Here is a 72,089-nt window from a genome sequence, read left to right on the forward strand (position 1 = left end):
GATACAAAATTCGACGATACTAATGGGTCTAAAGTTATATAAAATACCAAGTAAACTTATAACAAAAATGAAGGAAGACTTCGCCAGTTATGTACTAATTTTAGAGTTATGCATCATGATTGATTCTGTAATGTCCAAAGTAATCATTGAAAATTCAAGTGATTTGAAACTTAAACAACCTAATGAATATCATTTCAAGTTAGCATTAAAATATCGTTCGATTAATGTGCTTCAGTATTTGATCACAGATCATCGACAGTATTTGGAAGTGATAGAAGACAATTTTGAACGAGAGTTGTGGGAATTGCTTGCATATTTGCAAAATGATGAACAGGAATTCAAATCTCTTTTCCACGAATATTGCACTAGGCATAACGTCATTTGCCACGAAGACACTCCACATCAATCTAAGGAATGGAAAAGAGGATTTTCATCGCGACACGATCTTATGGAACATTTTCCTACAAAGTTTGAAATAAGAGACAATCCAGGTATTGATAGTGGTACGGAGTTTGTGATTGCACGAGCATTGCACCTTGATAATACATTCGCAGTCGAATATTTATTGCACAAATCAAAAACAAAACTAGACAATCGTTTTATTAGACAAATTTGTCTAAACTGTAAAATTGAATGGCGTTGCCAAAGCTCCTATCATTTTCTTCTCGATAACTGCATAGATCTTGCTGGCACTGATGAAAAAGGTAGAAATTTGTTACAATTTGCGGCAGGTTACGATAATTTAAATTTGGTAAAATGTCTGATGGAACATTACGGTTTCCAACCGAATGAAACAAATACAAGGGAAAACAATTGGAACGCTTTCTTCTATTGCGCATCAAGTTGCGAAAGAGGGGATAACAACAAAAATATCTTCGTTCATATGCTAGAGAAAGATCCTGTGGATTGTTTTAGTCAACTGGATGCGAAAGGAAAGAACGTTTTTTATTATGCAGCTAAGAACAACAGGAAGATTTCTGATTACATCATTGAAAGAAAATTTGAGAAGCAGTCAAAGTATTTGAACTCAGATCAGATTTTGGATTTGATAAAATTACTCAAAGCAAAAGGAATGAATGCTAAGGAAATATTAGAACATCTTCCATACACACATTTAGATGATGAAACAAAATGTAAATTGATTTGTGACAATCTGGAATCAATCGAGGAACTTCAATACCGCGACGAAAACGGTAGGAATCTTTTACATATCGCCATTATGGAAGGATGGTTTATTTTGGGAAAATGTCTTATTGAACATTATGGTTTTGATGCGAAGGAAATCAATGAAAAAGAAAACAACTGGAACGCTTTCTTCTACTGCGTGATCTATGGTGAAAATGCTTCAAACAAACTGGAAATATTCACTTATTTGATGGAGAAAGATTTTTTCGACTGCTTCGGTCAACTGGATTCGGAGGGAAAGAGCGTCTTTTGGTATACGACGGATAACAATAAAGCAATTGGTGTGGATATTTTCAAACGAGAGTGTAAATTGCAGGAACATCTTCCTGTCGAAGAGCGAATCCCTTTGTTGATGGACAAGTTAAAAAAATCTAACCTCAATAGCTACGACAAGATTCTTCAATTTGAGCAAAACCATTTGGTTGATGAGAAGTCGTTAAAGATCATTTGGGATTATTTGAAAACAACTGGAGAACTGGAAAACAGAGACGAAGAAACGGGTCCGAATCTTCTGCATATCGCTTGCATGGAGGGTTTATTCACTTTGGCGAAATGTCTCATTGAACATTATGGTTTTGATGCGAAGGAAATCAATGAAAAACAAAAGAACTGGAACGCTTTCTTCTATTGCGTGTGCAACAGTGAAAATGCTTCAAACAAACTGGAAATATTCACTTATTTGATGGAGAAAGACCCTTTCGACTGCTTCGGTCAACTGGATTCGGAGGGAAAGAGCGTATTTTGGTATGCGAGGGTTAATAATGATGAAATTTGTAAGGATATTTTCAAATTAGAGTGTGTATTGCAGAAACATCTTCCTATCGAAGAGCGAATCCCAGTGTTGATGGACAAGTCAAAAAATGGTAACCTCAATAGCTACGGCAAGATTTTTCTATTTGAGCAAAATCATTTAGTTGATGAAAAGTCGGTAAAGATCATTTGCGATTACTTGAAAACAACTGAAGAACTGGATTGGAAAAGCAATAAAACGGGTAGGAATCTTCTGCATATCGCTTGCACGGAGGGTTGGTTAACTTTGGCAAAATGTCTCATTGAACATTATGGTTTTGATGCGAAGGAAATCAATGAACAAGAATACAACTGGAACGCTTTCTTCTACTGCATGTTCAACAGTCAAAATGCTAGAAACAAACTGGAAATATTCAATTATTTAATAGAAAAAGACCCTTTCGACTGCATCGGTCAACTGGATTCAGAGGGAAAGAGCGTCTTTTGGTATGCGGCGCATATAAATGATGAAATTGGTAAGGATATTTTCAAGCGAGATTGGAAATTACAGGAACACCTTCCTATCGAAGAGCGAATCCCTGTGTTGATGGACATGTTAGAAAATGGTAACTTCTATAGCTACGGCAAGATTTTTAAATTTGCGGAAAATCATTTGGTTGGTGAAAAGTCGGTTAAGAACATTTGCGATTACTTGAAAACAACTGGAGAACTGGATTGGAAAAGCAATGAAACGGGTAGGAATCTTCTGCATTTCGCTTGCATGGAGGGTTGGTTAACTTTGACGAAATGTCTCATTGAACATTATGGTTTTGATGCGAAAGAAATCAATGAAGAAGAAAACAACTGGAACGCTTTCTTCTACTGCGTGTGCTACAGTAACAGTAAAAATACTGCAAACAAACGGAAAATATTCGCCTATTTGATGGAGAAAGATCCTTTCGACTGCTTCGGTCAACTGGATTCGAAGGGAAAGAGCGTCTTTTGGTATGCGAGGGTTAATAATGAAGAAATTGGTAAGGATATTTTCAAACGACAGTGGAAATTGTACGAACATCTTCCGATCGAAGAGCGAATCCCTGTGTTGATGGACAAGTTAAAAAATTCTAACTTCGATAGCTACGGCAAGATTCTTCAATTTGAGAAAAATCATTTAGTTGATGAAAAGTCGGTAAAGATCATTTGCGATTACTTGAAAACAACTGGAGAACTGAACTACAGAGACGAAGAAACGAGCAGGAATCTTCTGCATATCGCTTGCATGGAGGGTTTATTCACTTTGGCGAAATGTCTCATTGAACATTATGGTTTTGATGCGAAAGAAATCAATGAAAAAGAAAACAACTGGAACGCTTTCTTCTTTTGCGTGTGCAACTATGGAACTGCTGAAAACAAACTGGAAATATTCACTTATTTAACGGAAAAAGATCCTTTCGACTGCTTCGGTCAACTGGATTCCGAAAATCATAATGTGTTTTATCATGCGTTTTTGAATAATGTTCGCGTTGCCGACTGTATTATACGAAAGGAGTTGCCTGCAAATAATTCTGTTTCGGTTAAAGAATGGACTTCGATGTTTTCAAAACTCTTGAGTGAATCGAACCTAACGAGGACGGATATTGATAGATTTTTGACAGATTGGTTGCAATATTCCACTTTAGACGCAAAACATGAAATTTATGACGAAATTAAATCAAATTTGGAAAGGATGAATTGACGCAGAATTAACAACAAGATTATGTGAATTATCTGAACGAATTCGGTTAATCAGTCTAGATAAATATGTGCGGCCGCAAACTCAGATGCGTTCAATTTGATCGATTTGTTAGTTTTAAAATCATAAACCATGTAAATTCGTTGAAATGTTAAATAATACAACCATGTTAAACAAAATCTAATCATAGCCATAATTGTACAAAAGCAATGTTAATGTAAGGACAAGAAACTTGTTGGGCAATAAACTCGCATTTATGTACTACCTCAAATAAACAACATGCATGATAATATTTAATCAAAATATCCGAAAGGTGTGTAGATTTGAGGTGAGTTCTTTCGTTCACAGGAATTTGGAAAGCTCTTCAAGATTCAAAATTTATAAATCACAATGTCAATTTTTCTTATCCGCGCTAAGGACGGTAGAGTGTGGCTCTAGTTTATCAACCCTCCTATCGGTTCCTGTGCTCTAGAAGGGCAGAGTAAGTATCATTGTAAAATAGTTGTCCAGTGTCTTATTTACCCTATTTACCTTTTGAACGTTTAGTTTTCTTTCTATTAGGAGTAATTAAATCAAAAGTTGTCAGCTTAATCACGTTAATCATCTATTAATTTGTATTAACTCCATATGGTGCGCCTTCTCGTAGTACCCCTTGGCGCTGTGATGGTGGCCGATCTCACGCCACGCGTTCTTCATCTGCTCGGCCCGATCCGATACATCTGCACCGTGCGGAATCAATCACGAAACAACTTCTGGCGTAACCGAACCGCGCAATCCCGTCGATCCACGGCCATGTATAGCTTTTCCGGCTCATTGAACTCGCCGAAAAATGCGCTGATCTCGGCTCATGTTGGGACCCTTCCAGCTGGATTTTCCTGAGGCGCTTAAAGAGCTGCATGCCCGGATAGTTGCTGCATCGCACGAACGCCGCTTCGGCCGTCTCTAGGACCTGCTTCTTCAGTGATGCCTCCCCCAGCAGTCTCCACAGCCGCGAGTGTGGGTTATCCTCGATGAACTGCTTCGCCTCAGCTATCCCGACGTGCGCCAGCAAGTCCTCCACCCTTGATAATATTGTCCAGCAAGGTCTTCCAAGTGGCAGATGTAGCCGGAGCAGGTGATCGGTTCCTCCGGGTCGGACCCGTGCAGGATGTACATGAGCATCACTGATGGCCAACAGCTGCGTGTTGTCCTTCACCCAGCAGATAACCGACACGTCCTTTCGTTCGATGTGGCCGCTCGATCGCTCCAGTTCGTTGCTTGTTGTGTCATCACGAAGAGTTGATCGCCAGCTTGTAGGTGTGCGTCTGCAGATAGTGTCGGTTGCGCAGCACCAGATGCGGCAGAGTATATTCGTGGGTGACGCCACTCTCCCGGCCGATCGAAAGCAAACTCTCCGCCGATGCCAAGCAACAGATTGGATCCTGAATCATGTCCACTTTGGGAAGGATTTCGTGGGCCGTTTTGTAGTCGAGGTCGTGTATCACTTCCAAAGCGGGTATGTCGTCGTTGAGGTACCTACGATCGCGTCTCATCTTAAGGTTCGCTTGCAACGTTGAGGTCCCCTGGACATGAAGGGAAAGAACTTACAATGATATTTCCTAGTTTTTCGGATTTCTCAATGTAAAAAGGTGTGTTACTTTTACGGTGCTCATTTTACAAATACAGTTTTGCTTTTATTCTGCGTTATAATTAATTTTAAATCGTAATTACGAAGTGTCAAAGTTAATGCAAGAGACAATAGGTATTTACAATATTGAATGATTCATGTCTATTTTTTCTTTTATTTGCTGCACCTCGATTTTTTGCTGATCAGCTAGCTTAAACAAATCATTTTAGGATGAACTGGAAAACTATGCGATAAGAAGAGCCTACAAATGAATAAACACCGGAGGTGATCAAATCACTAATGTGTTTGTTCGTTTTGAAAATTTCTTTCCCTAAGCTAATTCTTGTTCACCATTATAATCGCTCCTATTAGATCCAACCATTGGATGTTTTTGGTATTTCACTGAAGTAATGTTAGTTCTAACGCTCCTCGATTTAACCAATCACACAGAAACGAAACTCGATGTGTCCTACAATGCACCTTAAAACAAGCCTGTTCGTTCCAAACAAATGCCAATAAATTAGTCAACAATCAAGTATCTACAAGTTTCAAATGCTAGAATGTTACTACCAATCTGCATAAACTATTGGATGTCCTCATGATTCCCTTACAACGCAAACAGTATATCATTCTCCTACCAGCGGAACTACAACCATATTAAACCAAATACTTTCTTCGTTCTGGTGGGTTGGTAAAGATGGATCCAAATGATTACTACATGCTACTTTTTACCGTTAAAGTACTTGCATTGCTATTGTATAGTTTGTGGGAAGTAATTCCAATAGGAAACATTGCTGTTTTGTATTTCCTTCGGTGATAGACCGTTGTATTACCCAATCCAATGATCTTTCAAAAGGGATTTCACCAATCTCTGGTAGGACTCGACAGATTTGCGCACGCGCGTTCATGTCTTTGTTATTTAATTGCTATTGTAGTGCATACATAAAAACGGACACCGGTGCTGAATTCCTGATGCGTTGAACTATTCGGAAGGGACAGTAGGGTTCTCAAACTACATTGTGAAAAAAGATTTTTCCTATGCCACTCTACGTGGTATCCTCCTATTCTCCTTCAACCGGTACCCTCCGTCAACCGTGGCTGCTGGCGTAGATTAATTGTAGTATATGTTTAAAATTAATTTGGTCAACATCTACTTTGGGTTTTGCGTAATGAATACTACATTTGGCCTCCGTCTAAGCCATTCCGTCTTTACCGAACAAGAAGCACGCGTTCGGTTTTGCTTTCGGTAGGGATCGCTTTATTGCACTTTTTGATGATAATGCTACCTTTGCCGTGTTGTGGAACTTAAAACTCTAACTATTTTCACCTAGAGAACAAAACAATGCTAAACACTACTTGTAACTTGTTTGCGAATTGGGGGGATTCTTCTTTGCAATCGAGAACTCGTAGGAAAAGATCATACTTATAGCGTTTCGCTCTAACGCGGAGTGTTGGACTTGCATTTGCCGCGGCCTGCGTAAGGAGGTTTTGCAGTTCGACACACGTCCACAATGGGAGATTCACCAACTCACATCACTCTGCTGCGGGGTTAGCTACGGTAATTTGACTAGCACAGATACTTTTTCTTAGGTTTCAGCAATTTAGTCCGTCATTTTGCGGCGGACGCCGTACCGTTCGATGTACTGTTGCTCTGCTGCTGGGGCGTGGTGGACCGGGACGCGATGGACGTGCGGGTGCTCTGGGTGTGCTTCTGGAAGCTGTTCTCGGCGCGGGATGTTCCACAAACCTGCAAGGGGAATCGGAACCAATTTTAGAGCTAGGAATCTCCACGCCTAACCGGTTTATCCCTAACCTGATGGTGTTGGTCCCAGTCCTTGTGCTGACAGAAGGAGCCACAGTATCGTGCCAGGTTGCACCCGGAGCAGGTTTCGTTCGCCTTCCGTCCGCAGTTCCAGCATGCCTGTAGGTTATAGACGATCGTTCGTTAGACAGCCACATCCGTTCCCGTTCTGGTGAACTCTTACATTTTGACTTCCGCTCGTGATCGGTGGCTCCGGTTCGGCATCCGGTACGGTGCGATGAATGTCCGCGTACATTTTCTCCATCTTCAGCCGCTCCTGGGCGATCATATCCAGGGTCCTCGCCTCGGCAGCTGCCACCGCCCGCTGGATCTCCATGACGGCTTGACGTTTGACCTGCGAAGAAGGAATTCGTTCTTAGTTCTTGAGATCGTACAAGGGGGATCTTCCTGCGTACCATACCTGATTCACGGACTCTTCGGCGGTACGCCGGAACTCCGAGATCTTCTCCTCCGTCTGCCGCTTGATGTCCGCCATCGAGGTGTCCTGGTGATCCCGGGCGTGACTGTGCTCGATACCGCGCTGCTGCAGGATGGCGATGGCCCGCTTCGTCTTCTCCACCATCGCCGAAATGCAGGTTAGCATGGTGTGAATGTTTTTCCACTCCTCCTCGCCACTCGCCCCACCGCCACTGATCGATCCACCGGAGACGCTCAGGTTGCTGCTTCCGCCACCGGTTCCACTTCCACTGCCAGCACCTCCACCACCACCACCGCTACCTCCACCAGGTGGAATTCTGGCCGCAGCACGATGAGACTCCGTGGAAGCGGCACGCATATCTCGATCGTCCCGGTGAATGGAATGCTGTTCGTAAGAGACAAAATAAGGTTAGTATTCGAAAACGTAATGAATTCAATGTCTTTTTACCAAGCCATCGGAATGTGGATGAAGCCCGCCGTTCTGGTACTCGAAGAGTGCCGGGTGTGCCGGATACAGCTGGGACGCACCGGAAGCTAGCAGCAGCGATGGATGGGGTCGCTTTGTCGGAGGCATTACGTAGTCGCCCCACTCTGGAGGACCCGATGAGTGTGTATCGTATAAACTGTAAGGTTTCAATGTAAAGAGAATACGAATAAAATATGCAAATGAAGTGTTTTTGGCTCTCAAAATGAAAAAGAAAAGCTCAAAATATGTTTAGGGAAGATGTGTGGATGAGTATTAATTTATTGTTGCTAAAATTTAACAATCAAGACAAATTGAGTGTTTTAGTACAACTTTAGTACAGCAGCTAAAAGCACCAAAAGATGATATTTTGAATTTTTCATGGACAATTTATTGTAAAACGCCTTCGATAATGCAAATAACAAGTCAAAAAAGGAGCTAACTAGGATGAGATGAAAGGTTAATTTTTTTTCATCGATTTACACTTACTTATCCGAAGCTCGACGTTTCAAGCCCAACCCGTTGACGCTCGCACCGGAAGTGGACCCTGCGGAGTTGGCCCCGCTGGCAACGGCTGCCGCTGCTGCCGCGGCCGCCGCCGCTGCCGCCGCCGTGACCGACGACGGAAACACCCCCTCGTGGGGCAGGAAAATGTCCGCCGTCTCGGCCAAGTTCTGCACGTACTCCATGACGCTGCTTTCGTTCGATCGGACATACTGTGCGGATGTCTGGAGGTAAATGGTAAGTGAAGGAAAATTTAGAAATATATTTATCTCAAAACAGAACAAACGATTTGTTGTTGGAGAAACAAAAATGAAAGAGAAAGTATCCTGTTGAAAACAAAACCCCCATCAAACACTGGCCACCAAGCTGGCTCGGCGTCTGGTGCCAGGGATCGTACCGAACCGGGGAAATCTTTGCACTGTCAACTTCAATACAAAATTGGCATCCGGTGCGGCGCGAATGGTTTCAGCTGGCGCACGGATAATGATGAAGTATCTGTCAGAGAGTGCTGTTGCTGCTAAGAGCAAATTTTTCGAACCATCCCGAGCCAAAAAAGAAAGCAGAAAAGCGATGGCCGAACAGCATTCGGTTGCAGCTCGATCACGATTAGTATTGTGTCAAGTAGCTCTTTTCAGTGAGCAGAGCAGAGCCTGCTTGCTCAATTAGATGAGCAGAGTGAGTATCCTTGCTCATTTTGCTCACCTACTGAGCTAGCTCACATACTGAGCTTGCTCAATTATTGAGGTGGCTCAGCAAACTCAGTTGTGCTGGTAGCTCAGTAAAGGACTTTAATACTACAGCAAATAAAGAAACGATGAACAAATGCAAAAAGTAATACTCTATAATTTCAGAAATAATTGTTAAATTTTTCCAAAGCGACAAATGTAAGGGATTTATTTTCGCGAAATAAATTAGGTTGGTGTTTTGTTACTTTCCTTTTATAACACGTTGACTACCATGGTTCTCGTTTTCGATAGCCTGCTCTCATTAGTTCTAAAATTTTAGTCCCATAAATAAATGAAAGTGAATGATAAAATTTATAACAATATTGTAAACCAATTCCCTTGGAAGATAAGTTGCTTAGCCTTCGAATACAGTCGATTTCATAAATGTTGTTTTGTTCGAAACGGCCTCGAAACTATTAGTTTCCTATAATTCCTACGTTGTGTTTTATGTATTTAGCTCAAAATGGGAAACGCGTGCTTGCCGTGACACTATCCAATGGCAAGAGAGCTACGATACCGGGAAAGCGTAACCTAGCCTACTACGTTTGTCAAAAAAATGCACTCTTGAAACGCAAAGTCGAGAAACGCATGTTCGAACCTACGCGTTACGAATTACATAATTCTGAACAAATGTTATAAACAAATTTTATCTTAAAGTATAGTACTAAAACAGCGTGTGTACAACGTGTTAATTGAACATAAGGTAGAAAAGTATGTTAAAACAATCAAAATTAAATAGATAAGAAGCTGTATTTTGAATAAATTTTGTTTCAGTTCAAGGTTTCGCACTGAAAACCAACAAAATTGCGAAAACTAACAGATTCTTTAATGAATCAAAGAAACGAAAAACTTCTAAATAGAACCTTTGGTCGCGAACAAAACTCGAAACAAAAAACCAACACAACCATACTGTTTTCCTTCGTCTGCAAACGACGCCAGGGTGGGACATTTCCCACGCGGAACGGAAAGCACGCGAGAATGCATGGACTCCAAATCCTATTGCTTTCCAATCGCAAGCATTGCACACTCGCTCATCTTCTTGGGTTCTTCGCTGCCTATAAGCTTCCCCCAGTCCCAACATCCGTCACCCCCCTAGCGGGAAAGGAAGGAACAATTTACGAAAACCACACCGAACGAATCGCAATCGTTCACCGGAAAAACCGCTTTCCCGCACATAAAGCGCCCTCCCTCCCCCTTGATGCGGCGACGGTTTTCCTTTACGAGAAGGGCGGGAGGTGGAAAAAAATTGCCAGTGGAAAATCAAGGCAGCCAGAGGGTGGGTTGCAGCTGGGAGTGTAACGGAACAGAACATCAAGATAAAACGAGCGTGTCACAGCTGCACGGAATACACCGAAATTTGTTTTCCAAAAAGATTAAAATCGGAAACACTGTTTTCTAACTGTTCGTGCAAACAGTTTCTCCCAGTTTTTCATTCCTTCCTTTCCGCCCTTGACGAGGGGGCACTTTTCATCCATCAAAGTGTGTGTAGGGAGGGTAGGGGGCACAAATTCTTAGAGCTTCCACCTTTAGTGACGTTCTTTCATTTTCCCGCAGGTCGGTGGAGTTTTAGAATTCTTTTCTGCGAGGCAACACAAGAAACGAAACATCGGGTGAGCGCAATAAAGCCTCCAACAAACTTCACGTGGCGGATTCGATTCGGCACCCGGAAAATCCCGGCAGAACTCTCGACGGAGCTGGAACTCACGCGAGCCACTCCAGCTGGAAAAGCGCTTGTGGCGTTCCCAAACCGACCGGCATCGCGTTGCCGGACTTGTTTTCAATAGCAGTGAACGTTTAGCGCAGGGATATTTTTACCCCGCAGGTTTTTCCTTTTCCTAAGCGCTTCTTCCTTCGTAAATTCTTGTTTTCCCTGGGATGGATCTTGCGAGAGCTAATGCTACTTTGTTCCAACTGCAACGTTTGTTTTCTTTCCCACGTGCTCCCACGTGGCTGTCAATCATTTCTGAGAAATGTACTGCTCCATTCCCGGAAGGAACCACTCCCCCCCCCCCTCCACCTCCTTGAAAGACGAACGAGTACCAAAACATCCCGAAGGAGACGCACCGCTGAGTCTCGATGGTTCGAAGATTTCTATCCCGAAGGAAGAGCACAAGGATAATGGTTCCCACGTTTTTTTCCGTTGCAGAAAGGAAGACTCCTGCTCTGTTGGGGCCAATTTATGACAACAAGAGTGTGTCGGAGACAAGGGCCTGTGTGCATAAAACTGGGAGGAATCATTACCGTTTCAAATCGTGCCATTAACCGTCGAACGATGTTTTTAAAAAAATGATATTTCTATAAAAATCAAGATATTTATTACCCCACCCTTTACGTTTAAGTACGCATGTTTTTGTTTAACACCTCTGGAGTGTCGAGTTGAATGTTAAATGAATCAATAAACACTCGGCCTACCTGCTTGTTGGACCGTGCCAGAATGTTGATCTCGCGCTGCAGCACCGGAACGTGCGACTTCAGGAACGGGACGACGTTGGTGCGAAGCGGGAAATTGGTCGCCTCCTGCACGGCCAGCTGGAACTCGTCGACCGTAATGGCGCCACTCTGCGGCAGGAGGAGGAGTAGGAGAAGAGACAAGGAGGACATCGATCAGGTTGAGAGAAAAATAACGTTCGTGAGGGTTCGATGACGAGTTGACAGGGTTATTGCAAAACATCTGTTCAAGTGAGGAAAATTGCCATGCGGGAAAATGGGTGCCAACTGCGGATGCCAACAGCTCAACTCTTTACGAAGGTATATACCTAGGTACATATCGCAAATATGACTCATATATGACTCAAACAATTGGCATGGGAAAAATACTTGAAGTGAATGTTTGCGCTAGACTTGGTAGTTTCATTTCTTTACTAAAAGTGGTTGAAATGGATTTGAGTTTCTTACATAAAATTGTAAAAAAGGTTTACAATCATCATCTGTTTAGTAAACCTTGTATTAAAAAAAACATAAGTGATATGTAAATGAACGATAATTACAGAAAAAACCAAAGGTTCCCCAAAAAGAAATGAAATTTAGTTGAACATGTGATCTATATGTGATTTGTAAATTATTGCAAAAAGATTCATATGCTTTTGTAAGTTATTCTATTTTCTTATATATTTACTAGTGATTTATATGTTTAATGAAATATTAAAAGATAGAAGCGCTGCTGAATGCTAGTAAAATATTTTTCAATATCTTCTTTCACTTCTTGAAACGAATGCCTGTGATCGTTGAAAAAAAAACTTATTTCCACAATTCAACTGATACTAGAAACACAAAAGTGTTGTTTTCCAACAAAAAACTTACTTCAAGCCTGGGAGAATTGAAAGTTTTTGTAATGTATTATTTTTTTTAGTTATTTCAAAGATTAATCTGTATTTGAACTTTTATTTTCATTGTCTTCAATGTTGCTAAGAGCAGCAGTATACCAATTGATTGAACCCTAAGTGTATTAATTTGTCATTTGGCTTGATTTTATATTTGTACTGGAATCTATGGTAAATGTTTTACAACATCTTGTAGTACATTTACCATTTACTATATTCAACCAAGGATTTTACATTACTTTTTTCATCTTCTTGAAATGCAAATTCTGCTATAATCTTTGAAATAAACGAGATTTGAATTCCACAGTAAAACCGAAGAGAAGAAACACAAAAATGGTTGATGTAGTGAGAACAAACTTATTACAGTATAGGGAAGGACACTTACCGCAAGTGACAGCACCAACGAGCGCACCCGGTCCCCAGTGTCCACGTTCGCGTCCTGTCCAAACTGGACGAGCGCCCCGAGGAAGCGGCGGATCTTGAGCAGCTTGGTGGTGTCCTGCTGGGCGGCGGCTGCGGCGGCGGCGGCGGCCACAGCGGCGGCGGCCGACGCAGGTGTGATGGCCGGGGGTGGCGTCAGGCTTCCGAGACTACCACCACCGCCGCCCCCGCCACTGCCCGGAGTTCCAGCGCCGCCCCCGCCGGTTCCATGTCCGTTGAGCATCCCGGGCGGCGACGAGCTCCCGTTGCGATGGACCTGCGACGAGCGGGGCGGCACGAGCGTGCTGTGGTGGGTCGGGATCTGCGGGGAGATGGGCGAGCGGGGTGCCACGACGCGGGCCCCCTCGGGCGAGTCCGGCGTGCGACATTGTTCTTTTCCTCCTGCGCGAGCGAGGCAAAGCGAGCGAACCGAACCGGAAGGTGTCCGTGGCGGGCGTTGATTCCATCCAGCGGGAGTCCGCACCAGGTGGCCAAGCAGGAGTCAGGGCCCAGAGAGGAAGGGGAAAGAAAACGGCAAAACCGAAACGAAAACCAGACAGAGATGTGAGATGAAGGAAATCGTAAACATCAGCGCAGTGGAAAAGTCAGCGGGAAAGGAAGAAACGCCGGTCGATTGCTAGTGACAGGACGTCACCACGTCCCATTGCATCCCCACCCGGTGCGGGGGTACGGGGTGTTAGCAAACAAGCTGTGCGGTTTTTCCCGAGCGGCACGTTTCGGGATGGTGTGCGTTTGAGCTGGCGCGTGGAAAAGAAAGAAATTAATTGAAATTTCAATCAAAATCGGTTCTGGCCCACGGCGGTCCCAAGTGCCGCTTAATTGTGCGACCGAATGGAGCGGGAGCGGGCAGCGAGGTTTAAAGGAAAATCGCAGCATGAAAATCCGAACCCCTCCTCTCCCAGAACGAATGGAGGCGCATGGTGCTTCACGCCAGTTTCACCGAATTGGTTCCGGGAAATCCTGATATTTCCAGGTGCGCCCGAGAAGATCCCATACCACCCCCTCTTCCTCTACCTTCCAAAGTAAAGGTCCGGTGTCACCTGCACGACCAGCAGCGAAGCAAATGAAGCCTTCATTCATCCGACCCGTCGGTCCCCAAACTATTATTCACCCTTAGTTTTCATCCGCGTCGTTCGTGGCCAACCAGTCGGAGGCCACTATTTTTCCACCAGTTCCACGTTGGTTCCCTGTGGATGGATTTTTTCCCATCCCGCACACCCCCACCACTCTCACACTCTATCCCTTTCGTGTGTGTGTGTGTGTGTGCCTTGTTTTTTATTTTGGTACTGCACCCGGAAAAACCATGCACTGCACCTGGGAATGCTCAAGCCCGAGTCACCCAATCATGGCTTGTAACTAATTACAAAACTGTCATAACCAACAACTTTCCATGAATGGATAATTCCCCTTCCCTCCCCCCCCCCTTTTTCGGCAGAAATGACGAAAAGCGAGCAGGTGGAAAATTGAGAACAGAAAAAAAACACACGAAAGGAGGAGTGGAGAAATGGGGTGCGGGGGGAACCGAAGGACCGTCAGTCAACTCGCAGCTGCATCCAATGCAATGCGGGAGGGCGCAACACTATTTACTTCCCATTATCCAAATTTTCCCGGAATGAACTGAACCGCGGTGTAGTTTGGGTTGCCCGAAAAAAAAAACAAACTGCATTGTGGTGTGTGCGCACACGGTATGTTCGTGGTGCAATTTCATTTGCCTGCAGTTTTGGAGTTCTTTTGTTTTTGCAGCGTTCTTTTGTTTCCTCCAGTTGAAGCGGCGATAATGGAAATCGATTATTAGAACTCGATGCAATCACGATTGCTGTAGAAAAGCTGAGGAAGTTAACTAGAAAAACAAGGAAACCAAGCTTAGAAGTTGTATTATTTTTTTAAATTAACACGTTGCGTACCCAGCGCTTTTAGAACAAGTTTTAGCACAATCTTTTTAATTATTTTTTTTATAATATTTGTTAAACCGATTGTTTTCGAAGGCCAAGCAAAAACTTAGCTTCGCAAACAACGTATTTTTAATATAACTATAAATTTTATGTTGCATTTTCATTTATTTATGGGTCAAAAACTTTTTAGAACAAGTAACTGCTGTCACGCATATTTGGGTGACGCGGTATGAGACGTGTTAAAAGCTCTTAAACGAGTGAACATTAAGATTGAACATTTATTGACGAAAGTTTAGTGAAAATAAGTAATAAAAACAGTTTTAATTTATCCAAAATAACGTAAATATTTCGAAAAAAAATGTTCAAAGCAAAACTCAACTGCCAATAAAATCTAGACGATGGCTCTCGTTAAAACGTTCACTCGACATACTATCGATTTCGATTTCGGCAACAAAAGTGAACGAAGCAAATGGAGTGAAATATCTCTTTTCCATCCGTACTGTTGCCCGTTTGGAGCGATTATCCTCGCCACCATCTCGTGCGATGATACGATTCGTACACTCGTGTGCCTTTTTCACGTTTTCCACAACCCTGTTTTCCCCTCCCTGATTCAGGTAAAAGGCGACCTTCTCCTTGCATCCAACGCGACAAAGAGTACGTGACAACAGGCAAGTGAATGCAAACGAAACTTCCGCGAAACCGATTGTACATTTCGATTGCACCCTGATTCCCTCGGCTTCGCGCGGCCGTTTGCATTTGATGATTCGGTGCCCGCTAAGTGGTGCCCTGGAGACCTCCCGGGCACGGCTTGATAAGGTGCCAAACTAGCAGCGCTCGCCCGTCGGATGGTGGAGTTCGATCGAAAAATGCACCCAGGAGTGGCAAGAAAGGAAGGGACGAGCGAGGAGGTTCGAACAAGTGCATCGTACACGATGCAACACACTCGCTGAACATGACACTTCAACCTATTATACCAAGCACGGGCGAGCAGTGCTGTTGCCCATGGTTTGACGCGCTTTTTGCAACCACGCGATGTTCGACCACGCGGAAGCACGGTGGGACAACGGGCAATGTCAAGGTGGTCAAATATTTATTTGCATTCAGTACGAAATTTTAAAACTTTTGTTTGATCTTTAAACTGTTTGCTGTTAAAATGACATTTAACATTGTTTAACTTAACTGATTTAAACAAAAAAGAAACAATAAAGTACTCGTACTGTGCAGGAACTTATCATTGAACCAAGTAATTATTTATCGTAGTGAAAGAGATTTTGCTCGTAGTTGGATTCAGTGTCAGAGATTTCGAGAAAAGAAACAGATGTACACGTACGTGAGTTTATGCTAAATACTGCACAATTATACTAAGTTGAGATAGTACGTTAAATAAAACGGTTAAGCCGTCGCTACTAAACAAAACTAACAAACAAATTTTCTCTTTGCATCATCATGCAGCTTAAGTTAACTGTCAAATTAAACCTTCGGCCTTTGGAAGTCTTCGGTCCAGTTTTTTTTTATATAAATGAATGAATATGCTTATGCAAATTAACTTGGAGGTTCGAAAATCTATTACAGCGTAAAGGGTACGGCAAACAAAGCGTAATAGCTAGCGTAATCGTGTCATTCCGCTGCTCGATCTGTCAAAAATAATTTTGGCTTACCCATCCTATAATCGCATCCGTAATCTTGTCAGAACATAAACAATCGTATCAACAGTTCATTCGATTGCGATATTCATCGGAATTCTGTGATTATTTAGCGTTCTGTGTGTATTTTCAGCAATGCAAAACAAAATAATAGCTATAGCAGAATGTAAACAAACTAATCAATAGTTCATTCGGTTGCGTTTTAATCGAATATTTATCAAAGTTCTGTGATTATGTAGCGTAGTTATTTTTATTTTCAACAATACATAACAAAATAATAGCTAAAGCTTAAAAAGTGCTGCAACTTTTACCAAATTGCAAAACAAAAAACAAAGCATAGATGACGCTGGGCCCGAATATCGACGATACACGAGAGACGATACACGATTTCGCTTCGTTTACCTTATTTTAATGATGAGAGTGTCATTTTGATGACGAGAGTGACATTTGATATTTTTAAATTAGAAGTATGTTGTAAAGGAAATAAATGCTGTCTTATTGTTGATTAAATTATATAAAAATATAACTATAATATTGTCACTTTTCGATAATCTAGATTACACTTCGATAAAGACAAATCATTTATTGCATTTTTTACCACCACGAAAAATGAGTTTTTCCCACTGTGCACCGAGATGTCATCGATAGCGGGAATTGAAGCAGCAGACAACACTACCCTGGATGCCAGAGAACGGATGGAACTGCGATCGCTACAAACTACCACAAATCTTCCTTCCATCGTCACCTCCAACTATCCGCCTCACTTTCCCCCTCTTTTCCATGCTCAAGGTACAACCATGTCGGGAAAAATTGTGGTAGGGAAAAAGCGCACTTCGCTCGATGTGAAAACTCGCAACTGGATGGCGGCCTGATTTTTGCCCTACGAACGCGAATGCGCTGCTCAAACGTACGCCAGACATCCTATCTGAACGTGGATAAAACGGAGCGATGATGATAGTTGCGATGGATGTTTCTTTAAAACGATGCACTTTCGAAGCGTTTCCAATCGCGTCCTGCTTGAACCGTCGACGGGCAATGCAATGGCGGATTTATTGTCACTCGCAAAAATTGCGAGCAGTGAAATAGCGAGTACGAACGTGGACAGGATTTGGAGGAGTTTTTTTTTTCGTCCTGCGTTGGGATGGTTCATCGTCCGTAATAACAATCGGAATTTAATCTTTCCATTTGAAGGCACAAACATTGTTCGTCTGTCGGATAGAACGAAGTGGTACAAGATCCCTCTAACGTTTAATGCACGGTTTGGAAAAAGTTTTCCCAGCACGATATGCATACAAAAAAAAATGGTACATTCTAACAAAAAGGCGTCAACATTTTAACGACAGAAATAGAAAATCACGCCACTAAAACTATCTGCCAAAGCCAGCGGGAAGTCTTTCGCCGCTGTTTAATTCAAACGTTTTTTCGATTAAATCAATTGGACGAGCAGACACACACACACATGCATACACATCGTACGTGAACAGCTTGCCGGTGACAGGTGCTGACGGCTCGGCTTTCCCCGAGGGGTTTTCCACGCCCGTCGGAACAAATCGGAAGGGATCGCTTCCCGGGCGGACCAAGGACTGTTGCGATTGTAATTCCAATACGGCTGCAGCTGGCACCTACCCCAAATCCGTCCCTTCCCGCTCCTCCACACACCACGAAAAAGGCCAAACGCTCGAGCGCCATCTGGCGTTGATCTGTCGTTGAGTTTGAAGCCTGCCAGCGATTGCCGCAACGGAATCGAAATGCAAAGTGAGGATGGTCGAGGGGAACCGATTTTCGTGGTGGGGGTGGGGGCGGAGGACCGGCGAAGCGGAGGACCGACAAAAAAAAAAGAAACCACTCATCCCCAGTGCACCATCGCCTGGCCACGCGGTACACATTATTGTCCGGAGTGAAATGAGTTTCCCCACACTTTTCCCATTTTTCTCCTTTTTCAAACTGCCCGCGTGTGTGTGTGTGTGTGTGCGCCTTCAATCGCATTTGCACCCTGATCGGGACCAGATGGAACAGATGTTCCCGAGGCGGACGGAAATAAAGTTACACCGCGGCTTGCTCCCCCTCTGCTCCCCCACCACCATCACATTCTTCACCCCCTTTGGCGGGCCGAGCCTCTCGGTTTCTGGTTGGCGTCCTTTTTTCCGCCTCTCCTCTTCTTGCTATTTATGCTCGCACTTGGGGTCCAGGCTGCGACCGCGTGGCACATGCCTTGCACGTGGTGATAATTTTCTAATTTGAAACCGGCACCACGTCTGGTCAGCAGAAGGCGAGCCGGGTGGAGGAATTTTGGCTTATTGATGGATGGTAAATTCCATTCGAGTTGCGGTCGTTGAAGCAGGAGGTTGAGCGGCGGAAGTAATACTTACAATATGGCGTCCGCATAACTCATTTTCCCATTTCGACGATTTTTCGTCCAACTTTAGGTTGAAATCGGATTGATCGCAATTATTTAAGTAGTCTTTTTGTGTAACACGATTCAAATATTATATTTCCCACCATTTATATTACTCATTTACACAATTTGATGATCACCAAATCTTGAACCCTTTAACACGTTGAATGCCAAGCGTTTATAGCACACATTTTAAGTACTACCATTTTTGCTCAAATTTGTTAATAAAATGCTTGAAACTTACGGTTTTGGAAATTAAAGCGAAAGCTTCCCAAAGAAATAACTTTTATGTTTACTATAACCATCAGATACATTTTTACTTATGTATTTATGGGAAAAAAACTTTTTAGTACTAATGACAGCTGGCTATAAAAAATGACAGCCAATAAGTTGAGAAAGAATTCAATTATTTGTATAGTCGTAAACAATAAAAATGACAAAAACAACTCAACCTTTGTCAACAGTTTTCGACTACTATAATTTGCATCAACATGAACTTATGAACTTATTAAATGTCATTCAAATGTAGAAGCTACCCCAACTCGAATTTCATTTGAATCAAACAAAATCATTTACTTAAGTACAATATTCAGTTAAAAACACTATAGGCAACTTTATTTACAATGTCTTCATGTGTTGTAGCTGTATAATAATGCTATCTTCTTCGGAAAGGTGCCGGTTAGTAAACATGTACTAAGCACCAACTGCAAGCGACGTAAGTTTGCATTCTTTATTACGTTTATTTATTTGCTACACTCTTGTGCTAGCAAAACATTCTACATCTTAATTTGTTCTCCAAATATGTTTGTTGTTAACTAATAATGGCACTGCAACTTGTGAGGAACTAAAACCAACACTTTCGGGCAAATTTCTTTGTTGTTCCTACCATTGGGTTTCTCTCTCGGGTGCGATCAAAAGAAACCCAAGTTTGTCGGGAACAGTTAGCCAAAAATGCACGCCTCTTTCGGTGGGTCGTTGTGTTTATCAAACATAAATGCACACACACACACACACACACGGTTGGTTGAAAGAATATTGTCATTTGCCAAAGCCGCCACACGGGACGAGCTTCTCGATGGAGCAAACAAGAGCAAACAAAAACAAAACCTCCCATCAACAACGTCGCTTTCGCACACAAACGAATCGATTCATTGAAATGTTCGGTCGAAAAAATGTGTTCGAGAATAAAATTTCGATCAGTCCGTAGCATGGTCGTGTTCAAAAAGGGCGACGGAGGTGAAGAGAGCGATGAAGGGTGTAGACACCAGACCGACAAGCAGGTCACCGGTACAAGCAAAACATGATCCATTTCAACCTGTTCTGGTCACTGGTTTATATCTAAAATGGAACACTCGCTGACATGTTCGAATTTCGGTGTCGTCGCCGGTTTGCCTACCTTCAGGCGTACGTTCGAAAGATCAAAATTCAAACGACTGGGCTCCACCGCAAAATCCCGACTAGGACCCGGAGCCTCCCGGAGCTGGTGGAACATCTGACAACAGTTTGGAACCAGACAACAAGAACCAACAAAAAAAAAAAACCCGGACGGGCCATCAACACCATCCCCAAAACCAATATGCCCGGGGCGGTTGCTGCTGGACAGTTTCGGTCGGTCATCCTCCATCTCTCCCTCTTTCTCTCTCTCTACCCTGACATCAGATCAGAAGAACGTTCCCCGCTGCGAGCGCGTCATAAACATTTTCGCCTGCAAAATATTTATTTATGATATTTCCGGCATCGCTGTATCGGTGCGGTCAGTCTCATTAGGGCTTCCGCACCCTTCGGCGTCCGTTTGGCATCCCCGGCGGGTCAAACGAGAGGCAAAAAAAGGGGGCGAAAAACGGATTTGGTCCCTGCCAGATAGGAGCAAGCTGTCATTCGAACCAGCCTCCCCATCCATTCGCCTCCCCCGCCCCACCACACCGGTTTTCCTTGCCCGGATAATGGTGGGTTTTCGAACGCATCGGACCAACACACCAGGGCCAGGGTGTCGCCATGTTCCGGTTCTGGCAAGCGTCTACAAGCGAAGCGAATCCCCTCGTAGCAAACATACACCAGACTTCGGCTGCCCAAGTCGGGCTCGGCGAGTGTGTTTTAGTGGTTGTCTGGACGCCGCTCGCAACCAACACATGGGGGACATGTTGGACACAAACGAAAAATCACGCCAACTCGCACGCTGGTGGTTTGGTTTTTCCCGCCAGGGATCAGGGGATCCAACTGAGCCTCTGTCGAGCGAGTTCTATCCAGAATAGCTGACAGCTGGGGGATACCGATCGTTTGAGCGTTGAAGGGAGCGAAACTTTCAACACATGTCCGACGACATTGATCCCAGTTGAAGTGACCGTTTCGACTCTGTACGACACCATCGAAGTAGTTTCGCTCTATAATCCTTTTTCCAGACTTCAGCAGTTGGAGTGCCAGGGAGAAGTATCTTTTAGAACACGAGATCCTTGCAATTTATTTTAATCTCTCTTCAGTTCCAAACCAGAAGCAACATTTGGGTTTGTTTCAGATGTTGTTGACTTCGAGATGCTCCAAGATACTGTATAAAAATAGGCAGAAGAAAAAGTTTGTAGCAACTCCATTCATCCGCGATTTACGCTACAAACCCATTGATGTTCCATTGATGAAAGAAAGAACCTCCTCGAGCTACGTGGTTCGCGTAACGTACACCGATAAGCATCTTTCAACTGCAGATGCAAAGAACCAAAAACAAACATTGCGCCTATCGCCCCCAACCTTGGCTCCCGCAAAAAATACTACCGCCTTTAAACGGAACGATGGTTCATTAGCGCTGGATTTTGGAGTTTTTGTTTTTCCAGCTCGCCAACCGAATGGCCGGCGGATATTTTGCCGTCCGCCGCAGATTTATTGGTGTGAGAATGCGTTACGAGGTACGCAATTTCGGGAAGGAGCGTGTCTTGTGCGCCATCTTGTACGTCGGGTCTTTTAAAAATAGCTGTTTCCGGAAGACGGGTGCAAGCACTTAGGAGGAAGAGAATGGGAGAATGGGAAGATTCTTGAAGATTGTTTTCTTCTTATGTACAGCCAGGAGCAAAGTTTTGTTTTGTGCAAAATTGCTTCCATTTCCTTTAACATGTGTTTTGCTCTCATCAGTTTGTTTGATGCGTTAATTATGTAAAAGAAACACATTAAACTAAATCTAACAATTTTACTTTTAAGTCGAGCGTCTTTCGAAAACATTACAGGAAATAAATATCATCTAAGATTTACCGTTTTATGGATTTTTGTTTTCCGATCCGTGATCCCCATAGAACATTCGCTCACAAAAGAAAGCTCTCGATAAATTTACGCCCCAAAAAATCTGGGTCCTTCCTGGGAACGCCATCAACCATCATCCCAAATCTCGACATCGGACAAGGATTAGTGAAGACAAACACCGGGCACATACCGGGACATATTGGCCCCGAAACAACTTCCAACTCCGGCGAGCATCGAATGCCAAAAGCCCGGCGCCCGGGGGTTTTCCCCCCATACGAAGACGGATTACGATTGGCGTGTGTATTTGCATGATTTCATCGGAATCCGACACCGACGGGGGGGGAATACGACCCGGTCGCTCCCAGGGAACCCAAAGATCAACGTCAGGGCGGTTTTCCGGGCGCCCTTCTAATGCGGCAATTTATGGCAGTTTACATTTGTTTTGCAGCTTTCCACCGTATGCGATATCGTGTTCGATCGGGATGCAGGGCGAGGGGTTGGGATGATTCTCTGCCTTTCTCTGAATTCCAGGCCCCTAATGGGTGTGAATGTGGTGGAGTTCGGAGGAATGGGGGCGATAGATTCGAACAACGAGGATCAGATGCGTCCTTATCCGAGGTGACAGATCTCCGTGGACGTTGATAAATTTGCGATACATCAGAAAAGGGAATGGTCATAAAAATGGTTGAAAGTCAGAGGTTGATCGTGAATGCAATCATAAAAAAAAAACAAACAACTTGCAACTTGTGACAACAAATCAACATGAAAGTGCATCAAAAACAAACTTGAAGTAAACAAACGAGCAAGAAAATAAAATAAAATATTAAAAACCCCTTGCTTCAAAGAAAAACACAAGTAAAAGTAAGACAAGGTTATTAAAAGACAAGCTCATAAACAAAACAAACGCGATTCAGGTGTTAAGCAAGTGTTACATAAAATCACGTTCAACACCCGGACGAAGTACACACCCCGCGTTACGTCGGAAGAAGATAACATCCATAAATAAATCATTTGCCTGAAGTTGAGCAACGAGATAAAACTAGATACGATCGGTTCCATTTTTAGCCGTCCAGCCGTGTGGTCAATAATAATAATTCACGCTAGGGAGGGGTGTGTCCGTGCACGGTGGTTATACAACGAAAAGTGTCCGGCCCACCATCCGGCTCTATTTTTACCGCCGTACCTATTTTCGTTTTGTGTTGAATCGCATTTCCATCCATCGAGCGTGACATTTACGCTCGCGATAATAATGCAACGAAGTGAAAATAAAAACAGTAAACGAAAGGTTTTCTTGCTCAGCAAAACAGCAGCATCATTAATTTCGTTGCAAAACGAAGCCGAAACTTTACAACACCGAAGCGAACCAGTGTCCGGAAAATCGAGTGGTTCCCTTTCGGTGGAGCAAAATTCTCTATTATCCACAAATCATTATAAATTGGTATTGTACACGACTCTCCCGGGTACGGACATATGTCACTCGCAGACCGTTTCCGTACAGCCCGGACCGAAAACCGTATCCGGGGAGCGCGCGAAGAGAGAACACAAGCGAAAGCGAACGAGTGAAAATGACAATCTCCACTGCGAACTTCAACGCCGCCGCCGCCGCCGGTGGAAACGGAAGCCGATCTGGGCTTTGTAGCCGGCTACCGATACTACCACGGCGCAGGGCGATGGGAAAAGCCGGGAAAATGTGTGCTGGGATGGTAGCACGTGGCAGAAGCAGAATAAGATCGGGAAAATCCGGTGTTGGGGGGGGAAAGCTTTCGAGACAGCGACCTCGTGATGGAAGAGGGTGATGGAGGGGGGGGGGGGGGCCTGCGACTGGCAGGTTGAAGTGTATTCATTCACGCACACAGTAGAACACGCCCGTCCGGTGCAGATGGTCCGGGTCGGGGTGCGAGACGTTTTTCCGAAGCCCGGATGACACCAGAATCGAATAACTTGCCCTCTCCCGAACCGAAAAGGTGTCGCCGATGGAACTTGGGCGGCGAAGAACGGGCGGGCAAGGACAAGCGGAGGAAAACGACAGACTTGTAATGAAGATCACACACCGGACTCGGTGCAGCTGTTCGCGGGAAACCTTTGGAAAACTTCGTTGACCAGCCAGACAGAACGGAGTTCGGAGGGGCGGAAGTTTTTGTCGGGAGGCGAGGGTTAATCACTTCTTCGCCACCCGGTGCCAACAGACAGAGAGAGAGAGGGAGGGAGAAAGCATGCGAGTGAGACTTGGAAGGTCGCGACCAGACCTTCTGCTTCTGCTTGAGGACCTCTCTCGTTAGAACCAGAACCTCCAGAAGACCGAGAGGGCGCGCATTTCATTACGGCGGCCGGGGAGGTTTCTGTTTTCTATTACTTTTCCGCCATCTGCCCGACACAAGAACCCCTGCGCCCCGTCTCGCCCGCTTGCGGTTCACGTACGAACCCACTTGTGCCATCTTGCACTGCTGGCCATCTGGCGCTGATGGTGTTTGGCGTTCCTCTTTACTCCGGAGAAGAAGCGAACATGGAAGGTGATGGTGGTGGTGGGGGCAATAGCAGAAGGGCGCCCGGCGTCATGGCAGTACACTTGGCGTTTGTCAGTGGCAGAGACTTCTTCCGCTCAGCCTAAAACCACAGAGGGGTTTGGCGTTAACTTCTTCTTCGTCGTCGCAGCCACTTCCGGTTAATGTCCAGGCATTACATACGCTTCCCTTCGGGGAGGGGGGGCAAGTATCGGTTGGCTTTTGTCATTATCGACGACTGGTGCGCGCTGCCAACGTTCTGCACTTCATGGCGTTACATTCCGACGCCGTCTGGACGTGACGTAATGCAGATTTGGCCGAAGGCCGCTGGCGCAAACGGTTTGATGCATGGACGGTACGCAGTGTTTGTGTTATCTCGTGTGCTGACTACATGCAGATAAGTTACCGATTCAGGTGCCATCAGTGTAATGTGTAGAAAATGGATCTAACATCCGAAAGTCTCTAAGCGATTGACACATTCGTACCATTCGTTGACCATTGAGCGTATATAAAATGCAAACAAAACAAGTACATTGAATTGTTTTATATGGAAACAGATTGAAGTGGACACAGATTAATTGGGTCAAAGAGAAAATTTTCGTTGAAAAAAATGTTTTAAACATCAATCGAAATATAAAGTTTCATTTGATTTGTTTCTTCTTATAATTTGAACACGAACATTCTAATAAATATTATTATTAAATTATTAAGTTTTAGTTTGAACAGCCAGGGCATGTAAATTTAAACTATAAATGTAAATATATCAATATAAAATGGAAACAAGACGAGAACATTGACTTTTTTTCATATGGAAACAGATTGAAAGAGGAGACAGTTAAAGAAAAAATTTACATTAAAAATAATATTTTAAACACGAATCGAAATATTAAGTTTGGTTTGTTTCTTCTTTTTATTTTCATATGAACATTATAACCGTAACAAATGCCAAATGTGTCTAGGAATAGTAAAACTATAAGCGATGCATAAATTGTCTTTGAAAAAGCACAAACTGAAACAAGAACAAAGATTCAAACGAATCCTTAGTTACAAAGTACAGTATTGTATATTAAACACATTTCCAAGCTGGTTTTAGTAAATGTTTTAGTGCATTTTTGACAAAAATAAAAACTAACAAAAAGGTCAAAGGATAAATTTGTACAATTACTTTAGTCTACTACTAGCGCACTTCTACGTTTGTTTTGTAGCCAGATTATAATTTCCTGTTCTGTAAGAATTAAACATATCGAGTACATTTTAATTGCTTGTTATTTATTAATCGATCTCCTATCTGAAATTGACAATTATCACGTTGATTGTCAAGCGTTTTCAACACACTTTTTTAGTACTGTTATTTTTGACGAAATTTGTTTATAAATGTTTTTAAACCGCCGGTTTTCGACGACCAAGCAAAGAATTAGTTTTCATAAATAATATATCTTTTATGTTACAGTTTTATTTACTTATGGCATAACATGTTTTGCTGAATATCACAATATAAAAAAATGGTTCAGTTTGTTTATTTACTAAGATAAATTGCATTTTGTTAAAAAAAAGAAACAACCAGGAGATGTTCTATGAAATCGTTACTATGAAATTGAAAGTAGAAACAATATGATGGAAATTGAGAAATCATAAAACGCGAAACTAAAAAAACATAGAACAAAATGACTCTACATGGCGTAAACAGGCGAGCCACTTCATACAAAAAGCTTAAACCAAATGATGAAATTGTTAAAAATTTCTGGTTTTTTTCCTTTCGTTTGGTCATTCTTCCCCTTCAACACCTGTTTCAATTTCAATTTATTTACTAACTGAACCGTTGAAACTTCCAGCGTCACTCGCCGTGTGTCACGCCCGGTGACAGGCAGGTTGGGAAATCATTTTAATGTATGCTGGCATTTCCCTCGACCGTCGATTTCCGTCGTCGGGGCAGAAAGAAAATTATTCGCCGGATTGTGCGAGCGTCAAATTGCAGACACATTGCAGACGTCCTTTTGGTGTGAATATTTACATTTTTTCACAACTGGCCGAGGGTGTTTTTTCGCTCCCCGTCCTCCGGTTAGGGGAATGAATTTGAGTTACTTCGCTTGTTACTACAAACGATTCGATGGAGCGCAATTAAAAAGCAACCTTTCAATTATTTTTATGAAAGGGTGAAAAATTGGATAGCTTGACAACGTTATTACGTGTCACTCTTCGATTTGTTTTTATTCATTCATCGGGTAGTTGTTGGGAGAGAGTTTGATTGGTTTTAAATTCTAATGACTCAACATTCTGGAACAGGAGAAGGTTCAAAAAAACTGAGGGATTTTCAAATACTATATAGCATGACTCCCGAAAACTACCCAGGGAAACCCACGACTTAAATTAAAGTATTTTTAGAAGCTGCTAATAATTCAATGTATTTCATTTGTGCTTAAAATAGCGTTCAATGCACGCTCCAAAATAGAACGGGACGGTTACTTGAACACTCAATTTAGGGGCCTCGACCACATCTAACAGTGTCCCCAAAAAGTGCACCATGTTGGGAAAATGGTCAGCTGCCATTAAAATGGAGCTGCCGGTCGCATATCCTGTTGTTTTCCACTGCATTCTATTTTCGTTTTTTTTGCCGCTGGAGCACGGGCACGACAGTGGGGCCCGCTTTTCCGTTGGCGTCGTATTTAAAATATTTATTTTCCTATTTTATATAAATTGTACGAAAACAAGCCACATGTGCGCCTCCGCCCGGGAGCCCTGGTTGTGGTGTGGTTTATTTTTGAAATTGTCATCCCGATATCCCCGAGCTTTCTCCACCCCTTTGCTCTAATGCGCTGGAAACGGGAGGGGGAGGGGGGGGGGGCTTTCACTGGGACGGTGGCGGCGAGTGGGTTTCGGTTAGGTCGTGTTGCTGCAACAGCTGGAAAAACGACGCGGTCATTCAGGCGAACGGTGGCAGTGTCCGGTTGCGTTCGGAAAAGTGCGTTCTCGGTATAAAATTGAACACCCGGGGGCAGGAGTGGTGAGAGGAGGGCCGGCATCCTACACCCCTACATTGGAAGATTTTCCAAGTGACGGCCCTTTTAGTGAGCTTGGTTTTCCATTTTAATGCAGTTTTAATTCACATTGTTTATGGTTGCACAAATCGCGCAGCAATTTTCCTCCCAAGCGATGCGGAAAAATATATTTAATTGGTTCCTTGCACAAGGCAAGGAAATTAGCTACCGGTTGACAAAGAAAGTTAATAAAAAAAATGGACTACTACATAGGACACAGAAAAAACGTTGCGAACCGCCCAAAGTTTCACCTGAAGGCGTGTGGCGTTATTCCATTTCCGCTCGATTCGTTGATTGGGTAAACAATCGGCCCAATTGGCGTTTGCAAGGAAAAGTTCCACGAAAAATTATTCCCACCGTTAAAAAGGGATAAAGGGAAAGAAAAACATTCCGCCCCCATCGTTTGTTTCGCATCGCATTACCTCCGTTATCGCCCGCGAGGTTCACGAAAATGGGAAAACAGGCGCGGAAGGATGACACAATGAAGGAGGGGCAGGTTTTCCACTGTCTCACAGTGGTGAAGGTGGTGGTGAGGTGCTAGTTGTTCGTGAACATTTTCACTCGCTACTCGTTTTTATTAGATAAAGAACAGGCTTGCGATGTTTACAAAAAATTTTTAAAATTTGATAATATTTATGCCTTTTTTATGCCATTTTTATTATCATTAATAAATTGTAATTTAATTTACGATTTTGTTAAGTTCCATTTGTAATTGTCTTCTACTTTGAAATGAAAAACAAGAATATTTTAAATTTTCCGATGCAAATTTTGGTAAAATAAAATACCGACCGGGAAAGTCCACTCTTTGAACCACTGTGCACCTTGGGGTTGCACACGCGAAAATCTTCCTCTCCCTTCCTCCCCACCCTCGGTCTCGACCCGGTGGGAAAATTCATCGATAGCATCAAAATGTGGCAATAAAAATCTTTCCCCACCCCCTTCCCTCCCCCCCACCCATTTACCCCACGTGATTGTTTTTACTTCCCGAGCCCTTCCCACCCTGCGTTTGTTGTTGCGTGGAGAAAAGCTGAACCGTTCTCCCGCAGGACGCGAGAGGAAAAGGGTGGGGGAAAAGGGAGGTTTGATTATGTTTTTCCCGGATTTTTTTCCTCCACCCCCCCCCCCCCCCCTCTGCCCTTCTTTGCCACAGAGTTCAGGTTTTCTTCTTTTTTTTCTTATCTTCGCTTAAACGCGCCACGCTTCAGCCACCTTTCAGCTGGTCGTGTTCGCACACCGGAGGGCGATTTTCCCTTTTTTCCGGGCACGTTTGCATTCCTCCGGTTCCTCCCGCTCCCTCACCGCAAGGGGCCGACAGCTTTTCCATTTGTCCTGCGGCTTAATTTACCATCCGACAAACGGAAACACGCCAGCCAGACGACGGAAAGAAAGAATGTGAGGATGATTTTGCAGATGGATGCACACAAGCCGTCATGTTTCCCATCCTTTCCTCGGGCACGTGGGTGGTGTGAGTTGTATCTCTCTGCGCTGGTTTCCCTCCACCTTCGCTCCCCCTTTCCCGGTACGGTGCGATTGAACGGGCGCAAAATGCCGATCCGTTTTACTTTGCCTCTGCTCGTCTGCTTGGTTTTTCCGACAGATATATTTTTTTTTCTGTTGCTCTTCTCCGTCTCTCTTTCTTTTCCACTTTCCACCCCCGAACGACACCACCCCGTGGAAAACGGAACGTGAAGAAAATGTAGACAAACAAGCGTGTGAAACGAAAACAAATGCCATCGGTTGTGTTGTGTGCGCTGGAGTTATTTAAAATGCGGTCATCGGGATGTTTTTTCTACTAAAAAAATGCAGAACTTCGGTTCGATTATTGAGCTTCAGTGACAGTACTGCTTTAGCCGAAGAAAAAAAAAGAAGAAAACTATTTTCAACAAACCAATAAAATGACATTTTGAAACACCAACTAAAAAATTGAGAAACAAACCATAAAATGATTGTAAAAATTGATAAAGAAAGAGTCACTATCTTTTGTAGTTCCTAAAATGGTTTACAAAACTATAACATCACGAATGGAGCTACTCGTTTCTTCATTTTACTAGACAATCGACTCCACACTTCATGGACGTTGAAATAAAGTCCGGCCAAATCTGCGTCCACCACCTCCGACAGTCCGATGTAATTTGACCTGGTTCGTGCGGACAACGCAATCCTTCGTCTTAGTCGTATCGCACGTACCGACACAAACCCCCTCCAAAACCATCTGTTCCGAGTCCCGAGGTCCCAAACTACATTGGGCCACACCGGGTTGGGTTTCATCCATCCCTCTCACCGGAGTGTCCCCTCATGCGACTCGTTTGTTGATTTATCATCACCAAATCCGTTATCCTTGCAAATGCGCGCCGCTCTTCGGAGGGAGCGAGCGAACGTCCGCGCGTCCGGGAACGATATGTGTGTGTGTGTGTGTGTGTGCGAAACCCACCGATGGATCAATCAAATCTTCCCGCCGGAATCGGGCTAAACCATCGAACACTTAGCGCAATTACCATTTCGCCATCATCATCATCATCATCATCGTCGGTCGGTCGGTGGAGAAACGGAAGCCAGGCCAGGCCGCCTACAGCAACCCATCCGAAAGGTGGCGCACAATTTGCATAAATAGTTTTGTTTACGTTGGAAATCGTGGGAAAATCGCGCACCGGGTGTAGGGCGAACTGCAGCGAGAGTAGGCGCGAACACGGCCTGAGTGTATGTGCCCCGGTTCGCTGCTGTGCGTCGCTAAGATCCTTTGCGATTGATAAGTTGATGGAATGGATAGGGGTTATTTGAAATTAAAATTGAATACGTTCGTCTTACAAGGATTATTTGTTTTGAAACGAAATCCAATCGTTTTGCAAGAAGATACGCAAGAAAAAATGTGTTTGCATTAATTTTCAATTATATTTTACAAAAAAATCAGAAAACAAATTAATACCAAAAATGGGAACCTCATGGAAAACTCATAATAAAACTAAATTATTTGTTAAATAAATCAGACCTGTTATTTACACAGCTAACATAGCGAACCCTTTTCAACAAATAAAAGTAGTTGTACAGTATACATAAAAATATCACTGTACAGAACTGACAACACATGTTTTGTTTAAAAAAAACAATCGATAAAAATCCAAATATTGTTTGTACTATGATAATATCGTAGTTGCCAAGCTACAATTAGTTTTCAAGCATAAGGTTAAAAAAATGCAAGATCAATCAAAAGACAGGTCGGGTCAAAGCTATTTTTTGCTCCGCCATTGTTGTGACAGTGGGTTGAGAAAGTGCTTACTAAAATTTCTAGCATACTTGTAGGAGATCTCAGCCAAAATCTTCGCGAAATAGGTAATTGGTAATTCTAGATCACAGTATCCATGGTCTTGCGGATAGAAACTGCTCTTCAGTGTGAAATCATATGATATAGATCCTTTTGCTCGCCGTGATTGCCGAAATTAAGTGTGTTGGTCTGCTTTATACGCAGCCTTCCTCCAGAACATATTTCGAACGCCTCTATTTCTTGTTCTGTTGATGAAACATACCGAATTTGCAGTTTTATCTCATTTTTCTGGTTGCTCGTGAGAGGTAAGGTAAACAATAGTTCAACCAACTGTCAAACATTTTCCCACGGTTTTTCTCTCGTTACATGGTATGCTGCGACCTCTTTTCCATTGACTTTGAAAAAATGTAAATTTTTTGGTACATCACGCACAATAAGGCCTGGCCGTCGAAATATTCATAAATAAATCATTAATGCATGAAAACACAAATACGTTTACGTGATGATTTTATTTCTTCAAATATTCTGTTTTCTGGGACAACTATCAAAACATTGCATTAAATAAAGGCATCTTCTGAGTGCTTATTTCTGGCATTTCGGTGGATATTTAGAACATAATTAAATCATGTGTTTTTAGTTCAATCAATTTTGTAAAAATTGTTGACCAAATTATTAAAACCAACGGCTTTCCTAAACCAATCAAAGCCTGTTCTTTTTCTTTGATATCACTAATAGTTTTGTGTGCTGTAACTTCGTAGTGAAATCAATATAAGAAAAACGGATCAAAAAACTATCGTTCCAGTCACTTTTCAACCCGAGCGCGGCGGTCGGCAAACGTGCGCGAGTGGCTACACCGCGAAAGTGGTTTTCCCGGCGCGGCACCACCCGAACATCGTTGATATGCAAATGAGCTTTCCTTCGGGCAGGACGATGCCACGCTCTCCAATCCATGGAAGGATTGTTGATTTTCGGTTGTGTGCCAGCGGTTTTCGGAACGAATTTCCCTCTCCCTCCCCCAATCCTCCCCTTGGCTAAAGGTGCGAGAAAGCACAGAAAGTGGCAGGAACTGCTTGTCGTAGGAGGATTGTATTTTTTTTTTGTTTCGCCTGTGTGTGCGTGTGGGTGTGTGGGTTCGGCAAGGGTTTTAATCGTCTCCCCTCGACGACCGGAATGGAGTGTCGCTCTAATCTCGCAACACACGCTGAAACACTTCCGTCCGGTTTCGAAACTCCAAACTCCGCCGGGCAGGAGTTGGTTATTTGGTTCACCTTTTTTTATTTTCTTCTTCGGTGTCCCTCTCTTCGCCTGATGGTCATCATGCCACGCACCCACGTGAAGGCACGTACCATTCTGCTCTATCTTACCGGTAACAGCTCTGGCGAGTGGAACACCCCCACCCCTCCACTTTTCCCGACCACTGTGGGGGAGGGAGAACGAATAACCCAACGGGTAAGTGTTCCGATGCGATAGTCCGTCGCTCCGTTTGGTGAAACTGATTCGTCCGAAGGGAAAAAGGACCAAACGGGAGGGGGCGAGAAAATCAACGCCCGAGCCCCGGGAAAGGATACTGAATTCCAACGTTCGTTTCAGCGTTACATTCTCCACCGTCCAAAGCGCACGAAAGAGAAAAGGTCGGGCACAAACCGCACTGACATGATTACCAATTTGCAAACATTTGCTGATTCATGGAATCCTGGCCGCGAATCCTTCAGGTTTCGTATCAGCGCAGCTCCAGACCGTAGCCCGGAAGGAGTGCGCGACCGCAGAGGAGGGGAGGAGGGAATGTTGTGCCATCGGTTTTCCCAGGCTCCGTTCTTTTTTTTTGCTCCACTTCGGTTCATCCCCTTCGCAAAAGAAATGGCCCCCGAGTTGTCGTTGCGTGGGAAGGAAGTTAGTAAATTTTCCCACCCGAACAGGGAAACCCCTGGAGAGAGAGAGGGTGGGGGTGAAAAAAATGGAAGTAACCCACAGCGAGTGGATGGAGAGCGATAAAGTAAGTCCCGCGCTGCGAGGTGCGATTTTCCCGACGTGGCGAAAATAATGGCGACGGACGACGGGCGAGAAACATTTCCACAAACACACATATAATTCTTTCTTTATCAAATCAGCTGCACGCTCTGGCGGAAGATGTTCCCCGCCGCCAGGGAGAAAAATCTCCACCCACCAAAGGTAGGAGGAAGGAAGGGGAGAGTGTGTTGAAGATAGATTTCGCTAAACGAAAACTCGCTCCGTGTTTTTCCCCCCTTTTCTGGCGACGAGTCAACAATTTCCGTCCCCGAAACTTGAAGATTCCTTCCCATTCCGTGGGTCATGTTGTCATTTTTCCAGTTTGCACCTTTTGACACCCTTCCACTGGCCCCCTTTTACCACCCTCCTATCAGGAAGCGAAGGATTGGGCACGTTCCTTAAAACCCCAAACCCGGCCAGGGTAATCCCTTCGCAAAAAAAAAAATCGAAAGGTGTGCGCTCTTCTGATGGTTTGGTGGATCGAAGTTCTGGTTCTTCTGCCATCCGGCGTCCCCCAAATTGGCTCCAGCCTCGCCCGCATCCCCGCTCCCCTGCGAGGACCCGAATCGAAGCCTGTAAAGACATTGATAAGACGCACGCCAGGGAAGGTCAAACGCTTCAGGTCTCGAGCCCTTCGGCGGCAAGTAATGAGGCGCTTTGTGTCCGTGAATGTAAACACCGAACGACCGTGCGGCACCTGATTTGCAATTATGCCACCAGACGCCGGGGCGCCGAGCGACGTGCGGCAATTCGATTAAGCTTAGGCAAACAGTTTAGCGCTGACGGCGGAAGACGGCGCAGATAAGATATGTTTCTTAAATTACATTTCCTTTTTTTTTTGTTTTCTTCGCACGGATCTAGTTCAGGCGGTGGGTGTAATAATTTATTCCATCACGAGCGACGCCAATTCTTTCGCCACGCACCAGCGGAAACATTATGCCAATTCATTTTTCTTTATCTTCCGTCGGCATCCAATTTTTAATCAACGAAACGTGCAAAAATACCAATTCTTTCGTCACATTTCTTCTTGCACTTTTAAAATACACACTTCACTTTTTTTTGCACCCAAAGTCACCCGGTAAACATTTGACTTAAGCCGGTTTTACCTTTCAATTTACGGGCGCTCGTCTCGTATGTATCCTTGTCAGGTATTTCTTCCTTGATTGCCTTTCCGTCCAGTGCCATCTGTGAAGTAGAAAAGATTTTGGATGGTTTAATTAGATTGTTTAAAAGTTCATCCCTCCCTCTAAGAATGAAATATGAAAATTTATAAATGAAAATTAAAAGGAAATTTAAAGGTTTCTGTTTTTTGGTTTTATAGATGGAAAACCAATCTCTTCACTACAAGTGAAGCGTCAAACCAATTTCTTCACTATAAGTTATTTCTATCTTGTCAATCGATTCTTTTTACATCTTTTTTGAATAATAAAAAGACCCATTTCAAAATTTTCATATTTTGATATTTTTATCTACAAGCTTTTATATATTTTCTTCTTCACGCGGACTTCTTTAATAAAAATAATTAAAATGTTTAGTTCAACCAATTCTTTATAAAATGTTCTCTTATGTAAACGAAAGACTTGCAGATAAAAAGTAAATCATTGTTTAATTAGATTGTTTAAATGTTCCACCCCCCTATTAGAATGAAATATGAAAATTTATAAATAAAAATCAAAAGGTAAACATGAAAACATTTTGAAGGAGTACTTTTATAAAATGTGTCTATAAATCATGTGCCGTTTTGAAAAGAAGGTTTCTGTTTTTTGGTTTTATGGATTACTATAGTTGAAGCCGTAAGTTATTTCTATCTTTTCAATCGATTCTTTTTGCAATTATTTTGAATAATAAAAAACGCCATTTCAAAATTTGCATATTTTTATATTTTTACCTACACGCTTTTATATATTTTCTTCTTCACACAGACTTTTTTAATAAAAATTATTACAAATGTTTAGTTTAACCAGTTCTTAATAAAATGTTATCTTACGTAAACGAAAGACTTGTAGAAAATATAGATAGAAAAGTAAATCATTATTTATTCTTTGATGGGACATCAGAAACTATTCATATTTGTAAACCTGTGTGGATTACCTCTGTTCAATAATCTGAATTACTCAAAAAGCGTCAAAATTTCGCTTAACAATACCATCATTCAACGTTTACGATTAATTATTGAACCAACAAATCAATACTGCTGGAACATTGACATGGTGTGGTGAAACTACTCGAGTTAATGAATCGAAACGGCACAAGTTCTGCTCGGTAAAGTATCAACCACCGAAGTGGAGCTAATCGCCGCATTTCCCTTCCCGACCAAGACAACATCATTTGAGCAAATGTTGCTCCCGAACGATCCGTTACCGACGGCAGGTGTTGTTCCAGCGGAAAATTCCCTCCCCACGCCCTGTCGGCGCTGGTGTCGTGTTGATTTTTCCTTTTTTTTCTTTTTCCACCCTTCACCTTCCACCATCCCGCATTCCAGCCCGCATGCCGCCACCGTGATTGATTAATGCAACACATTTTCCATTTTGGTTGCGCCATAATGACGCGTCACGTCTGCTCCGGTGCGCCGTCGGGGCCTGATGGCGTCCGGGAAAACCAGCGCAGCGTAGCATTTGTGTGTGCGAATTTCGCACCCGGTGGCTCTCATACCATTTTTCATTTCGTCGCTTGTATTTCCGGGCGCGCCTCGCGAGTGGAAAAGAAAAGAACAGCACACACAGAACTCCCAAAAGTATCCCCCCCCCCCCTCTCTCTCTCTCTCTCTCTCTCTCTCTCTCTCTTCTTCATGGGAATTTTCCACAACACACGCCACTGACAAATGTTTTCCCAGTCGCCCGGTTTTCCTTGCCAATGCGGTGCAGAACCAGGTTCAGAACTTATAAAGCCCTCCGTCGTCTGCGAGCTGCTCGGATTTCCTTTTGCTTTGTTTTCTTTTCCCCCTTTTAATGACATTCCTTGTCGGGCGGCGACGCGAACCCCCCGAATGCTCAGCCGGAGGGCAGGGGCATGGTCAAACGATTAAATTGACATTCAACCCCTTTTTTCCAATTAGAAAAACTGTCATCGACACGTTTCGCCATCGATGGAAATGAACGGCCGGTCGTGCGTTCTGTCTCTCTCTCTCACTCTCTCTCGCTTTCTCTTCCGTGGGTGTCCCGGGAGTCTGCGGTCCGCTTGGGAAAAGGGTAGCAGACGATTGTTTTCGGCAGTTCGGGTGGAACAGAACTCAGCCTTTTTTTTTTTGGGCTCGAGAGGAGAAAATGGTAAGGAAAAGAAAAACAAAGGACACTGTGGTGAATCCCAACCCAATCGGTTCTCTCCGTCTCTGTTTCTCGCCACTTCTAGGGGGAAGTTGGCGTGGACGGAAAGTAAAACAAAAACAGTGCACAGCTGCGAAAAGCGCCGGAACAGAACGGAAAACCGTCAAAATCAAATCAAACCATTTGCTTCCCGTGCCATGCCAGCTGTTTTCCCGCGCGAGGGCCGAAGGAAAAGGAACACCTCTGTCACTCCGTACGGTGCAACCGCTGTTCGTGTCTTGTACTGGCAATTTTTCTACTTTTTCCTTCCGTTTCACTCTTTGTTTTAGTCGCAAACTTTGCCCGGCTCCGTATTGCTGCGAAGGTTTCTCTAGGGCAAACAAATCTTAATTGGAATGAGGGAAAAATTGTATGTAAATTTTACTAACCATCAAGCATTTTTAAGCCATGATAGTAGAAAACGAACCCACAAGAGTTTAAAATCAAATGAGAAATAGGAAACACAAAACAACATCTAAGAAACAATATGAGGAAATGAAACCAATTCGTCTAATTCAAACAACTTAAAGAACATTCCTATAACATTGTGTAACCACGATGAAAATGAGCGAAAAAAACCCTCGCCAGAGGAAAAACGATCATCATCTGCGATGTAAACAGAGTCATCTGTTCGCCCGCCCGATGGAGAAGTCAACTATTCTCCATCGTCCCACCAACACACTCAAACGCCTAACGTTGCCGTGTTCATTTGCGGGGTTCATTCGGAAAATCCCACACCAGCCGGAAAAGCGTTCTGAGTTTCCCGAAGGAACGCCAAAGAAACAGGCGGGAAATTCCGTTGATAAGAAAATATTTTCCAGAAGGCATTTTGGAGATTTGAATCATATAAAAAGATAGGAGAAAAACCGAAATTTTAGATTTGATTGTTATATTTGATGAGTTAAAATATCATACATGGATGGGTTGTTCATTATTAAAATTAAATATTTTCTATTTAAAGTAAAAGTTTTAGTTTTCAAAACATTCCCAATATAACTTAAACAAAATAAATCTTTTCAACAGGATTGATACACGATAAAGCAAATATAAAAAAATCCCAAATAGGTCTACAAAAATGTATTTTTACAAAAAGAAAACTACATACACTTCAAAATCTACTCAATACAAGCTCTCTTGTATCCCAAACAATAGAAAAGAAAATTAAAACCGAAGAAACTGCTTGCCAATTACCTTCCACAATAGTGCGACATAAATTTCTTGCGGTGATGCATTGAAGTTAAGCACTTGCACGTTATGCACCGACGATACGGGATACATGTCCACCAGCTACTAATGGCCAGCTTTACTCGCTTCAATTTGCACCTTCCTTGGGATGAAAAAGAACTAGCATTTCCCACCCTCGCCAACACCGTCGGAGGAAATCGATTTATAAAATTGTCAGCAAGATCCAAACCGGTTCGATGGGCTATCGACTACCGGACTCGATGGCACTGCTTGTCGTGTATGTGTGTGTATGTAGGTGTGCCGAACATCGAGAGCACTCGATGAAGAGCTTACACCTTTACCATCCCCCCCTTACTTCCCTCCGTTTGACGACAGTTGGTCCCGGAGTTGTAAGACTAAAGTGAAGTAAAATTTGCGAGAAAACTGCTGGCTTTGCAAAGTCGTACGAACGCACCGCACAAACACACAGCATCGTCGCCTTCGCTCCGGTGGCTGCATTTCCATCTCGCAACAAACAAAAAAAAAAAAAAAACCTCCACAGAACCGTTCGCAGCCGGCGGAAGGTATTCCGGCTCACATAACCTATATTAAAATATCGTTCTTCATAAGTTTTTGACAGATAGAACATATGGGGCCTCGACGCCACGCCACGAGTCGCAGCTTTTCCCGGGGTAGCATTTTCCGATGCGGTTCTTTTTCCATCCACCAGCCACCTGAGCCACCACCGGGTTTCCCCACCCGCCCGGCAGCCTCCGTGGTGGAAATGGATTTCCTTCCCCTTTCAGCTCGAGAGGGCGCTTAGGTGGCTCAAACAATCTCATCTTCCCAACACCATCTCATAATCTCTCTGCCACCAGTCGGTTGAGAGGAAAGGGCGGGTGGAGGATTGGGAGTGGGTGGCAAATCCCTGCCAGTTAAACTCCGCCGGTCCACCTTTTCGGAGTGTGTTCTCGATCCATGATATTAATGGATTGTAATGGAGCTGCGCTGGGAGGGTTTTCCTTTTTCTTCTCGCCGGTCTCACCATGTGCTCCATCTGGCGTATTGTGGCTTGGAGGATGGGTACTGGACCATGAGATACACGCGGTCTGGTGTTGGTGACCTCGCACACGCACGGACGATACTGAACAGGTCTCCGGATGTCCTCGTCCACCAAGGTGATCATGGCGAATTGTTTAAATCCAGGAACAGATAAGTCCTTGCCCATCCACAGAACACCTTCAGGAAAGGTGGACCGGTGTCCTCCACCTATCCCGTTCCTCCTTCTAATTCATTCCATTATTCATTCCATCCATACCCGGGGAAACATCCTCGGGTTTTCCAGGGGCAGGAACATAAACCAACCTGTTTCTTCCCATACAACAACAAAAAAATCTCAGCCACCCTCGCGAGAGCCTCCTTCCGCCAAACCACGAACCGAACCGAACGTTTTGTAAGTAGCAAATATTTGCCAGGATTTAATCTGCCCGCCCACTGCCAACCGGCACCCTCTCCGCCGGGTGCGCGACGCGACGAAATGAGGTTTCTTATCGCTACCGAGCACCGCAAACGCGTGCTGCTGCTGCGAGCACAAACTGTCATCGTTCATTTCGTCCCCGGGCAGGATTTGTGACACGGGGTACGGGGTGTACGGAGGTACACGCACCTGCAGACCGAGCAAGACGGACGCCCGATGGCAGTTTCCCCACGAAAGGGCCCGTGCCAGTGGTGGCGAACAAGTGAAGTGAAGGACACTATGACAGTATTTATTTTTAAAGATTAAAACATATTTTAAATGCATGAAACTAAAGTAAAAGTTTAGAAAAAAAGTCAAACAAAATAATTAAACTCACTTTACTTAAAGTATGTTCAATTAGAAGACAAGATAAGGGATAACAAAATGAGTACAAAACTACAAAAGAAAAGTCCTCTTTGATTAGCAACAAATCTGTCTATTTTCAAATACGTTCATGTTAATTTTGCTTCTATTTAAACTTTCATTCGTCGTTTTCTGTTAAATCCTTTCTGAACTTGAAGTTGGCACTTGTTAAACGTCATTGGGAACATACATTTTTATCGGTTCATTCATTTATTTCATTACCACCTCGAGTTAATTATTTCGATGCTTTGCCACTTTTGGTTTTGACAGCTTCACAAAGCAAACCATACGATTTTAAGATAAAGTATGTCCTGTGTTTTCTATTTATGTTTGATTACTTTTTAGTGTTTCGTAAGTGAACATAAAGCCAATTTCTAAAGGCTAACCTCTTGTGTCAATTTAGAATGTTGCGTGCCATCTGCGAAGACACAATGTTTAAAAAAAAGTACACCAATGCAAATGAGATAACTAAAAGTTGCTATAATTCCAAATGGACTTAAGCATTATGTAAAGTAATGTACGTGTCGATCCACTCTTAACGATTAACCAATGAAACAAGTTAAACTTGACATTTGACAAGTTATTAAAAAGCATAAAGGAGTCAAAACCAAAATATTTATAACTAGCTTGACGCCCCGGCGTTGCTCGGTGCAGAAGAGGTTGAGAAAAGAGTTATGGTTTTACTCTTTACTTGAAAGTTCGATTTAATTTAATAGTTACAATAATGGCATATTTAAAATGTTTGATATTTCATCAATTTCCCCGTGGTGTACAAACCTTGTTGTAACTATGGTAGATACACCTTGACATTTGTTTACATATTTGTTTTATTTGTGTAAGTAAAACTAAGTTTAAATTGTAAAATTTAGATGATTTTATCGAAAAATAGTGATCAAACAAACCCTCAACAACATCTGCAGTGCTTAAACTATATGTGTGAAAAGTTTCAGCTTTGACAGTTCAATATGTTTCGAGTTGTTAGTGTACAGAGAATTCCATACATAAAAAAAGCTAAAATATGTAGTGGATGTTTAAAATATTTTGAACTTCCCGAAAATTGCCAGAAATACTTCTAACAAAAATAACTTAAATTTTTTAAATTTGTAGAAAGCTTTCATTGCCTCGTTCAAGTTCGACATCGCTGGCTTGCACCTTGCTTGCGGCTTGGGGAGATAAAACTAACCGTACGACAAACCGAATGTTTTCCTGGTGAAATTGAATCAGCACCCAAAAATCTTGCCCCATTGCCCCCTCCCTGCTGCACCTCACCTTAAATCCCAACCCCGCTACACTGCTCCGCGCCCTACACTTTTTCCAAATCAAATTGAAATCAGCCCAACCCCGGAAGCGCAACCCGGTCAGCATCTCGGCTGATGATCCCGACTTGTGTACACTGCTTATCGGTGCAAAACCCCCCCCCCCCCCCCCCCCCAAGTGCAGCAGTTCCCAGATTGCTCGTCGGCTTGCGGAGATTTATGCGCGAGCGATGGCGCCGTGGCGTACGTTAAGGGCATAATTCGCCAAACCGGAAGTCGTAGCTTACGTTAATCCTTACCCCCGCTAAGGTTGCTATTTTAACGGATCATTTTAAGGATTTCTCCGTATGCTTTAGTCGATAACTAAAATACAGCAGAACAATGACTTTGAAGGTTTAGATAAAACTACTTGGAGAACTAATGGTGTGTACTTAAGGATAGGATTTATTCAATCCAATTTGAGTTGGAATTCGATTGAAAATATTTTACCATCCAAGTTATTGTGCCAAGTGAATTTATGAAATATTCCGAATGTTCCTTCCTGAAAAGCCTTCTAATGGAACTGCACATTTTCCTCCAAGCCAAACGATGCCCATCTACAATCTCCCTGGCCGACTTCTCCAAATGTGTCCGCCCGATGACGCACATTTTCGGCAGCAGCTGGGACCGGCCGACTTAGCCCGTCGGCACCGTGGTACGACATGCCCAAACATGCTCCGAAATGGCTGGCCACCGGGCGACCGACCATCGTCTCCGCATTCGATAGAAGTAGCCGTCGGACCAGCAATCTGTCTGAGAACGCTCGCATAAACCGCAAATGGCGCAGCGGAACACTCCCGGGGAGCCCGGAACGCATATCTCCGAGCGGGACCGAGTTTCAAATCCGCAACCCAACACGTAGGGCACACAAATCCGAGACGGAAATGGTCCATTAGACCGGCATCCGGCCATGTCGCTCGCCCCACCCCTCCAGGCACCGGTCTTCGGTCGCACCGGGGTAATCATCTTCGGGTAGGGAAAACCTGTCGGCAGCGTGCGCTGATGTCACAGCTGGCGCAGCAAAACCGAGGAAACAATCCAAACTTCCCTCCCCGAGAGAGAGAGAGAGAGAGAGAGAAGGAGTGGAACCCGATGTCCGATGACTCAAGGGTGCCCACTCCTCGTCCCACTGCGCCATAAAAGCGTGTCGGTGTCCTTGCCGGGGACTTCTTGAGCGGCGAACGACCAGCGACAGTCCGTCCGACACGGGAAAGGAAAATTCCGTTTTGCATGGGACGGAAGCAGCTGTGACTGAAAGAATTAATGCTACCAGCCGGTACCGCCGGTAATGGTGCCGGCCCTCCTCCCTCCCATTCGGGGTTCGGTTCAATTTTTCGCCGAAAAGTCCAATGATTTTCCTCCCACCCATCGGAGCGGGGGGGAGGGGTGTGATCGGTGTGGCGCGGGTCAGAAATACATCGATGATGACGACAGTTCAAGCTGTCGGTGGCACTTTTTGCCAGTCGGTGCAGCCGGTCGACGGAGGTAAATAAAATGAACCCGCCCGAAAGGAGTCGGAAAAACAAACACACTCTCGCAGCAAAATGAAGGAAAAAAGCAAACGAAAAAAAATCTCAAATGGATTCCTTTAACGTCCAAACTAATAACGAAAGTTTTCCGAAAGCCAACTGTTCGCTTTTTTCCCCGTTTGGGGGAGAGGAAGGAAGTAAATTTATGGGAAACCAAAACCGAAGCGAACCGATCGCGAGCAGCACGCGACGAAACGGATCGGAACCCAAATTGTTCCCGGTTTGGTTGGAAGCAAAGCCGGAAAAGACATTCAAATCAAAGATTTGTTGTTTGGTGAAAAGTTGGCTATTTTTAAAAGAACAATAACTTCAACAATCCAAAGGAAAGGCTATTTTAGGTTAAAATAATAAAGTAATAATAATTTTACATACAAATCATTTTGTTTACAAACATGTGCATAACAGTGTACACAAAATAATATTATGAAATTGCACGAAAGTTTTATCTTTTTTAATAGTAGTTTAACAATCGAACAAACATTTAATACAAGAGAAAACAAGCCCTCTTTTTAAAAGTTCTCCTTTCATGGCTTTTCTTTCGCTTCCTTGAGGGAAATCGCCTTTCTCTTCTCACAAACACCATCCCAACCAAATTGGTAACAAGTGTTTGACATTAGTTAGAGATTTTTTTTTATTTATTTTATAGCTCTGCACGTCCGTGAAAGCTGTTACCAGCGACACATTGCGACGATTACCTGCAGAGTATTTCCTCAGAGAACTGGGAATATCAACTTCCTTTCCTGGAATTTTGATTTCCCGGAAAGCTTTCACTAGATATCTACCGTATTTTTCCGTGTATAACGAACCCCTCTAAAAAATATTCAATGTTCAAAATTAGGAAATACAAAAATTTTCACCAGTTTAAACCATTTTATTCCTGTTTCCTCCATTTTATCCCTCCACTTTATGATCGTAGTTCTGCTTGGAGATGATTCAAAATGCTTCTCTGTTGCGTGATTTCCATTCACTTTTGCGTATTCAATCACTTTTCACTTGAAACATGTTGTTGGAGGCATGTTGCTTAAAGTTGCGCGGATTTGAAGACGGTTACCAAAAATCAATCAGTTTTCAACAAATCTGTCATACATAAACTTGTAAAAAACGTAAACGAATCGAATCGAGGGGGATCGACAAGGATTTCCAAATAGCTAGAATCGAAGAGTTACTACACGTGTATAATGACCCACTTCATCTGACGTTGGTCATTTTTGAACTAAAAGGAGGTCGTTTTACACGAAAAAATACGGTATTTTTGTGGCAAATGCCTGAAGGAGAAGACTTTGATTTGTCCCTGGAAAAAAGAATATTTTCCCTCTATTTTTCCGATAAAATCGTTTAATTTCCTTTCTATTACAAGAAGACGATTTCAAACACGATTCAGATCGGTGCGAAACACCCGAACTTAACGGATCCCGTTGCCAAGCACCATGTGCAAGTTAAAGTAAGGCTCGAACGGAAACACGAACCGGCGAAGAAGGATTCGAACCGAAGTCGGGCGAAAAGCAAGGCTCGACTTCAACGAGGGACGAGTCCGTGTTCCTTCGTGCCCGGTCGGCTTGGTTGAAGTTTTCAGATTCAAATTGAACCAATTTTACACCACCCCCACCACCCACGGGCGGTGGAGGGCGCAGCGCCAACGAAGACAGTTGCAATTTATGTCCCCTTTCCTGTCGGCGCACGGTACAATTTATTGGAATTGATAAGTTTTAATTTAAAATTTCAATTAACCAAACCGAGGAGCAGTTGGATGCCATTCCGCCAGGCGGTGCTGGGTTGTTTCCGATTGCGATTACCGGTCGCCACCCACTCCGCCCCGCCCTCCCACCGAGGTGACAGAGATGGGCTTTCCGCACCGGTCGAGCAAGCTTTTCCACCACGGCACGGGCGAAAGTAACCTAGTTAGGGAACCAATCCCCACCCCCCAGAAACCTCCGGCATCTGACCTAACTTTATCGAAAGGTTATTTATGTGACTCGGATTATGAGCGAGAAAGCCAACACGCCGCTTTCCACGGTGAGCGGGAGGCGAAAAGTACTCGATAGCGAGGCAAACGCAAGTGTAAGGCGATGCCTACATGCTTTGTTTCTTTGCAAAAGAAACGACCGTGTAGCCAGCTGAGCTTTTTCATTTTCCGACCGGGCGGCAAAGCCGACCCGGAGTAAACAGCGAATTAATTCCAGCGCCACACCTGCTCGCTGCGGCTTCACGGCGTTCCGCGTTCCGCTAATAATCATAAAGTGGAACATTGAGATGAATTTATTGGAGCATTCAAGGCAGCCGATGGGTTGGAAAGACTTTTAAGAAATTATTTGAAACTCCGTTGCGCACGAAAATTGTCCTCGAAAGTTCGAAGGATAAACAATATCAAATTGAAAAATCGTGTGTACATACAAAACTAACAACTGTAAAAAACGAATCGAAAAAAACAGGAACATGTAAGCAAAGTTCATATGAAAACTTTCACCAATTATTTAAAAAATTCCTGCAAAGCTCAATTGGGTTAAAAATAAAACGATACGTGTTCTTTCGTTAGTTTGCAACACAACAAGAAAAAGGACCTCAACAGTCAACTCGAAAAACATCACTTGCACAACGAATGATAAAAAATGCCACCATCAAACGAAACATTCGAAGTCCCTTTCAAAAGATCCTCAGGAAAAATGATTTGTCCCTTAATTAATCTTCAATCGTGCAAATTGGTGTACAGTCTAGCAAAAAAAAGGCAAAACATTGGCAAATCCTTCGACGCAAGAAATTGCACATCGGTAGCTCGGTTCGGTGTACGGAAAATTCGCAAAAAAAAAAACAAGCAACCTCCTCTTCCCGCACCGGAAACAAACCGAACGATCGAAACGTTAGCGAAGGAAAAACGGAAACGGTTTCGTACACTACATTCCCAAAACCCATTTAGAACGCATTATCGGGTCGAGAAATTTTCAAATCGAGGAAAACCAATGGGAAACCGGGGAGAAGGAAAATCAAACTAGTGACACACACTGCCACACCGACGGCTAGGGAAACGTTTTGACGCACCCAACCTGGTTCACTCAATCAATCGCACATTTCGAACTTCAATCAACAGTCGTTCGCCGGATTCGACAGGCGAAAAAAGTGGTCCTTTACTCCTTTTCCGCCGTACTCGGGTACGGGTACGGGTCTACGGGAAAACTACCCCGGGGGGGCCGGGTAAGAAGGGCGATAAAAACGCCAGCCATCGATAGGTAAAACAAACCAAAAGGGAAGGAGGAAAAGGAGAAAAAAAAAGCTGCCCGGAAAATTCCCGTGAAAGGAGCGCACCTAGGAGAGGAAACAAAAAAAACAAAACAACGGCAGAAGGCAAACAAACGTACGGGGCACAAAAATCATGATTGATCACTGTTCCGAACTTCGGTACAATCAATTTTCCTGTTGCCGACGTTTGACGTTGACCTGTTTCCGCACCGTAGGTCGGATGGCTTTCGTCGGCAAGGAGTACAGGGTACACCGTCCATGCAACGGCTCCGGGAGGGGGGGTGATAGGGTCGGGAAAATGGAGGAAAAAATATAGTCGAAAATTTGCGCGTCCAATTGCACCAGGGCCTAGGCTAGAAGGAATCCGAATCGGGCGCATTCCAGGACAGCGTTCTAGCTCGAATCATTTTCCGATGCCATGCTGGAGTGGGGGAGGAACTTGCCGGAGGGAATGCAAGAAAATCCCGTCACTCTTTGCAACCGGAATGAAGCTGGAAAACGCGATCGCCGTAAGGAAACGTCGACGTTCCGGCAGCGGCAACTCAAAACAAAACCCACAAAAAAAACACAATCACGCACACTGTGAGGAATGACCGGATGCGAAGGGGCGAGGGGTGGGGGGAAATGAACCATCACAACACGCCAAACATCACATACATCAACGGCAGCAATCGGAACTTCTGGCCCTCATCTCTGGCGCTGGCAGGCCGACGAATTTTCACCCGCTGCCCCTTTTCTCGCAGCACACCATCAAAAACAGCGCCTCCTGTGTGTGTGTGCTGGTGACATCTAGGGAGGAGGGGGAGCGGAGGTGGGTGCAGGAAGGGGTAGTACTCTTTCCTCGCGAAAGGATGGAAGAAGGCTGGCACATTTTCCCAACCGAAAACGTCAAGACAAGGCGGACGTAAAAGCGAGCGCTAAAAGAATAACATCAAATGCACCAACAACGTTAACTTTCACACACACACATACACACAAACATACTCACACTTCATTTGACTACACATATTCAGACAGTAAGGATGCATCGCCTATCGCGGCGGAAAATCAGGATTAATCAATTTTTACATAAATAAAACCCTCCTTAACAAAGTGTGACGCAAGAGTAGCCACTAAAACAGAAGTGTTGAAAATCAGTTTAGAAATATTTTAGAAATGAATGGATCTATTTCTATCTAATTATACTAAATACTACTTGTATATCACAAAATTGATAGAATAATATTAAATGATAATATTAGAAATTTATAAACAGTCCTATCGTATATGAATAATCTCAAATAAAATTAAGATACTTTAGTAAAATTTAACTTTGGAGTAAATTTGTTGCCACAGATTTACACGTAAACACGATTTTAACAAACAAAAACCATAAAAAAAAGTTTTCCTGTTTCCGCCCGGGTTCGAACCGGGGACCTTCTGCGTGTGAAGCAGACGTGATAACCGCTACACTACGGAAACGCTTGTTCATTCTCCGCTTCAAAAACGGTTTTGTTATCAATTGCTTCAGTGCGCTTTGAGAGCGTCTTGCATTTTCTCATCGAACAAAACTGGCCAGTTTAAAATGCATCTCTTATTCTTAAAATCAATTCGTCTTAGAACACTGTGAAATGGAAAATATGGATTTGAAAGGGTACACTCCAGCAGTTACAAACACACACACACACACACACACTCGAAACATGCCAGAGATGGTCGAAACAAAAGAAATCAAAAACACTCGTCCTCGAACACCGCATCCACCCCCTCACGACGGCCGCAAAAACCCCCCCGGGAACGGGACAGAATCCTCGAATCCATGGCTCGAAGTTTGGTGGCGATGCTCCTGACGGCTCCGATGGAAGAGAGTTTAGCGTCCGCGGCGCACGCATGCTGGACGAAAGTTTTGCTGGAGTGTAGCGGGTTGAGGCGAGGGAGAGAGAGAGGGCCTCTGCTTGCCTGTTGCCGGTCGGTTTTGTGCTGGTGACATTTTCCCACCTTCCACCATTGCGTTATCCTCCTTAAGTAAGCAGGCGGAACTGGCATCGACAACGCGACGGTGAAGACCGTGGCCGATGGCAGTCGATTACGGGGGAGTCGCTGTCGCTGTCACCAAGAACGCCGTTGCATTACCGATTGGTGGGTTTTCTTTTCTCGCATGCACGACTGGAGGCGTATAATTTCCATCATCAGAATCAGCAGTAGAATAAAGGGCTGCTGGTGATGATGCCGCCAGACAGCAGAAGCACCGATGTCTGGAGGGCGATAACCGAGTGCTTTCCAGATAACTCCGCGCGGGAATGGAGAATATTACGTTCAGCAACAGATTTCTCGCCGAACAGAAAGAAGGGTTTGTCAATTATACGAAAGCTCTTGAAACATTCCTCAACTTGACCCAAAGGAAAAATAAGCTGCAGAGCAGTTCTATCACATCTTTGGAGCATTTGCAAGATTGCATAACATCCATTAACCTCCCTGGGTATACCTTCCCCTTATCTGCAATCCCCCGGGTCAAAACAACAGTCCATGTGAGATTTATTTTTTCACTTTTCCTACTTGTACACATATTTACACTTCGTCTACGATGTGCGGAATTTGGAAAACAAAACCCGAGAGAGAGAGAAAAAAAAGGCGTCGAGAACATGAGACGCCACGTGCAGACCAGCATATGGTTTGGAATGCTGGCAGCTGTGCACACCCCGCGCACGGGAACTGTGCCGGCGAATACTGATTGAACCGATACGTTCCATTTCGTTCAAGCTGATGGCGTTATTTATAGCGTCTCCGAAGAGGGAAAACCCCTTCGGGGCCATGGACACCGAGTCGCGTGAGGTTCCGCCGTCGTACACACATTCTAAACGAAGCGTTTGATTTAAACAAACAGCGCCAATTAAGCACTTTTACTTGCCTGTTGCCGGCTGTGTTGTTTTGTGTTAGTTCACGTTCACAATATTTAAAAAAAAATGGTTCCGTTTCCTTCCCCTTTAAAGATTGTTTTAAATTTCATTTTTCTTCAATTTGGTTTACTTGTTTTAGAAAAGTTGAGAGATTAGATGTTTTAAAGATGTTCTCATATGTTTTTAGAAGTTGATTTAGTTTTGGATTGAGTTGTTCTTATTTTGTTATTCATCGTATACATATGATAATATAAAACTTTGTTTTAGATATGAGAGATTAGACGTTTTCATGTGTTTTTAGCGGTTGATTTAGATTTAGATTTAGTTGCTCTTGTTTTGCTATCCATCGTCTACAAATGAAAATATAAAGCTTTGTTTTAAATATGAGAGTTTAGATGTTTCTAAGATGTTCTCATGTGGTTTTAGCAGTTGATTTAGTTTAAGATTTAGTTGAACTTGTTTTGCTTTCCATCGAATACATATGAAAATATAAAGCTTTGTTTTAGATATGAGAGATTAGACGTTTTTAAAATGTTCTCATGTGTTTTTAGCAGTTCATTTAGTTTAAGATTTAGTTGCTCTTGTTTTGCTATCCATCGTATACATATGAAGATATAAAGATTTGTTTTAGATGTTAAATTATCTTGTTCTTATATGTTTTGTTTGTTTTGTAATTGTGAAAACTTAGAGAAAAATGTAGCAACTTTGTGGAAAAATGTTATCGCAGGAAATTGCAACACAGACCGCTTAGCGAAGGTGCTAACACATTTCGATAATGCATTTTCTCCCCCGGACAAACAACCTCCTCCCCTCCCCTCTCACAACCGTCCTCCTTCCACCCCCCACCCCCCTTAACCGACCAAGTTTAAATCCCAATCAGTTGCACGCTCGCCAGCCACCGCTGCAATCCGTTCAGAACAAACGACAACAAACCGCCATCACAAACACTTGTGTCCTCGTAATGGTTCGTACACATCACACCCTCAACCTTCGTCCCGCGCACCCTCGCTGCACCCTTCGATGCACCCTCTCCGTCTGGCGCGGGGGTTTCACATTCGTCTAAGATTCGAACGGATCGGAGCGCCTGGGAGTTGAGTCCGTTTGCAAGCGGTGTGGCGTGGTTCCCTCTATTAATCCTTGCGAGCCAGCAGTGTTTTCTTTCCTCCCTCACCCCACCCAACCAAATCGCCCCGCTGCCCACCGACCGAGGAAACTGTTGCGGTGTCACATTTGGTTTCACTCCTTCGAGAAAGTTTAATGCAACATGCGGCTGTAGATCTCCCGCCGTACAAGCAGCAGTCTAACGTCTAGCTTTTCTGCCCCACATGTGCAACACATGCCATTGTGTTTGTGTGTGTGTGTGTCTAGAAACAACTCTCACCGAAATGAGACCATTTTTTTTTTCTTCCCAACCCGGTTGGTTGTTGGCTGTCTTCACCGTCGTTTTCCTTCATCCGGCGCACATGTTTTGGTTTACACAGTTTGCACTCGAAACGCAGCCTGGAAAACGCATGTGCTGTGGCGGGAAAAATAAGTTTGACGCCCTGCAAGCAAACGCGTCACCGCCTGGCAGCGGTATGGCATCCACCCGTAAAGGACTCGTCGATTGCCGTCATCCGTTTTGGCTTAGGCTTATGTCAAAGAAGTGACTGTTTTGTCTACAATGTGTTGTTATTTCCCAAGATTCCTAGAGTAGAACGATCCTTTTCCTATTGCAGATCGTTAAAAAAGAGAAACGAGTGTATGACACCCTTAAAATGTAACATTTTACACAAGGCGAGTATTTTAAAAAATGAAAAATACATTATTCCCAAAATTCATACGATTCATATCCTTTTGCAAAATATTTATTATTGAGGAAACAAAAGTTCATGAAATATATCATTTTATTTAAAACTAGTTAAAAATTTTAAACTAATATTTTAAAACGTTACCAAACTGGGTTTTACAAAGGGTTTCACTGGGAAAAACCTGTGTACACAGGACGACCTAAACAACTTAGGCATAAATAAAAAAAAAGACGTCTACAAACAGGACACTTAAATCGGCAAGTCACTCGGTAGAAACGTAGGGAACTGGATAAAAAAAGGGGCCAGAGTGTAACTCAAACAATCCTTCGCACTTATCGGCCGAGTTCGAGTTAACTACGGCAAAAATTGCGTTTGTTTTCAATTTCCCAACCCACTCCGAACCCGAACCGGTGCCACACGCCGCAAAACCGTTGTACTTAGCAGCGGTACCAAACTTAGCATACGCCGTCCTCGACGGACCCCAACCCGTCCCGGGACTTGCCGATGTCCACCCAGCTGATGGTGGGAGGCGATCCCTTTGCCTTTTCAATCATGTTTACCGAGGACCGGAAATGGGATCCTGCCTTATATTACCAACTGGCCAACCCGCAAGGATGCCGATGCTGTTCTACTAGAGAGACGGCGGGGGGAAGGAAAGGATTCCGATGGAGGAAAAACGGTAATAAAATAGCGGGCGTGGGGAAGGGGCGGGAAAATGGAGGAAAAATACACGCCGGTTGAAATGTGTGCCACATTTGTGTCCTCGGCTGGCTAGCTTCGAAACCACGTTCGTGCCCTTTTTACGGAACGCCATAGCAAGAGAGAACGAGAGGGTGGGGAGAACCGAAAGAAGGGACAGATATACACCGTGTCGGAAAAGCACCCCCACACCCTGCCAACCCTCCCGCGGGGTGGGCGGGGTCCTGCAGTGATAAAGGAAAATAATGTTTGTCTTCCTTCTGACACCATATGATTAAAATACCTAAATAAACATATTTGAAGCGGTGACACATATGACCATATGTTACACGCTCCGATTCGACGGATGCTATGGTATGCGCCACTGGATGCCCCCCCACACTCCCCCGGTTCATGATCGATTTACTTCGGGGCCGATTTTGCGGATCCCAAGCTGGGAGGTTCCACTTTTTTTGCTTTTTCGCCCTCTTGTCGGTTTCGGTTCTGTTTTTCCTCGCACCACACAACTCGATACACGGTCGACGCATTAAAATACGGGAGCCAAATCGTCCGCAGCTGCTGACGGAGCAGCCAATTTACGGCCGGAATGGGGGGAATGGGAGCCGCCTCGGGGTGCCATGTGGAAAATTTCACACAGTTCTCTTTTTTTCCGCCTGAAGCTGGCGTCCCTTAGATTGCATAGCCTCTAAGTGGAATGTACTTTCGCAGGTGTTTAGGTTTCTTTGCAATTATTTTGCACCGAAATAGGTTTTTATGTCCCTAAGAGTGTCGCAATTACTTTCTTCTTTATTTACTTCCATTGCAGGTGAAGTATTTCGGGGAGAAAACTTACATTTGTTTATGATTTGATTTTGAAATGATCATGACAAATAATTTGACAGAAAAATGATTGACAAATGAATGAATGAATGAATGAATGAATGTAAAATTAATGCCTTTGATAATCTTGTTTAATATCGTCCAAACCGATTTCGTCACCTTTTGTTTATGAAATCGCACGGATGGAGGATAATTGTGACCGGAAAAATCCTCCCAAATAAGCACGTGCCAAGCCCGTGGGAAACACGGAAACCTATCGGGTGAAAGTCCACCAGCCAAGGCAAAAGGGGGAAAGGCAGTAAATTGTTCACTGCTGGAGAAAATAAACTAACCACGCACCGCTTGGAGTGGAGGGAATTCTGTGTGAAAACCCGTTCCCGAAATCGTTCCGACGATTAACATCAGCAAGACGCCGGGAGGAAAATCTCCACGTGGACGCTTTTCCCCCGGGGTGGGGCCGGTCGGTTAAAGATTCGTTTGTGTTTCGGAGGGTTCGGTGCTTGCCGTTTCCTGTTTTTCGTTTTTGTTTTGTTTCAATTCCTTCTTGAAGTTCCTCCGAATGCCGCCTGGTTCTTATCTCTCGGCCAGACAACTTTTCTGGTTTCTATCGTGCGAGTTAAATATGTATTTTCGAGTGGATTCAACTTTGGCGTTTGGTGTGCTTTTCTTTCCCTCCCTCCCTTTATTTTTTCGGGAATCCTTTCGGCATCTCTTCGCTCTTTCTCTGTCCACCCTCGGTTGCTCACTCAATCTGGCACTCAACCGGCTTACAAGCGGCCGAGGGGTTGCGTAGTTTGAAAACCCATTTTCCCACCCTCCCGGAATATCCAGCCCGCGGCACGGCGAAAGAGGTGCGTCTGTAGTTTTTCAAAAAAAAAACACCGTCCCGATTGCAAAACGATATGCCATTTGCATCATGTTTGCTCTTGACTCGTCGGTCGGGAAAACGGAACCGAGTGAGAGAGAGAGAGTGAGAAACGCCAGCTACTCGGGAAGATTCAACAGATGATTCTCGTAAGAGGTTCTGAAGTGGCTTGGTCTGGGCTTCATCAGGGGAACGGGTTGGATTTTCTTTACTTTTCTTTTTCCAAGACGCCAGACGTAAGTGAAGACGTAGTGAAGACAAAAAGTTTGCTACTAATCGGAAACTGATTTGGGGTTGGTTAAAGTTTAATTTAAATTCAAACAAAGAAAATAAAAAAGTGAAGCAGGCAATAAATATAAATGAATTAAAATCAATTTAACAATGCAAGAAAAATTTGCCATTGTCAAAAAAGGGAAATTCAAAATATGAAGTAAAACAGTACAATAATTATCTGCAATACATTTAAACTCAGTGAAATCAAAAACTGATTATCAAAAAATGTTACTTTATAAAGAGGAGATTTGATCCAAAAATGCAAAAGTAGCAAGAAAAGCATCATTGACAACAATTAACAACAAATTAGGTATAAAAAAAGAAGGAAACATTCCGTCATTATGCATTTTGCACTACTAAATTTTATAGAATGTAACTAACATTGTTACAACATCATGCCAAACATTATTTTGCATAACAATGGAATCTTAATGCTTTTAAAATTAAATTGTTAGTGCTTTTTCTCTGTTTTGAAAATAATTACTTTAACACTTGCAACTTGACAGAAGATTATGTTTTCATGTGCAAACATTTCGCGTCCCCCGTTGTGAAACAATGCAAAAATCCTGGCGGTGCATGATGTGCCGCGAGGAATAAATTAGTTTTGCAATGCTGTCATCGCCAAAACGAGCGAAACAAAGAGAAAGAAATGAACTACCACCTTCCGCCTCGCCCTGCTCGGGAAAAAGAATGCACCGAAAGTGCGAACAACATGGGAGAAATGTTATAATGAAAAAAACAAAACCAGCATGCACAAAAAAAAATACATCCTGCAGACATTCCTCGGCAGCATAAATGCATACTCCCCTTTTTCTCCCGCAGACGAAGCGCAAGGGAATGAGTTCTTTCCGATTCCGATCGTTCGCATCCTTAGGGGCTTTTCGCGCGAAAAGCGGGTGAGGAAAGAGCTACAATACAAAAAAAAAATGGATGCTCGATTTGCGGCCAGGACATTTGTGGTTTCGGTGCGGGGAGGGGGTGAAAAGGTGCTTTCGTGGGGTACTGATACGACCGCAAGTGGAAAAACCCCCCGGTGGAAAAAGCAGAAACCGGTAGGATTTCATTTCGTCTACTATCGCGCGCGCCGGTGTCGCGGGATGCGTGCGTATTCAGTAGGATAATATCCTCAGCCATACACACACACACACACACACAGACTCATACACCCGCCAGGATGTCGAAAGACACCCACTTTCCACCGGCGTAGAACGGCGTGGAAATGCGATCTCGTCTGCACGCCAACTGTTCAACGCAAAAGCGACGGGGGTTGGGGGTGGGAACAGAGGAGTTGGGAGGAAAATATCCTCACACAAAGTAGGGGACACCCTCCTTGGCCCGAGGAGGGGTGGGGGGTGCAAAACGCGAGGAAAAGCGCGTTGAAATTAGATTAAAAACCAAATGTTACGTCTGTTTGTGACATGTTTTTATAATTTCATTCTTCATTCCTTTTTCCCACCATTCTCTCTTTGTCTCTTGCTCTCTCTCTCTCTCACTCGGTGCGTTCTCTTCGGTTCATCGCACCAGCTTTTCTTGCCACGGTACAGACACGAGTTTTCCATAGGAGAGGAGTTAGTAGCAGCGTTTTCCCAGTACTTTTTTCCTTCTCCATTACTCTGTATTTATGTTTTTCCTTTTTTTTTAAATATCTTTTCCACTGTTCCCCATGCTCCTTATGTCAGGCCAATGTGGCCAACGGATTGTCCCGGGTGTCATCTCCGCGAGCAAGTGCGTTTGTGGCGGGGGGAGAGGGGTGGCAAAAGGTTATTCGCCAAAAGGGAGCGAAATCCGGTACAGATGGGTTTAACAATCATGTTGTGTGCACAATCCGATGGAATTTCTTCTTTTTTTCCCGGGTGGCTCCCCCCCACTCCACCCCTTGCGTTAACCACTAACGATCCCAAACGAACGGTTGTCTTTTTTCCCAACTCTTGTTGCATGTTTTTGATGGGTTCAGAAACAAATCGCCCTAAATATGTTCAACCGTGCGCCCAAACGACGGAAAGGATATGCGATAAAACCAATGCATGGCAAATGACAGTCGTGGGGGTTTTTTTCTAACTTGTTTTCCCGGTGGCATGCGTGGAAATTATGGTTCCAATTCGCGGGGAACATTGAAAAAAAAGGTCAGAAAGGACACGATCAGGTGCACGATACAGAAATTGAAGGATTAAAAACAGGTAGTTTGAGGGGTTTGTGTTTGTTTCTTTGTCTTCTACCCGGAAAACGAAGGTAACGACAATCCCTCCAAACGCATCCGTTTAGGTTGGTGCCCCCCCGCAGGAAACAAATCACTGGCCAAGATTGTTAAAAGCCGTAATAAAGACACACGAGGGTAGAAGTTTTTAATTTATGTCCGATACATTTATGACGCACGGTTCGCACTGAGGATTTCCCAGGACAAATGTATCACTCGTACCATGTTGCGTGGTGTTGGGTTCGACGAGATTTTATTCCTTTTGCCTGAGCAAACACACGCCGCACGCAATGGTGGGGCCCTCCGTTTTTTCCTCCTCCGAAGAAAATTCACCGAAGGCTGGGAAAATCAAACACGCCGCTCCGATCGTTAGCCGTTGCGGAGAGGTAGGGTTGGGGGGGGGAAATCCATTGGATCAATCTGTGCCACATAAAACCTGCGGGCTATGGGGACCATAAACGGACACCTTCCGCGAACGAAAGGTGGGGCGGTTTTCCGAAGCGCGCAGCATCGTCGCGCGACGGTTCGGTCGGGTTGGAAAAATGCCCGAAGGCTGTCCAAAAATTTGTCCCGTACCACCATATTGTCTTTTTACGATAGATGGTTATGTTTCGGACTTTATGTGGCCCCATTAGCCTTCCGCCAGCATGCGAGGGAGTGAGTCCGGCTGCCCGGCGAAATCAATCGAACACCGGCTGTCGGATGGATGGATGGTAGGGAAATTCTCCCACCCCGTGAGCCGTGGGACGTTATTTTGGCACATCGCGTCCGCATGCTGTAAACCAATCCCATTCGAAGGACCGATTTCATGATTCCAGCATTCGCGTTCGACCACAAAATTTGGAAATCGATGTTTACGTTCCGCCCCGTACCATACGACTTCGAATAAAAAGTGATACATTTTTGCGATTTTCCGGATAGGGTGACAGAAGAACTAAACCGTCAGAAGAACGTCGCATAAGAAGTGACAACATCATGTTAAAACGAATTAAAAACAAACAAATAAAGAGAAGCTAATTTTAAACTCTTACTGTATTTTCATGTAACACAAATGGAAGTGAAGTTAAAAACAAGACAAGATAAACGCTAAGAAAAGCGCTAGTTATTTGTTTCTATTAAAATTTGATCAACGTAAATCTACACTTAACTACATCTATAAACAAAAGCAGATGAAAAAGAGAGAATAAAACAGCTCGTAAGAAAATAAATGCGTTTGGCATGATTTTAAAATGAAGCACAAATACTCTTATATCCAAAGTTTTATTGATATTCATAGAACATTGATAGAATGGCTAAATTCTACAAATTTAATTTAAAACATTCAATTAATTGAATGTTGCATATCCGAAGAGGTTTATGTTAAACTTTTCTAAATTATTGTAAAGCATTAAACGACGGTCCATCCTTGTGGCGCCCGCATTTTGGGCCTCGATTCGACGCCGCAGACCCACAGAAAGCGGCTCGCTCGTACTTCGGCGAATTTGTCGATAGACGAACGCACATACCGAAGCCATGGTTTATGCTGGCTGCTTAATCTCCCCACGGGGTCGCCATCGAGATGATGGCGTGGTGCAGCTCACGGCCTACCGAGGTCGCGTGATAATGTATTCCTTCAAAAGCGGATTTTCTATTTCCCGCTCAACCAACGAGCCGGAGGATGATGCTGAGATGCTGGTCTGCGGGCGCCCTTGGAAAGGGATGGCTCCACACCAATTATGAAGGAATGTTTCCATCATTTAAAACCAATCAACGCTCGACGTCGGTACCGAAAAATCGCGGCTCACCAGCATTTCAGAACGTTCGCGTGGACCATTCCATCGGTTCACGAAACGTACTTTGTCCCAAGCGGTTTCGAAGCGAGCCAGCAAAGATGTGGAGAAATACCAGCAGCTTACACAGACACACACGCACGCCGTGAATCGCGAACCATCCCCCCAAAACCCACTTGACGCTGTCCAGAGCCAGAGTTGGCGGTGGAAAACAAATCGCCGGCTCGACTTGCTGAAAGAAAGATGAACCGAAACCGGGCGAGGAGTGTTGGAGCTTGGGGCAGCGGTATCGTACAACCTTTCTGACCCGCCCGGCGAAAGTAATGCGGGAACCTGCCAGCAAACAGACAGCCGCTGTCAGCCCGGCTCACCGTCGGGGAGAACGAACATTAAATCTTCGTTTTTCACACCGCCATACGCTGATGAACCCGAGTCCTGGGTGAACTCCAAAACATAGGCAATTGGCGCGCAGTGGAACCTTCTGAGAGGAATCTAGAATAATTGCTACGTACCGACACGTGCGTAGATGTTTGAAGAATGATGTTTTCCCCCCCGCAGAAGGAGAACCTACCAGAAGGCTTCATCCCAATTCAAATAGTTGCATTAGGGACAACCCAACAAGCGGGGCATTCTTTGCAAACACTTGCGACGACCTCGTTCGGGCGGGATGGGTAACTCCCGGGACGACGGGCCAGTGCCAGCCGTGACGCCATAGCGCCGAACAGGCAGTCCCCCCCCGGCAGTCCCCGGTTGTGCTGAACAAGTGTCCAAAACAGCTGAATGCACCGTCGACGGTACCGTCAGCTGAATCAACAACGCGTCACCGGGCCACACACACATTAGTCACACCGCGCGCCATTGTTTTCAACCAAGAACCAAGGGGCCACAGTTGTAGTCCCACGGGCAGACTGGCACTCAAAACAAAACAACACCGACGCTTACGGCGGCGGTACTATGTAGACTTTGTTCTTTCGTTTTGGAAATGAAAACAGAAAGCGAGTAGCAATTGGCATTTGAAGCACCACAAATGGGGACTTGAATATCTTACGGTAGTATTTATGTACCGGTAGAGTTGCTTCAGAACTTGAAGACTATGTCGAGCTCGCTTAAACTGTTATCAATAACCTTGACAAGCCAATGTAGATATCTAAGATTGTCCAAGCAACAAAAGTATATGATTCAACTCCCGATATTTAAGAGCAGATATCACAGATTTAGAACCAGACAAAATCCCCAAATTCTCCTAACGCGGTCAATTCGCCCAACGCACTTGGACGCGGGGAAGATATGCCGGACGCTGTGCAGGCGAGTGTGTTTGAAGAAGAAACAGACGCACCCAAATATTTTTAAATACCAACACTGGACAACGGATACAAAACAGACCACTAGCCTACGGTGCGTCCATCGGCATTCCATCGCAAAACCACATCGCAGTACGGTCTGCGGGGGGAGAACAAGCCGGAACACGCTGTTGGTACCAATGGACGAATAGCAGACACCTTTTTCGCTACCGGGTTTTTATTTTCCTCCCGTTTGTGTTTGCCTATTGCCACACCGGAATTATGCGGCCCAAATGCTGTTTACCTTCCAGGTGAACGCCACAAAAACGGACGGACTCACGCGCCTGTTATAAATCATTTCCAAATCTGTGTAGCTCAACGCGGAGGGGTTTGGGGGCGGCGGGATGGAAGGCTGGACTAACAACGAAACACACATGCCGGCGGGTACATATGCCCGACGCCCGATTGTGACGAAAGACGAGCGCGCGCGTAACGTGATACAACGCAGAGGAGGTTGTATGGTTTTCCTAATTGATTCACTTAACGGAAACCATTGCGCGTCATAGCTTTTCCGCACGGAGTGCCGGTGTTTGTGTGTGTGTGTGGAATTTATCAAGTCTATGGGGGACTCGCCGCCTCTCGTTCTATCCCAAAATTCCGCCAAAATATATCTGCCAGCCCCTGGCTGGATTCTCCGCGCGCCGGAAACCATTTGGAACACTTCAAACTTGCCCGTAAAACGGTGGAAGACGACTGCCATACGATCGCTAATGAGGCAGCGGTGCTTGAGAAGGTACAGCCGCCCTGACCTCGGCACACTAGGCACACCTCGGGAGTCCCTAGGGGTTTTGATTCTGACCAGCTTTTCGCAGATCCTTCACCTTACAACGTACCTGAAAATAGAACGAAGAAATGAAACACACGGTCAGTCAGTACCCATTGAGTCGTCTACTTTCGACCCGACGCGATCATCTTCATTATGGCCCAGTGTGCCAACTAGCGGCAGCTGCCTTCTGTGACACCCTCTCGCAGCTACTGTTTGAAAGATCGAGACACACTCCCGCTCTCTACTCCAACGGACGGTTGTGAGTCCTTTGATGCCCGTTAAAGCCGCAGATCCTCAACACGACCAGGTCCAATGGTGCACTACCAATGACAGCTTGTTGCCATAATTACAGATACCAGCCAGCCGGGACGTAGACCACCGTCGTCGTCACTGGTGTGCTGTCTTTTGGTGACAAAAACAAAGTAAACTACCAGCGAGTGTATGTACAACACCAGCAACGGACCGGTTGCGGCTGATGGCAGTTTTTCGCCTTAATTAAGACTTTTGCCAATGTCCCACCTAAATACGGTTCACGCTGTTAATAGCCAAGGGTTTTGAAGGTTTTCACATTTGTCGCTTGCGTCATGTGGTGTGACAGTTGTTTCGTTGTTCAACTACACACTTGAGGCACAGCCTACTTCCAAAATAATTAGAACAAATGGTAGGCAACATGAATTTGGTTGGAATTCAAGCTTGCTAAGATGAACACTAAACACGTTAGTTATGGCGTTATGGGTCTTATAAATAGTTCTTCGTCAAATTGAAGTAAGATTAAGAAAATTTGTTCACGGAGGATCATTTGAATGATCTAACACATGACAAACGATTAGGCCATTGTTTGATAAAAAGGAATAGACTGTTACTTATAACATCTTTTATAGGTTAATCACAAACACAAATGGTTTACCGACATGAACAACCTAAAGATATCGAAGGAGAGGAAAACACGATTGCGAAACCGATGAAAAATAAGCTCCCTAATTGAGATACCTCTTTCAGCAGGGTGCTAACGCAGATTCCCCAAACATTCATCAGTCGTACAGCAAGAAAAAAGAAACAGAGCTTAGGAAAAAGGGAAAACACATTTGTTTTACTCAGGTGTTTTCAGAGGCGATGTTTGAATCCAAAGTACTTGCGCTTCCTTTAAAACCCCTTACAAACCCCCGGTGGTCCGAGTGGGGTGGGGAGCTTCCAAACAAATTGATGCCATATCTCTTTTTTCGGGACGGGCCTTTAAGCCCTTCCCTCCCCACTTTCGCCCCTCTTTTCCCCAAAAACTGGCCGCGCGCCGAAAAGCGCGAACCCAATCGAGTTTAATGGCGATTTTATTTATTCATGAAAATCGGTACAAATAACCGCAGCTTTCGTGTGCAAAAGTACCACGCGACGCGTTCCGTTTACCCTCAGGTCTCACTCGTTTCCCCTCGCCCCTCGGCAGTTGTTTGTTCTCCCACAAACGCGACCTACCGGAAGCTGTCTTTATCCGGTCTCCCCGTCCACGTGAAGCAGTTTCGTTTGTTATTTATTTTTCAGCGCATCTCACTCGTCGCCAAAGTCGTCGTCGTCGTCGGTTGTCGCAAACCGGCAATACTTGGCGTGAGCTGGAGCAGCTGTTGCTACTGCCTGGTCGCGCGGCTTTTCCCGTGGTCCATTTCCCGCCTGGGATCAGAACCGTACACTGGCTTTAGGGGCCAGAGAAGAAAAAAACGCACCCCACGCGAGAAAAAGCGAAAACCCTGGAGCTGGAAAAATACCGACATTTCCCGTCCCCCCATTGGACGCAAATGTCGCGAGCGGCTAACCACAAAAGGACGGAAAGCCGTACGAACACCAACTCCGGATTCGGATCCCGATCGCATTCGCCAAATTCTGGCGATTAATTTGATTTATTGACGCGCCCGAACGCGTTATCCCAAAATTTTAACTTCTCAGCCTCTCCTCTCCAAAGGTTCCGGTTGCAACTGGTATCAACTGCAGCTGGGGTCACTTCCAAGCGGCTTGTCCCCCTTTGCGGTGTTCCGGGTAGCATTTTTATATTCAATTTCGAAGCAGCTTTTTTTGTTTCCTGCTTTTATTTTATCTGCTCGGGAATTTCACACCGAGCAAAGAAAGGCATCCGAAATTGATGTGATGAATTTCGAAAAGGTACGATTCCATCGATCGGTTTCCTCTAAACGTTTTTAGAGGGGAAAACTCGCACCCATCCCACGCCCCGAACCCTTTCGGAAAATGCAAATTCTACCACATGCCGGAATGCAGCCCTACCTCGAGTGCGTGAGTGCTTGATGAGCATTACCCGGACCAATATTTGGCCAGCGAAACACGAAGACACGCACCGCACGCGCGAAGGCAGGCAGAGGAAAAATCCATTATCTATGTTTTTCGCTCAATCGATGCGTGGCGAGGTCGATGCGGCAAACCGCCGAACCGCGATCGGTTCCTCTGCCGACTAATTGTTATTATAATAATAATTAATAATTAATGAAATTTATGCGCCACATTCCCCAACCTCTCAAAAACCCACTCAAATCCTTCCCTCGAGGCCTTTTGCCAAGCGTCTGAAAACACACGCATTTTGGGATTTCCGAATGCCTTTTCCCTCCCCCTCCCCAAACACACGTGGCGCAAATTCAAAAATTAAGCTAATCAACCCAATCAAATCAAACGCCGATGAGAACTACTCAGGTGGAGGTGCGCTTGATGATTTGATAAATAACGACCGCGGAGCTTCGCTACCGGCACGAGATGAGTTGCTCAATTCGCCGGGCAAATGCCATTCTTTTTTTTCCTGCCATCATCGGCATTTTCCGAGTTCGGGTTGGCAGATGCACCAAGTGAGGCGTTGATTATCGTATGCTTTCAATTACATGTATTTAGATTTCCGCACGGAAACGGGCTTGTTTGGAATGTGTGAGATGGTGTAAATATTTCAATTAGCAAGCTGTCGTTTCACATGATTATAACAATTATATTCTACTTCAAGTAGATACTGTTTTTTATAGATTATGTTCCTTATTAATTTAACAAGAATATACTAAATGTATTTAAGTTTTATGGCACGTTACAGTTGCTTCGTTTTATTTAAAAAGAATCAAAATATAATTTAATACTTTTTACTATCTTTTCACATGATTATAATAATTATATTCTACTTGAAGTAGATTCTGGTTTTCTAAATTATTTTATTTATTTATTTAACAAGAATGTACTGAATGTACTTAAGTTTTATGGCACTTTACAGTTGCTTGATTTTATTTTAAGAAAATCAAAATATAATTTAATATTTTTTAAATTTTACATTTAATTGTGTCCAACATTCGAGGTTATTACGGTAAAAATACTTCAGTTAGTAAACTGTCTTTCCACATGATATTCAAATGGTAATAGTTATTACATTCTAATTTAAGGGACCACTCTTTTTTTGTTCTACTATAAAGAAAACAATTCTTGTGCTACTTACTATACTTTTTAAAATCAAACAGTGTTAAAAGTACTAAAGTCTTGGATGGATACAATGCCTAATTTTAAACACAAGATGATTTTGACCCATCATTTAATATTTTTAAATATTTTGCAATTGATAAGATGCTACCAGCATCTTCATTTGCTTTCTTATAACAAAATAGATTTCATAAACTAATGCTAACCGAAACATATAATTTACTTTATTTTTGTTTCATGTGACAGGAGGTCAAATCAATCTAATGTTCACGACTGGCGAAACAACTGTATGGAAATACTAATGTTTGCCGGTTTGTTGTTTCACTTCCTTAAACCGCCGCCCATTCCATCAATCTCTCCCCCTCCCCAGCTTTGGCCACGCCAACGCGAACGGATTAAGCTGTTTACTTCGAAATATTGAAAACATCGGGCAGCCGTGTTTCGTTCGGGGGCCGAAATCCGGGGCCGAGACCATCATCCAAGTTGCATCTGCTGCTGCTCCAAACACACGTGGCGTGCAAAACTTTCCGTTGCTCTGGTCTAAATCATCTTGAACGGACGGTCGTTACCACGAGTGGTGGAGGGGGGGTCGATGTAACGCGTGAAAGAAAGGAAAAACGGTGTCGAAGACGAACACACACACATACAGCCGAACGCAACCGAACGCCACAATACGGTCGAAGTTGTGCCAAGTGTGGAGAGTTTTCCCGAGGAAAACCCCATTCCTGCAGCCGAAAGCGACGCATGGGACGATGGGGAAGGGTATAAAGGGAAGGAAAGGAGACGTGGGGGACTGCCCACGGTAAATATAGTCTGGTGTGAACGCAGAGCCTTAGCCACATCTGTGCACAATGTGTTCCGGTTTTCGTCTGGTGCGGTCCACGTCGCAGTCTCTCCCCCAAACCTCCCCTTGCTTCCGTCCGGGAAAAGGAAATTTTCGCCCTCACTCTCTCTCTCGCTCGCACTGGCTCCCCCTTGGGGCCGGATAACACAATCGGTCCGGTTCGCAGGAAGTGTACCGTGTACGCGTGTGTTTGTGTGCCATTTTCCCATTGAAACCGTCTGTGCGAACCGGGTTCGAAGGGGCTCCGTTCCAAACATTGGCGCACCGGCAGCACAAACGGGCACATGAAGGATATCGATATCGAACAAATGTTGTACAGTAATATTCGGTTCTGCTTTTCGTTTCTGCCATATTTTTATTTTCCATTTTCTTGCTGTTTCTCCTTTTCTTTTCTTCGCTCTGACACCAGCTGCGGACCAGCAGTAAATTGTATGGCCTTCCCTCCTCCTTTCGAGCGACCGAAAGCCCGGCGACAAATCTGACGATACGTCACACCACTTTTCCACCCCCCCAGGCGGGGAAATTGGGAGGCCTGTGTATTTTCCCATACCGTACCACGCAAGAGTAACCGGTCCGGTGCGGCAAATAAAACCTCATTTTGAAGCAAGTGGTTTTAATATTCTACGTGATGTAACAACGGCCGATAGTAAATTGTATGATTTTATTACGCTAGATCACATTTTGTAGGTATTTTTTGTTTTGTTTTAGTACAATTCCCTTAGAAAACAAAACATTTCGAGACATAAATAAGGAATTCAAATTAATTTCACGTTTGATTATTTGATAGTCCCGTTTTTTGGAAAGCGAAAATAACATTTTCGGATGGAATAAAATTTGAAATTCAATTTACAACTGCTCTTGAATATGGTCCGCCACGGAAAGCTTGGGCGCTTTTCCGAGCATTTGTTCAGCTGTACCGCTCCGGAATATTTCCCTCGCCCAGGTCGTCGTTCGGTTCCCAAAAAAATGGCGTGTTGGGAAAGAGAAACCTTCACCAAACACAGAAAAAGAAAAGATGGTAGAATTTTGACGCATCCACCAGCTGCCTTTCGACAACTTCATTTTGAATTAATTTAAAAGCACATCCAAACACACACACACACACCGGTTCCTTGTTGTTTCTCTTCACCATGCCACGGCCGCACTCGAAAACTCCCGCTTTGCTAAAGATCAGCGCAAAAGCGGCAGCTTGCAGAAGAGGGCCAGCTGTGGAGGGGAAAAAATTGCTCCTATGAGCATATGGCCGATCCGGCGCAACACGATGGATAAAGTACACTTTTCCATTTTACACCTGTTATTCCCAGCGTGCTCGGGGGCCGAACCCTTAACCCGCTTTCCTCCTTGGCCACCTCGGCTTTCAGAGCCCCAGCTTCTCCGAAACTAATAATACGTGGGCACGTTCTAGAGGCGTGTAGTCTCAAGTGTAACTCTCAACCCTTTTACGAGGGGGGGAAGGGGAATTTTCGGCACCCTGCTTGGGAACTTCCTAACCACACGCACACTTCCCCCCTGGACGTGCCCCCGGGCAGGAAAAAGTCTTGCGTGGAAAAACCAACAAGAGATCAGTCAGAAAACAATCCCAGACTCACTTCCCTTCTCTTGAGGGAATGCTATAAATGTTGCCAACTGACCAATCCTAGGCTCGTTCTCGAGAGTTGTGCAAGGGATGATTGTTTGTTGACTTGTGGTTTTTCCAGGCAAAGCAGAAGGATTAGATAGTATGGTTTCCAACTTCCAACAATCCACAAACAAATTTCCAACAGTTTGTCTTTTTTTAAACTTTAAATACGTTTAAAAATTTACTGTAATAATTAACTTATCATTTTCAAATTCCACCCATCCAAATAACGACTTTAACCTAAACCTCCAGACGTAAACCACTCAGGCCCGCAACAGCATTATACGTACATTTTGGCATTAGTAATCCGGAAAACCAACCTCCGAACACCCAAAAGCCCACACGATGGACTTCCCAAATTGTGGCCGTTTGTTCATCTCTCCCGAAAACACCAGCCAAGGATTGGATTGGAAGTGAACGGAGCGGTAGGCAACAACCCGTGCGGCAAACGGAAAACGTGCAAAACTTGCGCACAATATTTATTGTTATTATTTTTATTGCAACAAATTAATAATCGGGCACACACTATAACCGACCTAATTAAAAATGCGGGTGCACGCGGCATCGGTCACACGGCCCACACGCACACACGGCTGGAGGTTGTTGAGGGAAAAGTTGCGATCAAGAGGGCGAAGGGCGCGCGAACGCGTTGCCCATGGAAAACGTGTTGAAAATGCCATTAATAAACAGTCTGCACGAATCTGCACCATCACCACCGATCGGGGTAGGAAGGGAAGGGCGGTGGGTCTAGTCAATGGGTGTTCGAAAGGCTCGCGCATTTTCGCGGTCACACTGTTGGGCGCAACATTTGCATATGGACAAGAGGCGTTTATTTTAAAGTCTTATTTTAATTCGTTCACTTCCATTACTTTGGATTGGTTAAGATTGTGTTGTTTTATTCGCGATTTCTTCTTCGTTTTCTAACGACTCTTTGACATGACTACCATTCAGACATTTTCCCTTTTGTGAACATGGATAATCAATCCTCTCGAATAGTGGATATAGGCTCCGTTCTTGGTTGGTATTCGAACATAATATTTTTTAACAGGCATTCTTTTGAAGTTGGCTCATTTTTTTGTTTTAAATTGTAAGTAACCTTAACAGTTGTACGAAGTCAAGACAAGAAAATACAATCGATAGGTTTGGCAAATTCATCGCTATCATGTGAGTAATGATAATTGTTGATTGTTGGTGATCTTTGGAATAAAAAAAAACGAATAAACCCCAATATTATAAAGTAACAATTTGACAAATTTATTTACTTGCTCTTTATATAATCTATGTTCATCACTTTGCTTGGTTTAAAATGTTGATTCCTTTAATCAGTAACAGCTTAGAACGGGCCAGATTAATCAGAACGCATGTGATAATAGTAGGATTCACTATCTGGTTTACGGAATATAATCATTGTTTCACAAAAAAAAATCAAACCCCAATTCCTTAAGACGTTGACTGTCTCGATTCTAAACATTTTTGTCCCATAAATAGATAATAATGCAACACGAAAGCAATAGTATCTATAAAAACTAGTTTTCTAGCAAGCAAAGTCTTTGCGCGGTTTTAGAAAACTGTTGCTTTAATAAATTTATAAGCGAATTTGGTCAAATATTGATTGTACTAAAAAAGTATGCTACAAACGCTTGCTAATAATGTGTACCGCACTGTACCTGACAAATTGATTCCCTCAACCGCAAGTCTATTGTGACTTTCCCTTCGGCAGCGTGCGTGGTGCGGGTAAAAGATGGAGGTAGGTACCTATTCGCGATCCGACCACCCACCCACTGTGGTGGGTGGCGCCAACCCCCCCCCCTCCCTTCCCTCTTTCCCGTACCCTTTTCCAACGGCGCAGGTGGCACTGGGTTCGGGTCGCAAGTGTGAGAAAATTATGACCGGTGTATGTCTCTGTCCAGGATTGGGGCGCGCAGAACCCCGTGGAAAACCGAAAACCAGACCTGACCAAACCAGACCAGACCAAAATTGCTGTGGCCAAAGCGGGTAGGGTGGGGGTGCAGGCCATCGAATGCCGTTCAAAGTTGGCAGCCACCACCCCATCACTCAATAGAGGGCGCGCGCGCTGTCGTGCTGCTGCATCCAACGACCGGCCACCACCTTATTAGTCCCAGGCGGAAACCCAGGGGGAGAGCGGAGAAGGCGAAGGATAAGGTAGGGGGGAGAGGGGAGATTGGCTGCGGCATTCGCTGCGTTGCCACGCTGTGCCAATAGCCGAACCGATTACAACATACTGGAATGCTATTAATATATTGCTGAACTGTGGTTTACAGGCACCCGTCGGCCGAACGTGCCGAACCGCTGTCCTCCTTCTCCTCGACCGCCCCACCCAACACCCGACAACCAGAACATGCTCCAGGCACCAGCCAGAACCACGTCGGGACACGGGCACGTGTGCGAAATGTGTGACCAATGATTAATTGTCCCGAAAGGTCTATCGGTTCCGGTGGAGGCTGCGGAGGCGAAGGTGGTGCGGTGGGAGGCTGTGGGGGAGGGAAAACCCGGGACCCCGAAGTCTATTAGCTCCGACGTTTTGACGGCGAAAAGTTGTAGTCAAAAAATTAATAAAACTACTTACAGAAAAACGTTTAATGAACCGATTGAAGGCTTTTTCGATTTAAATTTAATTTAAAATAAAAGCTAAAGAAACAAATAAGAAAGATGATCAAAGTTATGGTTCAAATCCTTCTAATTAAAAAAGAAATGGTTATAAGAACTGTCAGAGTTGTGTCAGATAGATACATAACATCGTTTTTAGTACAATCGGTAATGAGTTTTAGTACAAGCTATTAAAAACCTAATTTCCTCTTTTCAAAACATGCTTTTCATTGGGGATATTTTTAAACGTATTCTTGACATCTGTCAAAACCTAATCGGACCTGCCAGCTGTAGTGCGAATGAGGAAATACTGCTTAGGAATAGAATTCATTCATAATCTAGATCTCCGTTCCGCAAGCGTAATTAATTGCTATTGACAACTTATTCATCACCCATCAGCGGGCTCGGTCGGTGAGATTACTTTCTCATCCGTCTCATTCATCCCGGATGCATTCCTTTCGTCACCACCACCACCCCCCGCTCGGTGAAAAGTGCAGCATCGGATCTAATTTCATCCCCTGTCAGGCGGAAACCGATCGTTAGAGTGCACCTGTCAACGCCAGCCCAGGTCCGTTCCGTTCCGTTCCATCCGGTCCGGTCTTCGGTATGTCTCCCGCAAACATCCTTCAAGAATCCTTTTCGTCCCCACCCCCACCGCCACCGACCTAAGCAGGCAACCATCATCGGGTCGATCAGCACATCCATTAGGGTAAGTACAGTAAAAGCTCGTTACTCGCCCACGGAATCCGTCCTCCCCGGAGGAGTTCCTGAGGGAAGATACTGGGACTCCTTACGAGAGTTTGCGAATCTCCTATTGTTCAACACGATGTGTGTGTGTAGCACCGTGTCTTGCTTCAGTCTTCCGTTGATCGAAACCGTCCGAAAAATCTTCCACAACACAATTTCCCACCAAAGCTCGGCGGCCGTGCGGGAGAGAAGGACATTCCACGGCAGGGCGAAGGGCAGAAGGAGAAGAACCGAGAAGAAGAGTAAAGCAACTCGTGATCCAATACTTTCCCCCCCCCCAACCACACTCCTGCCGCTCGTTCGGATTGTTGTTGTGTGTCAAACTTTCACTTACACCTACGCCAACGGGAGCGGTGGCTGTTTCCCATCCCTTATCGAAAACCCCAACCTACGTCCTAAACCGACGTATGTGTGTATGCGTGTGTGTGTGTGTGCTTGTGTGGATCGGAGAGGAAAAACAAAAATCGCCAATTCCATTAACAATTTTTTAGTGGTCACAGGTGTCCCGAACACACAATGCAGCTGGTGCCGTGTTTCGACGTTCGTTCGTGCCCACCCACCCATCGAGAGTTTTCCCTCCCTCCAGGGGAAAACACCGAGCATGCCCGCCCGCTCGCCTGCCAACTCCGGAAGCCCGCATTTTCCTCCTCACACCGTTTGCGGTGTTCCTGTTTTCCCTTTTTCGGAGGTTGGAGATGGTGCTGGTGCTGCAGCTGATCGTTGCTGATGGTTTACTCCCCGTTGTGGGCTTCCCAACCAACCCCCACCGCCATGTCCGAGAGTTCACCCCGGAAAGCACCAGAGACCACCACCCTTATTTCTGTTGCACACTCGGCAACAATCGCCGAACGGTGACGCCGAAGACGAATTCTCTGTGCACGAAAGATTGTGCAAGTGGGAAAACTTCTCCCAACCCACGCGGGGGGGAAAACAACGGGACCTCTGCGTCTTTGCCGATTGCGGTTATGCTGATACTGGTGTCCAACGTGTGGTGGTGTGTACCGTAGCCTTCGCCTGTGCGCACGGTGATAAAGCTGGACCCGATGGACAACGCCTTCGGTGGACGATGGCACTCGAACTGCCGATACTGTGATACTTTTTTTTCCCCCTTATCGGAGAAGAAAATATAAACTTACAGGACGCTTGGTACAATGAAGTGGCCACCGTATGATGCGGTAAAGAGCAGTTTTGTTCAACGTCACAAAAATCACTTTGAAACAAACCCGACCAGGGGTTAAAGATAAGCGAAAAGGAGAAGATTATTTTCAACAATAACAACAAAACACAGCAAGCGAGAAAAATGGGAAAATACTCATTGGAAAAGAAACTGGTTTAAAGAAGTTTTATGAAACCCGAGCAACTTTCTTGCTTTAGTTTTTATCTTTTTTATATTCAACTGGTACAGTATATTGTTTTACTTTTCATTCTTTTCATTTCCACTATAACCATTTTTTTTCTAAACCGATTTAGAACGCTTTTATTCAATAAGAAATGAACCTCATTCTTCACATAATCTAGTTTTTATTCTTCCTTTCATTCCAAAGATTATCTGTGTATTTTCTTTTGTTTTATTCTACTGGTTAGTTGTATTTATTTTGTGTTTTTGATATATACACTTTATGATCTTTTTTCTTCTCTATATACTGCAACATTTAAATTAGTTCAAATACACATTTTTTTTAATTTTTTTACAGTTTGTTTTGGCTTTTAGAGTCAAATGTTTAGAGGGATGTAGTAATTACCCTGTTCTGGGTTCACGTGATTTATGCGCTTTATTTGTACTTTACCGAACCAAAGTTTTATTACTAGGTGTAAATTGTTGGATTGCGTGGATGTACGGATTTGAGTGACACTTTTCGTGATTCATGTGGATGAACTTCAAAAGATGGATGCCTGTCCTCCAACTCCAAACGTACGTGCAAAAGTGATATTGCTGCATAATTTAGCTGGCTGCTAGCATAAGAGCATTGAAGGACATGCTCCGGGAGGCAATTTTCACCATCGCACGTGCTCGGATTGTCTATTTTTCTCATTAAAATTTTACTTTCCTGCCGTAAATCATTGTTATTCATACGAAAGAGTTACGGGCTATCGAAAATCGGTTACTCCTTCCTTACGACTAGCAAAACGATTCCAATGGGAATTCCCCGAATAGAAAGCCGCGTTTGACAGCGTAATGACACCAGCATGTCAAACCGGACACTAAAAGCCGGAGTGATTTGTTGTGATTCGATCAGCAAATTATTGATCCATCTCGTTCTACGGGGCAAGGCTTGGCGCAATCTTAAAGCCCGACCACACACACCACAAGCACGGCGAAGACGACAAGCTCCACCCCACAAACCCCCCGCGACAGGGAAAACGGACCTATCCCAGAGTGACCAGATTGAAATAATGGTCACAATTACGGCCATTAATGGCCGCGACGGTCCGATTTAATGAGCACCGAAAGCGTGCGTTTCCGTCGACCGATGTTTACCGAAATTGTTATTTACCATGTCCGGCTGGCTGCGGTGGTGGTGGACACTTCCTTCCTCCTAGCTCCAGCGGAAGCACCAGCTCCTTTGCGTTTGGGTTACGCAAGGGCGAGGATTTCAGGCGGCATCGGCCCGGCTGGTGCGTTTCCCACAGTCATTAAAACTGGAAGCCGCCGAGCCCGAAGCGCCGAACGGAACGCACCAACGGGAGCCCCAACACACACACATGGACACAACGCTCGAGCTCTGATTTTGTGCGATGTTCAAGGGTTTACGGGGAAAAAACTTATCTACATTTGGTTTCATGTACCTCCGGATATAGAATAACATTAGGCTTACCAATAAATTTATTACAATACGTAGAAATGCTCACAAACGATTAGTCCAATCCCGGAACCCACAACTACTTGTAAGTCAGAAGTCCCCAATAAATAAACGAATGAATAGGAGGTGTTACGCCCTTGCGGAATGTAACTGAATGCATCGAGACGACAAAGTTCCACTGAAGAAATAAAACAGGTCCTAGGCTAGAACTCACATGAACCTAAGACGACAAATGTCATCCGCGTTCTCAGCTAAGACCAAGTCGCAACGATTCCTCGAACGCTGCGAATCAAACCGGTCTCCGTGGGACCTGCTCCATTCCTTCGCTGTATCGCTGGATTTACCAGAATTGCCTACGTCCAGCCCGAGAGGCGATAATGTGGACAGATTCTCCGAACTACGTAGTGTTAAACGATTCCTCCAAGGCTCGTTCTCGGACATTCAGATGTGAGAGCGTCATCAAGATCTAACCTAACCGAAGTTCATAAGTTCACTGTTGGTTAGTCATAGCCTGTTGCGTATAAACTGTACAATGGTCGGTTCTGATAAATAATCTCCCAAGTTTTGGTAAGTCTAATGACAAATTGAGACCGTTGGTCGTTTTGTAAAGATAAACTGTCTACGTCTTTTTATTCGTAAAGTTTTTGAAGAGTTTCATATTTTAAAAACCCAGCTCATAAGGCAACATTTGAGCAGTGTGACGCAAACCTGATGCGTTCGTTTTCGAAAGTATATTTTTCCTTCACCCCCCACCCCTTCCTTAAACGCAACCTTCAACGCAAGTTTGCCGTTGCCAAACGATGGCGACCGCGAGAGCAAACCGATCTTCCGTAGCGATAAGACAAACACTGTACGCAGCGTACGTAGACTCCACACCGAAAGACCGATGCCGTTCGGGCTATGCACATTCACATGTTGTCATTTCTCCCGCACTTGTCGCACTGTTTGTCCCTCGAAGCTTACCACCCACTCCTCGCCGGACCCACGACTCCCGGCATTTCCCGTACGTTCGTAAGCAAACTTCACCCTTCGCCGGCGTTGAGGCCAGCGAGTTTGCGAACAAAATGCAGGTCCTCCGCTCATCAGCAACAACTCCCGCATGTTGCTGCGGCCGTGTGATGCGTGGCACACCAAAGGGCAAACTCCCGAATGGGTGAAGAGAAGCAGAAGAAGAAAAAGGTAAAAGAAAAAAAGGTAGGGATTTGCCCTGCGCCAATGCCCCCCGGGAAATACGCGGGCCGTTCCGTTCCTGCATGCATTATCTGGCCGTAGAGCATCGTGTGCGAGTCTTTCTTTTTGGTCTCGTCTCTATCCAAACTCCAAAAGCTGTGCTGGCTCTGGG

At 44.3% G+C, this 72,089-nt stretch overlaps 1 protein-coding gene and 1 non-coding gene across 2 annotated transcripts; both read right to left on the reverse strand.

Annotated features, from left to right (window-relative positions):
* Positions 1–6,861: 6,861 nt before the first annotated feature.
* LOC131258725 (protein CBFA2T2-like) lies at positions 6,862–34,083 on the reverse strand. The gene is made up of 9 exons (XM_058260101.1): positions 34,005–34,083; positions 12,889–13,322; positions 11,596–11,742; positions 8,444–8,682; positions 7,940–8,114; positions 7,475–7,876; positions 7,238–7,408; positions 7,066–7,173; positions 6,862–6,999 (listed from the first exon to the last, which is right to left on the reverse strand). The coding sequence occupies exons 1-9, from the start codon at positions 34,081–34,083 to the stop codon at positions 6,862–6,864; spliced, it is 1,893 nt and encodes a 630-aa protein (XP_058116084.1).
* Positions 34,084–46,686: 12,603 nt separating this feature from the next.
* Positions 46,687–46,759, reverse strand: Trnav-cac (transfer RNA valine (anticodon CAC)). The gene has a single exon. It is a non-coding gene; the product is annotated as a tRNA-Val (tRNA).
* Between the last annotated feature and the right edge of the window lie 25,330 nt (positions 46,760–72,089).

The sequence above is a fragment of the Anopheles coustani genome, chromosome 3 (assembly GCF_943734705.1).
Source record: "Anopheles coustani chromosome 3, idAnoCousDA_361_x.2, whole genome shotgun sequence".
NCBI classification, from domain to species: domain Eukaryota; kingdom Metazoa; phylum Arthropoda; class Insecta; order Diptera; family Culicidae; genus Anopheles; species Anopheles coustani.

What these genes read in the sequence shown, in the direction of transcription:
- LOC131258725 (XM_058260101.1), bottom strand. Translation starts at nt 34,083, where the DNA reads ATGGCACTGGACGGAAAGGCAATCAAGGAAGAAATACCTGACAAGGAT. An exon ending in TGGCACGGTCCAACAAGCAG is followed by an intron (nt 8,683 to 11,595) that starts GTAGGCCGAGTG and finishes ATTTACCTCCAG; the next exon opens with ACATCCGCACAGTATGTCCG. An exon ending in ATCCACATTCCGATGGCTTG is followed by an intron (nt 7,877 to 7,939) that starts GTAAAAAGACAT and finishes TCTTACGAACAG; the next exon opens with CATTCCATTCACCGGGACGA.